The sequence below is a fragment of the Hoplias malabaricus genome, chromosome 1, assembly GCF_029633855.1.
Source record: "Hoplias malabaricus isolate fHopMal1 chromosome 1, fHopMal1.hap1, whole genome shotgun sequence".
In the NCBI taxonomy this organism is placed as follows: domain Eukaryota; kingdom Metazoa; phylum Chordata; class Actinopteri; order Characiformes; family Erythrinidae; genus Hoplias; species Hoplias malabaricus.
In genome coordinates this window covers 37,582,765-37,653,998 of record NC_089800.1, presented here as the reverse complement: position 1 = coordinate 37,653,998, position 71,234 = coordinate 37,582,765, and the positions used below count along the sequence as shown (strand labels likewise).

Here is a 71,234-nt window from a genome sequence, read left to right as displayed (position 1 = left end):
GCCATTGGCGCACAGACTGGGACTGTGAGCAGAAGCTTTAATTCCATCAAGGAGCAACTAACGGCTTTGAACTCCAAGATTGAACGTTTGGAAGACCAGAACAAAAATGGAATTTTGAATCAGAGGGACTACTAGCTCAAAATTCAGCTCAGGTCTCTGATTCTAACAAGCTGAACTTTATCTGTTTTGGCTGCCCCTGCTATCAGCGGTCTTGGCTGCTGATAATTTCAACTCCTCCAGAAGGAACGGTCGTCATGGAGATCTGCTGCACCTCCCCTGTCTGAGCTGCGGGATCAAGGACACGTGACTGCTACTACATTCTTGGACATTTTCATGAACTGAACACGCCTCCTATTGCTTTTGTCTACGTCACTGAAACTATGTGTATTGCTTTGTGTGCTAAAGGTGTTGTTTTTAATTTTTTTCAAGATCACACACTGTGCTTCTTTAAGGCATAGTCTATGACCTTCTCTTTTTTTTACCACCACTTCCCTGTTATAATCCAGCTGTTTCTTCAAACTGTAAGATGGCGCGGGGCACCTGCTGCCGTCGCGTCTGTTGCGCACACCTAACCCCTGTTTGGGTGAGTGGACAGACAGAAATGTAATTTCACTGCAACTGTATAACTTTGTATGTGACAATAAATGCAATTCAAATTTATTATTATTATTATTAATATTAATATTAATGTTACCAGTTGAGAACCAGCACTGGCATCCTGCTGGTGACCAGCTAAACCAGCACCAGACCAGCAAAGCCAACATACAGTAGCAAGCATGAAGGTCTGATTTTATTTAGCAGCAGGGTGTGGAAAAGTGCCCCTGCAATTATGACAACTAACAAGTGCTTGAACACAGTGCTGCTCACCTCCTTCAGCTTGGAGCAGTACATGGGGATGAGGAGGAAAGGCTGCCTCTGTCTGTCCTGGTAAAGAGCAGAGGCAAGGGCCAACACATTTAGTCTGAATAGCTGGTTAAAAACTTGGCCTGCATTGATTAAATGTTGGCTAAAAGAAGAGTGAAATGTAAACACTGACATATTGTGGAGATATGAAATAACTAATGTTAGACTCTGCTTAACAGGGCTAAAATCCACCCCCACTCACAGGTACCACTCTCATTTCTTCCTGAAAAACTAGGTGACATACTATCACCGTTTACATTTCTCTTCTGTCTTTGCTTATTTTTTTGTTTTTGGTAACTTTAAACATGTTTCAGTTCAGATATTAAGCTGTATTTTTCTAAATTCAATACAGAGCATTTGGTCCTGGAGAAAATAGTACTGTTCATCTATCATATGAAGTTGATATTTCCTCTAATAAATTTACATCAAAATGTTGCATAAACCATACCTATATAATTTAGGGTTGTGGAGGCCAGGAGTGGTGAATGTTGTCATAGCATGATGTAGCCTAATACAAGTTTCCATGATTCTCTCTCTCAGATGAATTCAATAAAGCGTGGGACAGTCACTTGGAGACCGCAGCCATGGCACGACGCTGACAGTGGAGGTGGGGAACCCCTGTCTGACAGCGACTCTGAGGCAGAGGATTTTCCAGATGACACTACCACACCCCTTGGCGTATACATTACTCAGGGTGGGCTCTATAAGACACTTGAAATTTTACTGAAGGCATGGGTGTTTTTTTTTTTTGTTTTTTTTTAAATCTTAAATATCCAAGAAACTATGTCTAATGTCTTTGCAGTATGTATCATTGTTTCACAAAACAAAGTAGGTTCAATTATAAAGAAATGAAAATTTTTATATATATATGTGTGTGTGTGTGTCTGTGTGTGTTTGATATATGTATTGACTGACCAGCTTCTTACTACATTAAGTTACACTGTATTTTGTAATGAATATTTTTCTCATATACAAGTGCTACAAACATAAGGTAATATAAAATCCCTTTTTCATTCCTTTTAAAGGTGCACACTATATACAATAAGAGGAAATTATAATTGTTATTTATAACATACTTTCAAATCAAATATCTTGTCATAAAAGAAATTGTTGTATCCTACTGTTTTCTTTCTGTCTCTTGCATCTCACTCAGGGTTAAAGCAACTACTTGATGCCCAGCAGTTATGTGATGTCACTCTTATAGTGGAAGGAAAGAGGTTCATGTGCCACAGGTACATGCTATAGTTCGGTCCTCTGTGTTTTCGGTGTGAAGTTTTCTGAGCATTTCATGTGCACGTTCTGTATAAAAATGTTAATTGTTTTCTTATTAATTACCTTAAGTGCTTATTGTAACACACAAATATCACTCAATTGCTCTTTTATATTTTGCAGAGTGCTTTTGGCCGCTGTCAGTCCATATTTCCGGGCCATGTTTACCAGCCCACTTGTAGAGTCTCGTCTCACAGAGATCCGATTGGAGGAAGTGACACCTTCAGTTATGGACACAGTAATCCATTTTATCTACACAGGGGAAGCAGGGCTCAGTCTTGAAACAGCAGAAGATTTATTTGTGGCAGCCAATCGCCTTCAAGTGATGCCCTTGCAGGATCTTTGCTCCAGGTAATGCAGATGTGTGAATAAATGCTATGCAATATTTTATTTTAAAGCAGGCCTACTCTACTCTCTCACATGCTCTTATTTTTAAATGCCCCCAAAATTATTAGCCTTGTCTCACTTAGCTCACCTATTCTCATTCAGTCCTCTGATTATCCTCTTTGGAGGTAAATGGGTTTTCATGAGCACCTTCTACATCTTAGGAGCACGTTTTTGGCAGACTTAACTCCTGGCATTTAATAGATATGACAGTGTACTAATATATGTTATTGGTATCAGGGAAATGGAAATAATAAATAAATGAAATAAAAAGCTGTCATTAATCAAGCCTTAAAATTGACATATTATGGAAACACCACTTTTTCGGTGCATTTTTACATTAATTTGGGGATCGATTAAATAAGACCACCCAGTCTTTTTTTATGGTTTGAATATGTTCAGAAATCAAGGGATTAAAATGAACTGTTTTGAACTGGAGATACAAAAAAGTATCTCCAGTGCTGGGCCTATGATTTTGTGAGAGCACAAAGATGAGGTTAAATGAAGCAAAACAAACACCAGAAATAAGAGTATGTTTTAATATGGAGAAAATTGGAATGTTCTCTCAGTTACGGATTAGTATTAAGAAGCTAGAAAAAAGTTACAATGGAAGTTAACAATGAGAAGAAATGCAGAGCAATGTCCAAGCAATTTTGTAGCTTTAAGGAGTATGTGATTTTCCATTGAAAGGAGGTTAGTCCAGTACTAGGCCTAGACAGGACTTCCCTGTCTGGAAAACCACCCATAGAATTGCAGCTGAAGAGCCAGAGTTCCAAGTAGGTTAGCTTAGGGTGCCATTTGGGACATGTGCCATGATTAGCTGGATCAAGTGTATTGGATTAGGGTTGGATTTAAACTCTGAACAGTAGTCTAGGACTAGAGTTGGGTACCCCTGTTTCATATAACAGCATGATTTTATGCTATGTACAAAATGAGTGACAATTTGTTTGTTTTATAGGTTCCTCTTTGAACATTTATCCGTGGAGAATTGCTTAGGTATGTACTCTCTGGCCCGATCACATCACGACCAGCTCCTCCTTAGGGCCTCTCTGAGGCTAGTGGCTCAGCATTTTCCTCGGGTGTCCCGGCAACGGGATTTTCTCCTACTGGACCCAGGCACTTTGGGCAGCTTGTTGGAGTCAGACCGGCTGGGAGTAGAATCGGAGACAGAGGTTTACAACGCAGCGCGACGCTGGGCAGAGCATCAGCCGTCTGAACGCTACGCCCACATGCCTACACTTCTCCGGCATTTACGCCCGGGTCTGCTGGCTCCCGAAGAGAGCCGTCGACTCAACAAAGAGCTTGGGCCAAGGGCCAGCACTGAGGGCATGGGCGGGCCACTGAGACCCAGGGAGGGCATGTTTGAGAAGAAGATAGTTTGTGTGGACCTTAAGCCTAGAGAGGATGAGGCTTTGCGAGAGAGTGACTATACAGTAGATTGCTTTGACCCACGCACAGGTAAGTGGGAGAAACTGTCAGCGCTGGGCTCTTTGTTGTGCCCCGGTTGCACAGCTGTGGGAGGCCGACTGTTTGTGGCAGGCGGCATCCTGCGAACAGGACAGGTATCGTCATCTGTGCACGAATATGACGTAGTACTGGACCGCTGGATTTCACGCCCTTCGATGCAGCAACCACGTGCAATGTTTGGGCTGCTAGGCTCGGGAGATTCCCTTTACGCTTTAGGTGGCTGCAACCGTTCGGCACTTCTTGACTCGTGTGAAATTTTTGACCTCTCCACATTGACTTGGGCCCCAGGACCCCGTTTGCCATTGCCACTGCGGTGCTTTGCTTGCGCTGCTTTGCGGGGGCGTCTCTACTTGCTTGGAGGTGCCACACTGGAACAGAACAGAGCTGTAGTACATGCTGGCGTGTTAATCTACCACACCGTCACTAGGACATGGAGCCGTGTGAGCCTGGACTCTGGTGCCACTTGCCTGGCTGGAGGTGTAGCAGTGCGGGGAGGTGTCTGTGCTGTGGGTGGCTACATGCGTGATGCAGCTAAATTTCTGGATGGCAATTACACTCAGTTGGAACCCCTTGATGCAACAGGGCGCGTGCTCTTTTTCCGAGAGGGACGTGGAACTGGTGCAGAACTGGAGATCCTGGCCACAACAGAGCGAGCAGGAAGCGGTGGCGGTGGCGACAGGGCCCCCAGCCCTGTTGTATTTCCAGGCCTGCCAAGACGCATCGCTGCTGGAGGAGTTGCAAGATGGAAGCGTCGGATATACGTCTTGGGCGGTGAGAATGGCTCAAGGTTTTATGACAGTGTGTACTGCTGGAAGCCTGGTTGGCGCAGTTGGGTTCAGAGACGTGAGAAACTGCCAGGAGATACTGGAGGAGTGAGCCAGTTTGGATGTACCACTTTAAAGTTCCCCAAAAAACACATCTTGGCTCGTCTTAGGTCAGCCCTGGAGAAGCAGGGGAAGGAAAAGAGACTGAATCGAAAGATGGGCGACAGAGAAAGAAACAGGCGGACCAGAAAATCAAATCAGGATGCATGATTAAGGAATACATTTGGGATCTGACACTTAGACCTGTTGGAACTTTTACATCTCGTTTAATTCTGGTTGTTTTGGTGAACACCACTTTATATGTTATTTTGGACTTAAAACTTTATATTATTATTTTATTAATTATTGATCTTGAATTAAATGCTAGGCCTTTGTTTGGATTTTAAGTTACTGATGCAGACATACTAGCATGGTCCAAAAGCATTTAATTTCTAATTTAACAAAAGTGTTAAGGCCTTACTTAAAATGCACTGTAACTGGTGGCCTGCAAAACAACCAGAATGAGTTTGTAAAAAACCGCACTAAAATGGGCATGGATGTCTTAATCCCATAGTCTTGGTTTAAAGGAGACTGGTGGCATAATGAAGGTCAACTTAATTGATTGTTGTGTATTTTTGCTGAAACAGCACCTAAAAAATGTACATGAATTTTTTTTTTAATTTAACCTTACTGAACAGGGGATTAGTATTTCTTCAGATAAGGTTTTGGGGGAGGATCTGTTTAGAACAGCAAACAGGAGCTAAGAAGTCAACCCCTTAGTAAAACAAATATTGCAAAGGCTTAATTTTGATTGGCAGCTGTGTCAGTTGGGTATCATCTACAACATTTTTGTAGAGATCCGAATTTTTTCTTTTGCAATTTAAAAAATGATGATTGTGTTTTCATCAATGTCGACAGTATTTGGTATCCATTTATTTGAAACTTATTGTAATGTCAAATATGATTTGTTTACAGTAGTGTTTCTGAGCCATAAATGTCGTTAAATCCAGCACACAAGGAGCAGCCCCAGTGGCTTAGTGGGTTTTTATTTTTTATTATTATTTTTTTTCCCTCCCCTCCTCTTCACAATTTAAAAGAATAACCAGAAACATATACAAAATCTCATAGTGAACGTTAGTGTCTCATATGTTCAAAGACTTTACCCAACCAATGCCAGCACTACGACCCTTATGGCCTTTTCACACAGAGTACAATTGTTTTTCACATGTAACAGATTTTTAACATAGTGGAACCTTCACACAAAGTCCAATGCGTTTTCTGTCTCAGCGCTCTGCAATCTTTGAAGACACTGAAAGAGAAAGAATAAATGGATTTGAGTAGGAAAAATGATACATTTGTAATTTTTACTGTAAACACTGCAGCTAAAGACACACGGAATCCCCCAAGTCGCCAGAAGAACATAGGGAGTTTAGCAGTGTTTCCTAAGGTCACTGAGGGAGTTCGAGGCTCTGCTTCTGCATGTTGCTCCTCTCATTAAAAGTGATTATATTTTCTTTTAATCTCTGTATTAGTTCTCAGTTTGTTGGTTATGAGCATTTGTGTTGTGTTACGAACAAGACAAGCTATTGAGTCGTCATCTTCCTGTTCATTTGTTTGATCTGTAACCATGTCAGATGTGCTCTGATTTTTAACACATCACATTTTTCCAAAATCTGATGCAGCTTCGCAGTCCATCGGTTTTGGACTCTTTTTTTCGTGCATAAAAATCTGACTCGGTGTGAAAAGGCCTTTACATTGCAACTTTGAGTCAATGCACTTTGTGAATATGGGTGATATCATCTACATTCTGTTAATTACCCCATGTATTGCTGTTGCATTGTTAGAACACCAAAGGCCACAATCTACTCAGCCCTCACCAGCATATTCAGGGTCAGCTTTAGTGTCGTTAGCAGGTTGTGCAAAAACATGGGAAAATGTTCACTTTCTTAATTCAGAATTCATATCATAAGAACGACAGATAGTCAAGACAATATTCTGAATTGAATTACGTCATAGCATAACCTAAGCATATCCATCTTCAGGGGTTCACTGCTCTTACATATTTAGCTCCAAGTGAAACATGCAATAGAGGTTTGAACCAAATGACTGACTTTTGTATTTTTGACATTCTTCTGTGTAAGATCATAAAATGTACATATTTTTTCAGAAGAGAATGAGAATTCTTGGAAGACCCATTTACATCCTCAGATGTTAGGTATGATCTGGGTCAAAAATGCACTGCTGATATCATTAGATGGGCTGTTTGAACTGGTAAAATGCTGCTTTGCATCACAATAAAACATCACTTTGACTCCAGTTTTCTGTTGTGATTATGTACTAAAAGGACCTTTTGGGGGCTCATGGCTTGTAACTCACTCCGGCGTGTGTAGCAGGCTAAACATTTTCCACAAGGTGATGCTGTAGGGTTTAGCATTAATTATATGTGCTTGAATATTTAGCAATTATTGGCAATGTCAACCACAAACATTCCAAAAATAATTCCTAAATGACCCTGTACTGTGTTTTCCACTTCTGCCAACGAGCTAGGTAAAACCAGTGAACACACTTCCTCTGCTCCAGTGTCTGAGATTATTAACTAGATCACAGTGTTCTGGTAGATTGCTACTATTCACTCATGCATTTCTAACCTGATTCCTCTTAAACTTCCTCCTTTCCTGAAAGGCAAATGTTTTTTCTTTGTGCTATAGATATTCTAGAATAGGTTATTCTACCGTTGTCCATCAATTAATTGTACAAATTAAAGTGTTTGTGTGTGTAACCACATTGAAACTCAAACATTCTCCTTCTGTTTCATTTAATGGTAACTTGCATATTATTATAAATGTAAATTATCATTTTATTCAACAAAAAAAATAACCAAATAAGTTCTTTGAAAATGTCAAGCGGGAGGAATTCTTTTGTTAGGAGTTTTATCAAGGAAAAGTGCTGCAATATCATGTGCATCGATTTCTTCTGTTCTTGTATCTAATAGTACAGTTTTGATGTTATCAGATGTGAATGTAGTATAGTTTTTCTTTACAAATGATAATTATCATTTTTGATACTATGCAACATTTACCATAAAATGTGAAAAGAAAGAATGTTTGAATTTTAAATTACAATTCTACATTACGCAAAACACTTAAAAAAAAAATATTTGGATACCGGATGAAACAGCTTGATACAAATATAAAACATACACTGTGGAAACTATTGGTTGAATAAGTGTTTACAGTTACTTTAGGTTACTTTTTTACCTTATTTTCTTTAGGTCAGTTAATACATATAATCCACATTTCAGAGGGTTTGAAAATAAGAAGAAAAGCACATAATTAAGAAACCAAGCAAACATATGCACTACATTTGGAAGCAAAGGCTATGCTACAGATGCAGCTACATTGTGGGTTTACTTAAGACATATTTGTGTACTAATATCTGAACGCTTGTGTCACCAATAACTGCATATTAAACTACTTTTAAGAATAAAAGTCTACTTCCACATACATTTATGTGCAAAATAATAGCAGTCTAACATCACAAATGTATTTACTGATTTCCACAGAAAAGATAATAGGTATAGCCAAGTAATGGGCAATCAACAGTCGTGACATGCACGCTGGTAATTTAGTGTTAATTTTTACTAATTTACTAATTTAATGAAAGGGGTTTGGTCAAATTAATAGTAGTTAGTTAATAGTGTTCAGTTAGTGAGGTAATTATGTGAATTAATAGGTGTCAGTTATGGCCCTTATTTAAAGAACGAGGGCTGCAAATGTTGTACCTGCTAGTTTTAGCCATTGCTCAGTGAGTAAAATGGGATGTTCCAGACATTGTACAGGAGAAAAAAATTTGATCAAGAAGTGTTCTGCTAAAATGTTCAACCAAAGTATTTTAAAATGGCAAACAAAACCTGAAACACATGGTAGGAAAAGAAATACCTTTCCGCATAGATCATAGAACAACAAGAATGGGAAAGGAGCATCCAATGATCAGCTCCAGAGGAATCAAAGATCTTCAGTTACCTGTGAGTACTGCAACAATCAGAAGACACCTCTATGAAGCCAAACTATTTGCAAGAAACACTTGTAAAGGACAACTGCTGAAATAAAAAGACATTGACGCGTCTAAATGACTAAAACATTTACTTAAGTATTAGATACGGATTTATATAAATTAAAAGAATATTGATGTTTAATATATAATACTATAATTAATGATGGAATTGTGAAGCTGGTTCTTTCGGAGACCGTTGGTTTGTGTGCTCTGTGAGGCCTGAGAAAGCTTGTCAGTGACACTGAAGAAGCTCACTGAATTCTGGTAAACATTACACACACTTTATGAGAACAAAGACTCTTACCAAAACTGAGTCTTATTATCAAAGCACCTGCCGGATCCAAAGGCAGGGACCTGAGACAGTGACAGTTTTTAAACTTTTAATATCAATTTGTCTTACTAGCACATGGGGCAACTGTGAGAAAGGACCAGCTCAAGGTCTGAGACCTGAAGCCTGAGATTATTTGGTAAAACTAGGCTTGAAAATAATAAAAGAATTGTTAATGATATAACAAATAATGTTTATTCAGCAACCTAAACCTTGAAACCTTCCTATGAAGCACACAAACTTTCTTTTGAACTTAATAGTGTCAAGTAAACAATGTCTGAAGAGTTAACCGGAAGCAGAAGTCCTTATATGTACATGGGAAATAAGGTACCTTTTGACTTGTTTCAGCAGGACAACAACCACAAACACACCAGCAAGTGGGCAACACCCTTGTTCCAGATCAGCGAGATTGATGTTATGAAGTGGCTGGCCCAATCCCCAGACCTCAATCTGATTGAGAATTTATGGAGTGACATCAAAAATGCAGTTGCAATACTGTAAATATTCAAGTTTGTAAATGAAAATTTAGACACCGCTATTATTTTTTAAAAAGCCTATTATAACTTTTTCTTAATTTTCAGTTTAATAATTGATATTTTGTTCATGTATTTATTTGGAATTGAATGTGCAGTGCTCCCAGTGCCTTTGTGTATATGAAAATAAATGCTATTATGAGGATTGAGCTTTTTCTCAGTTGTTTTAAATACACTGCTATTATTATTTATATATTTATATTTTGATGATTGTGGCAACCCAAAAGTCATTATTTGTTAGTTATAATTTGAATAATCAGCAAAACCCCTGCAAAGGTTTGCTAAGCCTTTAAAATGGTCCCTTCAGCTGGTTCAGTAGGCTACAGCAATCATGGGGGACACTGCAGATGTCCAGAAAGCCGTCATTGACACACTCCTACTATCTCCAGCATATTATTGGAAAGTTGAGTGGAAGGAAAAGGTGTAGTTGAAAAAGGTGCACAAGCAGCAGGGATAACCACAGCCTTCAAAGGATTGTTAAGAAAATGCCATTCAAAACTTTGGGGGAGATTCAGAACTGCTGCTGGAGTCAGTGCTACAACAGCCACCAAACACAGATGTATCCAGGACATGGGCTACAACTGTCACGTTCCTTGTGTCAAACCACTCATGACCCAGAGAAAATGCCAGAAGACTCTTATTACCTGGGCCAAGGAGAAAAGGAACTGGACTGTTGCTCAGTGTCCAGAGATGAAAGTAAATTTTGCATTTCATTTGTAAATCAAGGTCCCAGAGTCTGGAGGAAGTGTGGTGAGGCACAAAATCCAAGCTGCTTGAGTCTGGTATGAAGCTTCCACAATCAGTGATGGTTTGGGGGGCCATGTCATCTGCTGGTCTTGGTCCACTGTGTTATATCAAGTACAATAAGCACAGCTGTCTACCAAGAAATTTTAGAGCATTTTATGCCTCCCACTACTGACAAGCTTTATGGAGATGAGGATTTAATTTTCCAGCAGGACCTGTCCACACTGCCAAAAGTACCAATACCTGGTTTAATAACCACAGTCTCACTGTGCTTGATTGGCCAGCAAACTCACCTGACATAGAGAAGCTATGGGGTATTGTCAAGAGGTAGATGAGAGACACCAGACCCAATAATGCAGACGAGCTAAAGGCTGCTATCAAAGCAACCTGGGCTTCCATAACACTTCACGCATGGCACATACTTTTCAGTAGAACAACATTTCTGTATTAAAAATAAAAATACACTTTTTGTCTTTTATAATATTCTAATTTTTTGAGATAATGACATTTGGGTTTTCATTGTAAGCCATAATCATTGACATTAAAAGAAATAAACACTTGAAATAGATCACTCTGTTAGTAATGCATCTATATATAAGTTTTTTACATTAAAAACTTTACATGAACTTTTTACATTGAATTACTAAAAAAATATATTAAAATATTCCTAAATTAGATGATATTCTAATTTATTCAGATGCACCTTTGCATAATATCATCACAGCTACTGGATAATGCTACTTTACAACTTTAAAACTGTTATTTTAGGCACAGAGTATAACCTTTTAATACAGTAAGCTGTAGTTTAGATTAGTTCATCAATGATAACAGTTAAATGGTTCATTAGTCGCCTGCTCCTGACAGTGTGGCAGTTTGTTAATTATTATTTTGACTAATACCTTCTTCAGCATTTTTCTAGTGAACAAAGTTCTTGGATTCTAACAGTGTTTTGGAGAAGTCTTTCCTTCTCCAACCCTCTCTGCACTGCCGAACTGGGATTTGTATATTCCAAAAACTATCACTTAGGTATTCATCTCCAAGTTGAGCAAAATGAATTTCACTGCAGTTAAAGTGACCATCAACAACCCAGCAGACATCACCGTGATCCTCGGCTACTTTGTGCTAGTCATCGGCGTTGGGATCTGGGTTAGTGTTTAAGTGCTTTTTAGTGGTTGTGTGTGATTTTGATTGGTCCAACTCTAAGTCTATTGTGCTATTTAGTGTGGATGGGGGAACTGAGTTCTGGAGTCCAACACAAAACACTAATTTCTCTATTTTGACAGAACAACTAAGCCTGCTGAGTACCAACTGAGTTGTATCAAGAATACTTTAGCAGAAAGATCTACAAAGGAACAGATTTCAATTTTAGTTTAAGTGACATTTATTTATGTTCAACATGAAAAATGTTATGTCAATGAAGTGACTTCATGAAGTGTAATTTTTAAGTTAAATAACAATTCTGACCGGCGGCACGATGACGTAGCAGTTAGTCACTGTTACACAGCTCCAAGGATCTGGAGTTGGGGGCTCAAGTCCCGCTCTGGGTGACTGACTGTGAGGAGTGTGGTGTGTTCTCCCTATGTCTGCGTGGGTTTCCTCCGGGTGACTGTCTGTGAGGAGTGTGGTGTGTTCTCTCTGTATCTGCATGGGTTTCCTCCGGGTGACTGTCTGTGAGGAATGTGGTGTGTTCTCCCTGTGTCTGCATGGGTTTCCTCCGGGTGACTGTCTGTGAGGAGTGTGGTGTGTTCTCCCTGTGTCTGCATGGGTTTCCTCCGGGTGACTGTCTGTGAGGAGTTTGGTGTGTTCTCCCTATGTCCGCATGGGTTTCCACTGTTATATTTATATATATATATATATATATATATATATATATATATATATATGTATGTATGTATATATATATATATATATATATAAACAAACGTGTTTGTTTTCAAAATTTGATGGGTGTCTTTTTTCATGCGTACAAATCAGACTCAGTGTGAAAAGGCCTTAACACACTGTTTTACACTTGCATTATATTCATATTAATAATCATACTCTGGCAATTCTGCCTTTAATTTTTGTCTTACTCTTGTTTCTCAGTCCATGTTTCGGACTAATCGTGGCACCGTAGGTGGCTACTTCCTTGCAGGTCGGACCATGGGTTGGTGGCCAGTAAGTTTTGCTGATTTATTAATATTGCTACTGGATTGTCATCTGTGGTTCCATATAAAAGATTACTTGCTTTGTATAAATTTACTGGTTGCAACTGATTTTAATCATTTTCCTTTTTTAGTTTTGCTGTTACATTTCCCCTCTTATAAAATGCATTAACTGCCATTTTTCCCCTCTAATCTATTCTAATAGGTGGGCGCTTCCCTGTTTGCAAGCAACATAGGCAGTGGCCATTTCGTTGGTCTGGCAGGAACAGGGGCAGCCAGTGGAATTGCTGTAGGAGGTTTTGAATGGAATGTATGTTGGGCTACACCTCTGATATATGTGCAATATAAATTTAAATGTTTACAGGGTGAAGGTTTGAGCTTGTACCTTATCACATATATTAGAATGTGGAAGATCCATTTTACAAAGTCAGGAGCATTAATATGGAGTTGTGATAGACTATACACACCATCCAATATCATTGGGATGACTTAGAGTGTCTTTTGTGATCTAGAACTAATCATCCAACACCAGTACATGACCTCATTATTTCTTATTTGCCTAAATGCTGTCAAATCCTATGCAATATTTCACAGTTTACTCTGAAGCCTTCCCAGACCAGTAAAATTTGTTGAAGAACAGGGTAAGAAACTTTAGTGCACTTGATTTCAGAAGACATATTAGATGAGGAGGTGTGTTGTTGATTATTTAAGTGAAACATTGTGGTAAACAAGAAAAGTGTCTTTGATGCAAAGTATTAAGCAGTGCCACTTGTGGTGTAGTTCCTCAAAATTAGTGAATATGTAGTCAGTGAAGGAGTGAGTTATAAGCCAGTTCCATGAAGTGTTTTGCTTCTAAAAATAAAGCATAAAATGTGTCCTGTGAAAAACACATGGCACATCTTGTATTTAATGTATTTAATCCTAGTCTGATTTACCCAATAATTAAACCTATACACTAAAAACATGGGAAAACTATATAAAGTACCATCAAATTTTGTGTTTAACATATAATTGGACCAGCAATGTCAAAACTTTGCTTCTCATTTTAGGCTTTATTCATTGTGCTGTTGCTGGGATGGCTGTTTGTACCAGTCTATTTAACTGCTGGGGTAAGTTCTTTAATGATATTATCTTATTAATCAACAGATTTATCTGTGTAATAGACAATTACATGTGTATAGATAGCTCTTTAGGATTTTTATATCCTTCACTTTTTAAAAGGTGATCACAATGCCACAGTATCTGAAGAAGAGGTTTGGTGGGACCAGGATCAGTTTGTACCTCTCAGTCATCTCACTTTTCCTTTACATCTTCACAAAGATCTCTGTGAGTACAGATGCATCTGAAAATCATCTGAAAATGATTTATATATATATATATGTACAGCAAATATAATTGAGTATAAATACAATTTAAAGGTTTAGCCAGACCGCCATTAGCAATATAACCATTGTCACAGAGGTTTTTCTGGCATTTCAAAAACAAGAAAGCCCAAATCCTTTGTCATTGGAAGGTCTGGAGAAGATTTGGTGCTTCATATCAATGTCTTTGTTTACAATAATAACAAGTAATAAACTATACACATTTTTAAAATGTCTATTACTTGTTTCTGAAAATTTCTTAAACCAAGCACTTTAACATTAACATTAACCAGTTAATTTATATTTGATAAAAGAACAGGGCATTGCTGGAACTAGATATTTATTACTGACTTACATTTCTATAAAGGTCTGAAAAAAATCGTGCTGTAACAAATTCACAGTCTCATTTATTTTGAGTAACACCTTGCTCTGGTGTTCTGACTTTAATAATCCGGAGATTTTGATGTAATTTGTTAAATATATAGTAGAAAACCAAAGGCTGGGTCACTGAAACATTCTCCAAACATAAAGAAGCGACTATGGTAAATATTACCTCAACAATTTCTGTTCATATCTTTTGGAGACTCCAGTAAAACACTGAGCTGCACCGCGGTGGATGGTGGAGCTACAGCGCTGAAGTGGAGCGAGCATGTCCCAATTCAGCTCTAAACTCTCTGACCCCTTGAATATCTGAACATGTATTTTTAAGGTCCCAAAAAGAGAATTTGTCCAAGGAAAAGAGAACCTCTGGTCACTGCCGAACGGTTCCAAATTTAGTTCACAAACTGGAATGTGAAATATGGCTGAACTAACAACAGACAATGTAGTGGCACCACCTAAAGTTTCTTCTGTGAAATACGGCTGAATTAACAGTTCCTACTCGCTCACGAGCGTTTCAACATTAGGTGTCAGTCAGTCAGTCAGTCAGTAAGCGCATATGCTTCTTCTAGGTCGGCCCAGCAGGTGGTCCGGCAAAAACAAGAAGTAATATATATATTAATATTATACCAAATGTGGAATAAATTTTTTTTAGATCATTTTTTATTTGATTCTTGATTTTTCACTGCTCCTATGTTTGGTAAGTTCCTTCAGCAATGCATTTTGTAAGCCTTAAAATTGACCATGCAATCATTAAGAACATATTCTTATTTACAGTGGCAGCCTGGCTGGCAATGGAAAAAAAAACAGAGTAAAATATAAAATATTTGTTACATGATTACACCATAAAAAAATCCTTAAAATTTATGGTAAAAAAGTAATTTGACAAATGAGAGAATGAAGACCGAAATATAACCATACTCCAAATAAGAGTCGTTTATTCTGCCCTTAAAAGGAGGTATTGCTGAAAGTGCAGCATCTGGGTGCCACACTCCAGCACTTGAACACAGGCTGATGGTGAACTTTCCTGACCAACACATATCTCGTCTCACAATAACACTAAACATGCACAGAAACACAAACATACACACAGATGCACAAGATAATCGCCCCAATGCAACCCAAAATCAAAAAGCCTCACAGAAAGAGAAAAACAAAGAAATTCTGAAATCACAGAAAATATGAAGCTGCTGGGAGCTCGCCCTTAAGTGTCAACCCCTCATGTCCTTGGCCACTTGTACCACCCATAGTGGTTTGTGTATTTAGAAGTGAAACAATTTGTCTTTTGGCTGATATAAGTATTTACAGTATTTCACTGTTACAGAAACTGTATTGAGCCTTTTTAGAATTTACAGTGTTTTACTGTCATGGTTTGACAAATTTTCACCATAAAATCAACAGGCATGTTTTATAGTGTAGATCAGCAGTAACATTTCTGATGTTATATTCAAAAGCTAAGATTGACACAAATATATTTCATTTTAATGTTTGCTGAAGTTTATTCTAATCTTTTGCAGCAGAGGATGATAAGTAATCAAAAGTAGAATTTGTCTTTCAATTGGATGTACTTTCAATTGTATTATATGTACCAGACACTGGTTGTATCAAATTTTGTAGGGTGGTGATTAACCGGAGGGTAAATGAGTGTATGTTGCTACAAGTGTGTAAATAGGAGCAGTTAACTACAGAATAAAGTAAGCAGTGATAAGCTCTAAAGTGGGCATTTTAAAGATAATGAACTATCTAACAAAATACCTAGATATTTGTAGGTATTGTAATTATAGGTATTGTTGCTAAACTTTTCCAAGACAGCTTCCTCACTGTTAGTGAATTTTAAATGTGGGTTCATTTATACTCCCCTTAGGTGCAAACCACAATCTTTGTTTAAAATATGTTTAGATGATGTTTAATGTAACGAAGGACTGATTTGCAGAGGTATGTATTGATTGCAACTGTAAAAGCCGGACATCATCAGGAGAGCTTATGAAATTGCTAAGAAGATAAAATTAATGTTTAATTACAATACATTTTTTATTTGTTATTAATATATAATCTAATTTTGATATCATACATTTAAATGCATACTGCCCAGAACAATAGCTTTGCATTTGTTCTCAGGAGAATTTTTTCACACATTTGTTTTAGTAAGGGTTCAAAATGTTTTTTTAATTTTTATTTTGTTCTTTGCTGTAGGTTGATATGTTCTCTGGAGCCGTGTTCATACAGCAGGCTCTCGGGTGGAATATTTACATAGCAGTTATTGCTCTGCTCATCATTACAGCGCTCTACACTGTCACAGGTGAAGTTTTTCGTTGTTCACATCATGTGAAGGATGTATGGATAAAATAAGAGACACAGACATGGAAAAGTGATGCAGAATTACAAATGCAGCTATACAAATCTTACTCTCCTAGAACAACTGTCACTGTGGTGTTACCCACAAGGGTACATATTCAGTACCTTTAGACAGGGAATTTAATTGTACCATATTTTGTGTTAATTGTAATTAAGAAAGTAAATAATAAATTAAGTGTCATTGATTTCACACCCCAATTTCATCTCCAGGAATTTAATTTTTGCTGTTTTATTTTTCATTGTTCTGTAATGGTGGCACAGTGGCACGGCTGGTAGTGTCCCTGTCACACAGCTCCAGGGACCTGGAGTTGTGGGTTTGAGCCTCGCTCCGGGTGAGTGACTGTGAGGAGTTTGGTGTGTTGTCTGCGTGGGTTTCCTCTGGGTGCTCTGGTTTCTTCCCACAATCCAAAAACACACATTGGTAGGTGGATTGGCGGCTCAAAAGTGTCCGTAGGTGTGAGTAAGTGTGTGTTGCCCTGTGAGAACTGGCGCCCCCTCCAGTGTGAGTTCCTGCCTTGCACCCAGGGATTCCGGGAAGGCTCTGTACCCATGCAACCCTGAAATGGATAAACAGTTACAGACGACGAATTAATGTTCTGTAATGAAAGGTAAAAATATTCACCTCTCCTTCTGTAGAAGAGAATGCAATTTAACTTTATGGAACACAACTGGACTTAAAACCACTGTTGTACTTTTAAAAATACATTTACAGTGTTTGTACATTAGCATTTGGCTTATGCTTTTTAGACAATCAATGTTCCAAAGGACCAAAACCTGTAATGAACATTTAGTGAACAGGAAATGGCTGTTTTTGTTTAGGATACCTATTGGTTCATTCATTCATTCTTTATTTTTAAAAACTCCTGATCAGGGTTGTTTTTGGTCTCACACATTCACCCAGTCAGTTTCACACTCACACCTATGGACAATTTCACCAGAGCACACAGTGGAGAGATCTTACCAAACTCCTCACAGACAGAATTAGGTTTCTATCATGTTAAAGGTGTATTTAAAACCATATTCTACTGTTCTGTAGGGGGCCTGGCTGCCCTGATGTATATAGACACTGTTCAGACCTTTATCATCATTGGTGGAGCCTTCATCCTCATGGGTTTCTGTAAGTTCCGTGTTTCTTTTTCCTGGGCACATGTGGGATATTATTACTTTTCAATTGTGGTCCTACCTCTCAAGCCAAGACAGTCTGACATTCAAGAGAAAAATGCACTGTTCTAAAGTTTATGTTTATTTTCTCTGTTGTTTTCATGTTGACAGCCTTCAAGGAGGTTGGAGGCTATAGTGCCTTGCTTAAGAAGTACGCAGAAGCTTTGCCCTCTGTACTGGACAAGAATATCTCTTCAGTTTGTTACACTCCACGTGAAGATGCTTTTCATCTGCTTAGAGACCCCGTGACAGGAGACTTGCCATGGCCTGGGGTCTTATTTGGCATTGCCATTATAGGGGGCTGGTACTGGTGTTCTGACCAGGTGAGTGGTTCTAACTTTGCAGATAATCAGCTGATATTTCAGTTTGTAACTACATTTCTAGCATCCAGTTTCCTAACTCTACAGCCTGTCTCACTCTATATTCGATTTGAAACAAATTTTTTCTTCACAGGACATGGTTTTTTTTTTTCTGAAATTCCCTGGACCTCCAAATGACAGAGATGTAGAACTCTGTTTTTCTGTAGATGTTGGTTTCATTCATTCATTATGTGTAGCTGCTTATCCAGTTCAGGGTCGCGGTGGGTTCGGAACATTCCCTGGAAGGGGCGCCAGTCCTTCACAGGGCAACACATACACACACACATTCACTCACACACTCACACCTACAGACATTCTGAGTCTCAAATCCACCTACCAACGTGTGTTTTTGGACCGTGGGAGGAAACTGGAGCATCTGGAGGAAACCCACGCAGACACAGAGAGAACACACCACACTCCTCACAGTCAACCAGAGGAAACCCACGCAGACACAGGGAGAACACACCACACTCCTCACAGTCACCCGGAGGAAACCCACACAGACACAGGGAGAACACACCACACTCCTCACAGACAGTCACCCGGAGGAAACCCACACAGACACAGGGAGAACACACCACACTCCTCACAGACAGTCACCCAGAGGAAACCCACGCAGACACAGGGAGAACACACCACACTCCTCACAGACAGTCACCCGGAGAAAACCCACACAGACACAGGGAGAACACACCACACTCCTCACAGAAGGTCACCCGGAGGAAACCCACGCAGACACAGGGAGAACACACCACACTCCTCACAGTCACCCGAAGGAAACCCACGCAGATGCAGGGAGAACATACCACACTCCTTACAGACAGTGACCCAGAGGAAACCCACGCAGACACGGGGAGAAAACACCACACTCCTCGCAGACAGTCACCAGGAGGAAACCCACGCAGGCACAGGGAGAACACACCACACTCCTCACAGACAGTCACCCAAAGCGGGACTCGAACCCACAACCTCCAGGTTCCTTATTCATGCCACCGTGCCTTATTTATGTTTTTTAATCGTCACTCTCACTAGTAAAATAGTTATATATTCTCAGTTGAAATCTATACAGATAGACAAATCTTATCATTTTTTATGTAAATTTCTGAAGAACACAACCCACTTAATTCCTCAGATGTATTTTAGTCATTAACCGTTGGATTGCTCTGTCACTAATCACAATTCAAAGTTTTGAGGCTTGTCATTTTATATAGTACTTTATAGCATAAAAGTCTAAAGAATACAACGAATATTGTACAATAATAGTATTTCAATTTTTCATTTAAATAGAAAGGACACAGTATGAACCTAAAAGTTATGGTTATGCATTTTGTTTTAATTCTGGGTTTCTGTAAAGCTGCTTTGCAACACAGTTAGGTTGTAAAATGAATGATATAAATACATTTGACTTGATTAATGGTGGCTTAGTTACATTCACCCATGTTAAGTTCAGTTCCTTGACTAGCACACAGGCTAATACACAGATTGCAAGTGGTTTGGTCCATATTTATATATAAATGCTGAGAGAGAGAATGCCGTGAAGTAAGCAAAACTTTAATGAAACATTGTGAATTCTGTCAAACCAATGAATCTGAGGGATACATATTTACTACTTAATAGCATTGTTGTTGATGCCAGAATGCTTCTTTAAGTAGTTTTCAACTCGTGTGTTTTCCTGCTTTCTTCAAACAATTCAAACTGCAAAAAAGGCAGCATAATAGTGTATTCCCGCCTTGCGCCCAATGATTCCAGGTAGGCTCTGGACCCACCGCGACCCTGAATTGGATAAGTGGTTACAGATAATGAATGAATGAATGAATGAATGTTAATAATATGCACACAACAATTTCTGCTGTAGACCTAGACTGTTTTTTTACAATGCAGTGCTTCTATATTATTCCATCCACCTTATGGTTAATGTTAATGGAAGAATTTTTTTACTGAGCTTGCATACATTGTTTGTTAGCACTTTTATCCAGCTGATTATCTGTAATGAATTTCCCACTGTGTCTTTCTAGGTGATTGTGCAGCGCTGTTTGGCTGCCCGCAGTTTGACTCATGTGAAGGCTGGATGCATCATGTGTGGATACCTAAAATTGCTACCTATGTTTCTCATGGTGTTCCCAGGCATGATCAGCAGAGTCCTTTACCCTGGTAAGCCCTAATCTCCCTGAGCTCTTCAAGGATCATACTTAAGGAGCTTCAAATTTCCCATTGCATTTATATAAAGATTTAGACACTGTTTTCTCAGCATTTTGTAGAGCATCTCATTAGATTCCTTCTTAATTAGATGCGGTGGGGTGTGTAGAGCCACATATCTGTACAGAAGTGTGTGGGACAAAAGTTGGCTGTTCTAACATCGCCTACCCTAAACTGGTAGTGTCCGTCATGCCCAATGGTGAGATATATTTCTGTCCATCCTTTACTGTGCTGTTTATTTGGAAACCGATTCCTGCCAGGCAGAGATGAACAAAATTACCTGGGTTTCACCTGGGGTCCATACTTTAACAAAATGATTCATTATATCTTTTGTTACAGATAATGATTTACAAAGTATCAAAATGTCAAAGTGATTATTTTTTCTTCTCTACCTGCAAGAATGAGCTTCCATAATTTGCATTGGTTTACTGTAATATAAACTGCTGGTTTGAATTTCAATCTTCAAATTATAATACATTTACACATACAACCCCAATTCCAATGAAGTTGGAACATTGTGTAAAACATAAATAAAAACAGAATACAATGATTTGCAGGCCTCAAATTCAAAATGAGTGAAAATTTGAAAATTTAACATTAAATATCTTGTCTTTGTAGTGTATTCAATTGAATATAGGTTGAAAAGTATTTGCAAATCATCGTATTCTGATTTTATTTGTTTTACACAATGTCCAAACGTCATTGGAATTGGGTTTGTACTTAAGCACAGATTTTTTGCTCAGTCTCATTCTAGCCATTCATAAGTAGTTGATAAATTCTATTCATAATTTAATTACAGAAACCTTACTTTTAGTTTAGTGTCAGCACTACCAGGCTCTGCCAGAGAGAGCAAACCTCTGGTATAAGCTTCCTTTCAGTTTTTGGTCATGTCCTTTACTCCTTGGCATCTGTTCAGGTCTGAGGGGATTAATGCTGGCTGTGATGTTAGCAGCTCTCATGAGCTCCTTAGCGTCCATCTTTAACAGCAGCAGCACCCTGTTCACCATGGACATATGGACCCGCATCAGGCCTCATGCCAGAGACAGAGAACTCATGATAGTCGGCAGGTTTGGACCACACTGTGACTCCGCATGACTTTGACCATCAAATGTGAAATGTGAAATGCAGTAATAAGATTTGTATAAATAGGTTTTAAAGCTTTTTGTGGAAAGTATAATTGTAATTCAAAATTCAAACATTCTCCCGTTATGTCATTTTTTGGTTACTGTTGCATAGTTTTAAAAAAAAAAAAAAAATAAAAACATCAAGTAACTGAGACAGGAATCCCTAATCTCATTTGGTCAGCCATGAAATCAGATATTTGCCCTAAAATAATTTCTCTCTATAGAGAGCTTCTAAAAAGAGCAATACACTTTATATCAAAGAAAAGTGGGAAAAAGAAAGGAAAAGAACACTTTCAGAGGATGACTGGGGAGAAATATGCCAACTTCAATGGACTACATCAAGTTCCACAACGTGGAGAGAATTGTGCTGGAAAAATATACTTAGCAAAAACTTATACTTGAAAAACTTATACTTTGCAAAATCAGCACAGAAAAAACATCAAGTTTCAAAGTATATTTGCTGGAGAAAGTGCTGCTCAGATTCTGCTAACCATTTTCATATGTTTTGGGAGTGTATTGTTTTGTTTAATTATTGGAAGGCCATCTTCCAGGCTGTCTGTATTTTAATGCAAATAGCATAACATGTAACTTTGATTCTCTGTACTTGAGTAATCTCCCCTTGTACTTGGACCAAAATGATTGCTAGCTGCAAGTAAGAACACAATCACTAAAAAATGTGATCTACTCACCCTCTCAACAATTACAAGATCGGTATGACATTGTACCCAACATTTATAACATGGAAAAGCTAACATATTCACTAAGGATTCAGATTGAAAAATTCTACCAGGTTTGGTCAAAAAGGTTAATTTATATAAGACCCGATTTTGTGTGATATTGTGGGGTTTTTTTTTAAATGTATTTATTTGTTTGTTGATTTTTTCCTCCCATCTCCATACATTACGTTTCCCCAGTTATATTGTATATAGTTATTAGCTATATATACTAGGGTGGAACGGTGGCGCAGCAGGTAGTGTCACACAGCTCCAGGGACCTGGAGGTTGTGGGTTCGATTCCCGCTCCGGGTGACTGTCTGTGAGGAGTTTAGTGTGTTCTCCCCCGTGTCCGCATGGGTTTCCTCCAGGTGCTCCGGTTTCCTCCCACAGTCCAAAAACACACATTGGTAGATGGATCAAGTGTCCATAGGTGTAAGTGAATGTGTGTGCTTTGCCCTGTAAAGGACTGGTACCCCACCTAGGGTGTGTTCCTACCTTGCGCCCAGTGAATCTGGGTAGGCTCCGGACCCACTGCGACCCTGAATTAAATAAGCGGTTTCCGAAAGAATGAATTAATGACAACTATCATTTTTAATACTACGCAACAGTTACCATAAGATGACAAAACATCAGAAGAACTTAAATTTTGAATTACAAATATATGTTACACAAAAAAAGCTTTACACACCTAATGTAAGTCATCTAAATATATAAATATGTTTTTGTAAGATAGCGAACACTTGAAATTTAAAACATTATAAATAAATACTAATAAACAGCAAGGAATTGTTATTTTGATGGAATTTATTATTAGAATCTCACAAATGTTAATGATGAATTCTTTTCTTCAGACATACCTTTAATTTACCATTGCCACTGATCAGTTCAGGAAATTAACTGAACTGCTGTATTCACGTGGTAGACCTGGTTTGTATCACTTTGACTAACAAATTCCCAGTTATTAACTTTCTCAGCAGTGAACCATTTCACAGAATCACTGGTAATACACCTGAAACAGTTAATAATTGGTAGAATCCTTCTTTAGAAAAAACTCACTTAGGAAATTGTGGGGTTAATCCCTGACCAGGAAACCAGCTCACATTTTATACTCAGATACGTTCCCAGTGCTTAAAAATGTATTGATATTAGTGATATTTGCCATGATTCATCTTTCCTATTCTGTTTACTCCTTTAACAGGTTGTGGGTACTCTGCATTGTTGCCATCAGCATTTGCTGGATCCCTGTAGTCCAGGCTGCACAGAGTGGTCAGCTCTTTGACTACATTCAGTCAGTGACATGTTATCTTGCCCCACCTATAGCAGCAGTCTTCTTTCTGGCTATTTTTGTGAAGAGAGTCAACGAGCCAGTAATTATCCTTTACATTTCCATTATTTGTGAATATATTTTCTACCGTGAATGTCCAGAAGTGTCTACATTGCTGCCAAGTGGCATTCTGACCTAAAACATAATTTAGTATGTTATTTACCATGCTATGTAATATTCAACAGTGCATTTTTCAATCTTATTGATTTTACATCAATTTGTTCACATATAAGACCAGGCTCCTTTCTGCGCTGTAATATTTAAAAAACATATTTGCTATCTGCTGAAATTTGATCTGATTCCAATGAAAATAATGTTAAAAAATGAGGTTGTTCTAACTGCTAGTGCATATCCACAGCTTTCCCCATTTATGCCATTCCTTACTGTCCTGCCAAATAGACACATTGGCACCATGATACAAGGCTTTCTCATGCTTATTTCACCAAGTGAACATTTATTTCTTTTTTAATGACTCTGTACAGTGATATTTGGATAGTGATTTTGTCCCTCACATTAGCCACCACGTTCCCTTTGATAAGTAAGTAAATAGTTGCACTTTTTCAAGTATTCAAGTTCTCTATCAGACGTTCCTTTTTAAACCATTTCATTTCAAAATCTGTGCAAATTTTTCACAAACCTAGAAGGTACATAGGTATGGTTACAACAGATGACAGTTGGTTACATATTTATTTTCAGGCAGAGTCCCTTTAACGGAGTATAATTTACAGAATTACAATGGTAGAGTGTTCATACAGAAAAGTTTCCAAACTGGAGCTGATTATATACCGACATTGAAGTTCAATCCAATTGAGCTATTAATAACCTGCATCTTTTAAATGAGTGCGTTAAACTTTAGACCAAAATTTCTTCTGGCCTACTTGCAGGCTAAGTTCATCTGGTGGGCGCAGATCCTTTTGGGTCTTGGCCCCCAAGGCTTGGAACTCTACTTTCTACCCAAATATTTATTTTCAGCTATCCTGTTTTTTTTTTTATTATCATTATTTATTATTTTGATGAAATTATTTATACAGTGACCTTGTGTTTGTGAAAGATGCTTTATATATTTAATCCATGTATTAATAATCTTATTTTTTTAGGGCAATAGTAAGGCCCATTTCCAGAGTAAAGATTTCCATCTCTATTTTAAACACTACATCTTTGCACAACTGATTATGCATCCGCCAAAGTTGAGAATACTCAGTGAAGGATTTAGGGTTTTCTTCCACCTCCAAAACACAACTCTAAAAATCACTAAACAAATAATGATGCCACTGATATTTCATCTATTCCTTTCACCTACTATAAGTGTCATATTTTAATATTTTGTATAATTTCCTGCTAAAACCTTACTATTAAGATTAGAAAGAAAAAATAGCTTACAATACAGCTTATGTGTGTTTAGTGTACAAGAAGGGACACGCGTGGTTTCTTAATAATTTTGGTCTTTTGTTTTTATTTATTATTCCCTCCAATAGGGGGCCTTTTGGGGTCTAACTGGTGGCCTGCTCATGGGTGTGTGTCGCATGGCACCAGAGTTCTACTTTGGCTCAGGTACCTGCCTGGATGCTTCCAAATGTCCCAGTCTGATTTGTGGAGTTCACTACTTATACTTCGCAATCCTGCTCTTTTTCTGCACTGGCATTCTAGTGCTCCTCGTCAGCTACAACACACCACCAATCCCCAACAAAAATGTAAGTTAACTCACAGCTTTCTGCAACATGTATGAGTTTATTCATGTGGAGACTTGTGGAAACACTTACCTTAGAATTGATCCAATCCTCTCTTTACAAGCTTCATCGCCTGGTCTTCAGTTTGCGTCATTCTAAAGAGGTCAGGGTGGATCTGGACTGGGAGGAAGAGGAAAGAGGAAGAAAAGCTCGCAGAGAAGTGGAAGAGAAGAATAAGGCTACATGTGCTGAGGGCCAAAGTAAGATACTTAAGAGATAATTCTATAACCACTGGATATTCTTAACCATTATAAACATTTTCATCACTTTATGCACTGATACTAAATGGCTTTGTCCAGCTAATGAGAAAAAAAAACAATAAATCTTGATAACATAACTTTTGTTGCAGCTGAAAATGAAGATACATCTGCAATATTTCGTCTGATCAACTGGTTTTGTGGCTTGAGTGACTCCCAAGCCCCTGAGCCGACTGAGGAAGAAGTTGCAGAAGCATCAAATCAATTGCCAGACATAAGTGAAGACCCTGTGTGGAAGCACTTTGTCAATGCTAACGCCCTCATTATGATGGCAGTGGCAGTCTATTGCTGGGGATTTTATGCTTGAGAATGTGATAGCAACTATCTAATATTTTTATATAATTCCCACTTTTGACATTGGAACATCTTGATTAAAAAAAATGACATGCCATAAAGGGGATGGTGTGGACTAGAAATGTAGCCTTAAGTATCCTAATATAAATTGTACAATGAAAACTATAGCTGTGAGAATGACACAACACAACTACTAATACTATACTAATACAATAAAGTTGCATGCCAGTAAATGTTTAAAACATGACTTACAAAATTCAGGTCAGTATGACTTAATTCAACACAATAGTTTATGTTTAGATTACATTTTATATTAAAACATACACCATTGTGAAATTGTTTGCTGCATGTATACACAGATCATAATATTATGACTACCTGCTTGTTTCTACAGTCACTGTCCATTCTCACAGCTCCAATGATGATACAGGAGCACTTTGTACTTCTACAATTACAGACTGGAGCCTATTATTTTTACCCTGTCACCATACTCTTCATTGGACCCACAAAGGACCGCCACAATTGAAGTGACAATGATGTGCTGGTGGTGCATTAATGTGTGTTGTGCTGGTATAAGTGGATCAGACACAGCAGTGCTGCTGGAGGTTTTTAAAGTCCCTCAGTGTCACTGCTGGACTCAAAATAGTCCACCAACCAAAAATATCCAGCCAACAGTGTCCTGTGTCCACTGATGAAGCACGAGAATGACTAACACAAACTGCTACTCTCTCTGACCTCACATCTACAACGTGGACCAATGAGGTAGGTGAGTCTAACAAAGTGGAAAGTGTGTTTAAAAATGCAGGCAGCACTGCTGTGTCTGATCCACTCGTACAAGAACACCACGCCAGTGTCCGTCCAAATCATACCTGCCCTGTGGCAGTCCTGACCTTTGAAAAAACGAGTGAAAGGGGGAAAAACTATCCAAAGCCACAAATGGACTATAATCTGTAATTATAAAACTACAAAAAGTGTTCCTGTATGGTCAGTGGAACCGATTTAAAAGTGTAAAAACAAGGAGGTGATCATAATGTTTTGGTTGATCGTTTATGTATGGCAATCTTTACTAAATAGTTTATGCTTTTATAAAAGGTTCTTTTTTTTTTTTTTTTAAATGAGCATGCACTCTCCCCTTTGACTTGTGATTAATAAAAGGAAACTGTTCAGGCACTGTCATAGAAACCTTCTGTACATTTTTTCAAAAAGCAACAGTTCAGATACGAGTTTTAAATAACTTTTATTTACTTTAGAGGCAAAAATTCCCTATAGCATCAGCTGACAGTGAAACCTACAACGGTCTCCCAAACCAAAGGATCAGCATCAATGGTTGATTCTGTTTGAAAGATTTTACAGAATGATGTGAGCAAAATGGGTTAAGGCTGGAACCTGGTGTTGTTCTTTCACCCAAAGAAAGTAACTGTCCTCTACTAGCAAGCAGACAGGTAGTGACAGCCTGGCTGGTGCAGTGGTAGGGCAGAGAGAGAGAGAGGAAAAAAATAACTTTTTGACATGAATAAAGACTTGTTTCATTAATGCTTTCCATTATGAAAACGCCCATAAAAACAAAAAGTAAATCCAATCATACCGATACAAAGAAAAAAAAATTAACAAGAACAAACAAAGAAAAATAAACCTATCAAGCAATAGAACGGTTGATTACAAAGTGACATCAGGTATTTGTAAAGTGACATCATTTTGCTCGTTTTTGCCCCAGGGTCAGCAAACTAAACTGGACATCCAACCTCAGTACATTTAATTACTTTCACGAGACAAGTCAGTGCCTAGCCTGCAACATTTTTTTGCAAGGTTGGGTTTGGCTTTTCGGAGCTGGAGAAGATTGCCAAGCCAGAAGAATTTCTAACCAATTCACAAGTACATGTAAAGATCTAGTCCCATGCAGCAGACATTTACCTCATTTAAATCAGCATTGGTATTCACACTAGAGCACTGGTCTGCGTATTATGGGAATAAGAAATATGGTGCACTGCTAAGAACTGATACTGACATGATAGCAAGGTTAACAAGCTGAGATGGGGGAGGCTAGCTCAACCATAAATATTACAGTGGCATGAAATTTCAGGCAAAGTTGAGAGCAGGGAAGGAATCCAGAATCCCCTTACTCCAGCTTTTACCTCCCATCGTCTCTTTTGACACGGGCCTGAACCATATCACATGGCTGTACCCAGTTGTTGTCGTGCAGTCCAACTCTACAGCCAGGCGTGTCCTTATCTGTGCGTCGACAGCACATCCAGTATGAGCGTCCGTAAGGCAGGTCATGGTGGTAAGGTTTGGGGTGCCAGCGACAGAGTGAAACGTCCCCCCGCTCATACTGCCGCTTGCACTGCTTGCAGGGGTCATCGCGGTACAGTGGGTCCTGGTTCCAGCGGGAATCTGTAGCCCGTATTCCATAGGTTTCAATCAGCGCCTTGAAATCATGGCAGGTACACTTAAGGGCTGCTAAAGAGCGGGTGGGTAAGTAGCTGAAGATGTTGACCATGATGTGGTCTGGAAGCATGAGCATATACTGCCGTGGTTCCAGAAGCCGCTGGATCTGAAAACGTATTTCCAGGAAATCATGGGAGACATGACGATAGAGGCGGCAGAGTGATTTATCAGCACAATCATCCACGCTTGCAATCGGGCTGTCTGGCCTTTCTACTGCGCCCCCCACTGGCCCATTGTTATTTGCACAATCCAAAGAACACATTCCACTGGAGACCCCAGTACTACTTTCATCTTCAGCAGCTGGAGTCTGTAGAAAAAACAGCTGGCCAGGTGGGGGATCTTCTGATACATCAGCTGGATTAGCCCCACTAGGCATAGCAAAGCATACAGTCTCTTCTTGGACATTCTCTGTGCTGTCCTTGCCATAGAAGACACATTGGTCCACAGCACCAGTGACTACAACTTCAACATGGAAGCCAGTCACCCGTTCTCGAGCCACAGCCTTCTTTTCTCCTGAGCAGTGATCTTGGGTAGGGTCAGGAGCTGTGGAGGAAGGCCGCTTGGTGATGCCTTCCCCTAAGGGATCAGATTTTGGCGAGCCAGCCAGGATGGCACCTGGGTCTCGAGAAGAAGGGCTAACCAGTTGATATAGGTCGCATGTGATCTTTTCTTTGGCCCTTGCTCCTGCTTGACCTCCACCAGCCCCACAACTCATGAACATGCACCTGGAGCGTCCTACAGGCTCAGACTGGGAACGAGGGTCCAGACTTGACACCCGAAAGGCAATCCTAACTTCCCCTCGACCGTGGCTTTGGTTACCTCCTCCACTCTCTCCTGCACAATCTCTTTCTTTTCCAGAGCCATGAATCTGAGGCCGTAGTATTGTACTGTCAAGATTTTGCTGCTGAGACTCAAAGTGTGCCACAGCCTGAGCAACACGTCGAGATTCCTGCTGCTGCTGTTGTTCAAAGTCACTTTTAGAGGCTGGTGAGGATGGATTGGGTTCAGAAAGAAATACAACAGGTGAAGGATCTGAAACAGAATTCTGGAGGACTGTATGCTGCTGGTGGCTTGAATTTGTCTGTCCTTGAGCCACTATGCCTTGCAAGGCCATAGCAGTGCGCTGCTCAACAAGGGCCACCATCTCAGCTACAGAAAGCAGATCAGTCTCACTCACACCAATGCCATCCTCTGGGGGGTTTGGTTCTGAAGGCAAATCAGAAGTAACATTCTGAGCTCTTGTAGGAGGGTCATAGGAAGAGCATCGACGGCGCCGTTTCGCCTTGGTACAGTCAGTGCCCCAATTTCCCTTCACCTTCATGGCACTAGGCCTTGGAATCCCTGCTCCACTACACTGGTGAGCCACAAAGAAGGCAATTTTCTCTTTGGTATTGCCTGGCTTGATGACATACCATGTGTCAAGCAACACCCTGCCATCTTCCATTTGTGATGTAGGAGAGGGTGGTGCAGGGGGTGGAGGAGAGAGAAGAGTAGATGATGGGGCAGGCGGTGTGTTCTCTGTGCCTACATCCTCATTGTTCTCTTCACCAACTCCACCAGTTTCTATGGAGGTGCAGCCTGCAGCATCTGCTTTACAGAGCGGGGATGTTGTCCCGCTGCCAATCGTGCCATTGCTGTATGGCTTATTCTGTGAGTAGGTGCCGAAAGGACGTGGGCACCACAGTCGGATGTGGGAAAAGGTGTCACGGTTCATTGTGAGCCCATCAGGAGCATACCTGCTACTAAGCAGGGCTGTTACTTTGTACTTCACCACTCAGGGTCATTGCTTAGGTCTGTAGCATCCACTTAAGTCTGCAACCTGATTGAAAGAGAGAGAGATAAAAACAAAATTACAATGATGCTTTAAGTAAACGTCCTCAATCCATGTACATCATATGTGCTAATAAGACCTTTAGTGACTGACCATATATTACCTAATCAGACACAGGCAGATTTTCTTTAACAATCTTTGTTAGCATTCTAATTAACATACACTGTGCAAAGTATAATTACAACATATAAACAATGGACTAAATTGAATGTTTCAAAAGTGCTTAATTTCCCATATACATCTGCACTGGCTACAGCACAAACTACAGACAATAAAAAAAGTAAATAATAATAATACATCATGTATATAGTAAACTCAAAAATACCTGCTTAGATAATGCTCTGTAAATAACATGATCTACTTTTAAAACAAATCTTTTTCTGTTGACCCCAGATTGTATTGTTGCTGTGCTAAATATAACCTCACTAATAATTTGGCTATTTTTAATTGCATGTTTTGTGGACATTTTGTAAAATTGCTAGAAATGATAATGGCATGTATCACTTCTGTTACTACTTGTCTGACACAATGGCTGTATCACTGCTTCTATTTAAACCAAAATGCATAACATCAACACATGCCATCTGTCAAGAATGGAGGATATGTCTCTCAACTCAGAGCACAATGCAAGCAGTTAGTCAACTTACTGCAAACTACAATTTCATCAGCTCTTACTGGGAAAATCTGGTTGACACTGCTGCTCTTTAAGAGATCATATTTAAATACTAATAAATGAATGTGTATTTAATGTAGCCTAAATAATGTCCCGTTTAAAATGTCCATTGCTCAAAGGTTTATTGTTATTCTGAACTAATGTTAGACAGGCTGCATATTTGTGCAATGGAAAGACAGGATATAAACTTGTTTGCTAATGAACATCTGGGATTGTGCATTTTAAAAGGGCCAACCAGAGCTCTCCAGCAGATCAAGCTGGCTAACATAGGCAAAGTTTTAATCTCTACTAGTGCGCCTGGAGGGCTTTTGTAACGTCATGTTGCTGTCCAATTAAAATTATTTATCTCAATTTTTGTGAATTTTTAGTTTACGGCATCATCTGAACACAGCAGCTGTCCTTCACATTGTGAAAATTTCATAATGAATGAACCTCCAAAATGACTTGGAATAAAATAATTTTACAATGACTTCCATTGAAAGTTAAGAAGGTAATATTTTGGGAGATACATATTTTTAATAGGACAGCAACAATATGCTAGTACAGGCTGAAATATATTTCACTGAGTCAGATACAGAAAAAAAAATTTGCTTGTGCAAGTGCTTGCTATTGATATGTATATACACTTATTTGGACTAAAGTATTGCTACACCTACAGAAGTAGGTATGACACCCCATTCTAAATACACAGATGCCAATATGGAGTTGGTCACCTCTTTTGCAGCTATAATAGTTTCCACTATACGTGGAAGGTTTTCTACAAGGTTTCGGAGTGTGACTGTGGGTATTTTTTGACTGTGGGTCCAGCACTGATGTTGGATGAGAGGGCCTTGCTTGAACTCTCTGTTCTCCTTCATTCCATAGGTGTCTGATGGGGCTGAAGTCAGGGCTCTGTGCGGGCCAATCAAGTTTTCCACTCTAAACTCACGCAAACATGCCTTTTTCAATCTTGATTTGTGCAATGGGGCAAATTCATGCTGAAACAAAAGAGGGTCTTGTCTTGGTATGCTGAAGCATTAAGATTTTCCTTCACTGGAATTAAGGGGCCTAGGCCAAATCCAGAAAAACACCACCACATCATTATCACTCATCAAATTTGCAGTTGGCAAAATGCAGTCAGGCAGATAACACTCTCCAGGCATTCGCCAAATGAGACTCATCCATCAGATGAACCAGTTAGAGAAGCGTGATACATCACAGAAGTTTTCCATTGCTCCAGAGTCCAGTGACAACATGCTTTATACAACTCCATCCAACACTTGGCAAGGAGTTTGGTGAAATAAAGCCTGTGTACACCTGTTTGGCCATGGAAATCCATGCCATGAAGCTTCAAGCACACAGTTCTGTGCTTAGTTTAATGTCAGGAGGAGATTTCGAATGCTGAAATGATGCAATTGTCAGGGCATTTGCATCACTTTTCAACAGCACTCTGCAGCCCCGCTCTGTAATTTAAAAGACTGACATGTCTGTGCTTGACTATATTCACCTGTAGCCATTGTACTGAATGAAACACCTGAATTCAGTGATTAAGAGGTGTATTCCAATACTTCTGTCCAAACAGTGAATGAGATCATTTTCTGAGGATGCTACAGAAAATGGTTGACTTAGCACCATTTCTATTCCAACAGACAAAAACACTAAGGAACGGTATGTAAGATTTTGAGATTTTGCTTCTGGGGCTCCCCCTAGTGCCCCATATTTACAGCACTGTAGTGAAATCAATTGCAAGAGCAATGGAGGGGTGGATTGCCTCCTATCCTCCTCCAAAAGTTACATAGTGGAGTTTCTGCAGTGTTGAACCCAGATTAGCAATGACAGAGGACCTATTCTCCCTATTACACCTCAGTGAAACATTACAATAATTTTAAAACTGTAATTTTAATGTAGAAATATTATGTAGTGTTCCTTTAATGGGCCTGAGTGTACTGAATGACCAGGTTGTGCCATGAGGATATTTAAAGATTTTAATGCAGAGATTTACTTGACTTAAATTGTGAGTATCTGGTTCTGGGAGCCTGAGGAATGGTGTGTGTCAGTTTTTTTTTTTTTTAACCCATGAATTGTAACCACAGATTCCTGACTTTAACCCTATCACAAATTTTTGGGATGTGCTGGAAGAGCATTTGGCAGAGTGGATCAACTCCCATGTCATCAGCAAAAATGCATGCACGACATAATCAAAGTTAAAAGGTAGTCCAATTAACTTTTAGTGTGCGCAAATTCTCTTTTTGCCAGTGTGTATTCCCAGTTTAAAAAAATAGAAACTATTTACAATATGACAGCTGTCCTCTTAGTTCTAGATGTATTGGCTTAAATAATAGCATAAAAACTAACAAAAAATAAATAATATATATATATATATATATATATATATATGTATCATGCAAATGTACATTACAATAACGTGGTTAATATAACTATAGTGGCAAAAAAGGTTTTCTGACTGATGACCATTAGTGGACCCCATTTTGGTGTCTCTCAAAAGACTTTAAAGAGCTAACCGTATTTACAACAATACAAACGCGTAATGAGCTGACCAACCATTTAAACTCTGAAATTGTTCACTGACTATACATGGCTCTGTACAGAAATGTATTTTTACTACAAAACCGTATTTACGGTGTAATTAATGTTACTGTTTCAGTTTCTGTTGTATAAATATAGCGACGCAGTAAACCTAGACTTACTTCCTCAACACATTCCGCATGAACGTAGAGTTAAGTTAAACGATTTGTTTTGTTAATTGTGATTAAAAAATAACAAATAAACGTCAGTGGAACTGATAAGTGAATAGGAAAAATTAAAGTGCATCGCCAAAACTGAAATTTGTAAATGCGAGCTAAGGTTAGTTATATGTTTAGCTAAGTTGACCAAGTTTAGCTAACGGTAGCAGGTTCTCCTTGTAATGTTTGGTAGTAAAACTACTATTTGGAGATCATTTAAATGGGGTTTTAGTAAAATATAAGCCTCGGGCTTTAGCTACTTTTTCGATAGACTTTAAGTTGGGAATAAACACAGCTGGCGACAGGCTATTTAGCTGAAATTTACAGCATTAGCAGGATAAGCCTATGGGCCTGTCAGTTAGTGCTAGCTAGTTTAGACGTTTCTTGTCTTAATAATTTTGATTTAGTTTCTCTAAAGCTTCGAAACTCATGATAACACATCAAAGCACCGATCTGGCCACACTGGCTGTGTTGTCAGTTTTCCATGTTTACGATGTTAACGACGTCTCGACGAAAATCGCAGCTCCTCTGGAGCCTATGTAGCATTAACGGCTGTTTGGTAACAGCTTTAACGTTAGACATAGATCTGTGAAATTACCTCATCTTACCTTTACAAGAAAGCAGCGCTATTCGGCTTCGTCCCTGCGGATCTCTCACGACAGCATCAATAACAAACAAACAAAAAACAACCCAAAACGTCAAATAAAATCGTCTTTAAAAGCACTGCAATTGAACAGAAACCAGGCCGGGCTTTGCTACAACAACATTAGCTAGGAGTGCGACCTACTGCCGCGGAGCCAATGACAACGTCCTGCTCACTTTCCTTTCCACTGTACACAGCGGGCCTAAGCGTACAGTTCAATGAGAAACCGCAGACTTAGAACCAGCCCCGACCTGTGACTGAGAAACGGCTTTACCGTACACAAGAAAAGATAGTATTTTCGTAAAACCAATATAGTTTCATGGTCTTTGAAAAGCAACTGAAGAAGGCCATCTTGTTGACAGGCAGCTGCACAGCGCCAGCAGCCAATAGGAAAAGAGAGTCGATGGCGTGTCCATATATGGTGTGTGCTAACTCCCCTCTCTGCCCCCACCTTCGCTGAGGAGAGAAAATCTCTGTTGCTGGTGCTGTATTTCACCCACACTTTCGGCTTTAACTGAGGTTGGCAGAACGTATGTGCTGACTTGATTAATGCAACACATTCAAAGAAAGCTCATGAAGGAGGTATGAAATGTTATTAGATCCTCCTGTCACTTTTAAGGCTATTAAACCAAACAATAAGAGGCAGGCCATTATACCAACATAAGCAGCATGATAGTAGGCCTATGTTGAAATGCCAAATATCAAAGATAGTTTTTCACTATCATAGAGCTATAAGTTATGCTGGCTCTTTTTTTTCAAGAACTAACCCCAGGCTGGTTAACATTAACATAACCTCACTGAAGAAATAGCCTTAAAGGAACACTAGGTAGTATTTTTACATTTAAATTACAGCTTCAAAATCATTGTGATGCTTCTCTGACTTGTAATAGGGAGAATAGTTCCCCTGCCGTTGGGATTCAGCACAGCAGAAAGTGCAGTATGTACGTTTTAAAGCAGGGTAGGGACGCACAAGATTTCAGGACAGTGCTATAAAGGTGATTTGCACTCTGCAACTGTAGGGGGAGCCCAGGAACCAAAAGACCAAATCTTACATTGTGTTTCTTTAATATGTAGAAATAATAATAATAAAAAAAAACGTGAAAGATACATTTCTATTTTATACTACACAACAATATATAACACTGCATTCATAGCTTAGAAAAAGTGGCAAGGATAACATTTACAATGAACTGGTTTACTGGTCTTCCCTGAGATTGGCAAACAACCAAAAGTCTTTACAAAGCTCAGGAATGCCATACCCAGTGCATGTCTCAAGCACACAAAATTCCAGGGGGTAACCAACAGAAGGCGGACACATGGGGATACAACCATAGTCCCTGGACACAAAACAACACAATACAATCAAAAAACAGTCTATCCACATATTAAATGACTAAACAACAACTAATAAACACCATGCCTCTCCACAGTAGTATACATGGGCAGGAATAGGAACTAAAATGACAGAATATTTAAAATATTTAACCAGACAAAATATACACCCTTAATCTACTTACCCTGGATATATACCCATTGTCCAGTGTATGATGTCCACTTACCAGCATGCAATCTGTCGGTTTCCCAAAATTTTATCCTGTTCATTAATTGTCAGGAGACCCAAAGTGTGTCCACATACAATTTATAAGACACATTCCCTTGTAAATGTAGGCCTTCGTTAGTGCACTGCACAGACTACATATTGAAAAGATTTGACTTTGGGCTTAAGTTACTTGACTAAACTGAGAAATATTGCTTTTTGGAATACCCGTGGATTGTCAGTGAGCCTTAATAAAATGGGATTTATTTGATATGTAAAGCACTATTTTGGTTTTGAACCCGTTTTTTTCATGATTTGTTTAATGCGATTCAGCCAGCAATGTAAATAAACACGTGCTCACCTTAAACTGTATTCTGTCGCGTAATTGTTCAGCTTACGATTGGACGTTCCCACTTAAAACCCGCCCTAACCTGGTAAATCTGAATGTGATTTGCCGAGATACACGTCAATTCGGTCAGGCTTTCCGGGTCCGGTAGTAGTAAACGAAGGAGCATTAGAAGGACGACAGCTCACACTCGTTTTATACCGATCTAAACATTATTAAACATTAATTATACTCCGATAAACGCCACTGGGTAATCTTTGTAAAACAGAGGTAAGCTGACTTCTAAACTGTCTTAATAATTTACTCAGTAAGGATATACGTTGCTGTGAATAATGAAAAAAGATGCTATCGTTCTAAATAAATATAACATTCAGATATAACGTTGTATTCTACAGGCTCACATTAATTTGAATCAATACATGCTGCTGCCAAATACAAATTAATATTAGATTGCATTACAGTTTTAAAAGGTATTTACAAAAATATATATTCTTTAGGTTTACGTGGAATGCAACTGGTTTTTATTTTGTTTGCTGGGACTATTTTAAGAAAGCATTTGTCTTAGGAAACTTCCTGTGACTTATGTAAGTATGTAATTAAGTGTACGTTCCCAGCAGATCGTTATTTTATGCCCATGTTTTTATTAACAAAGTTTTATATTATGTTTCATGTCAGTACTATAGCCTATAGTTTGTGGTGTTACTTTTTTAGACGTTTGTGGGCTAAGCTTTGTATATATACATTACTATTGGAAGATACGTTATTAAAGAAAAAAAATCAAATAATCTCACAAAGATATTTTCAGAATAGATCTATATCATATGTTTTGGAGTATGTGGTAGATATTTTGTTGTTTCATCTTTGAACAGATGAAAATGTCATTAATAAAACTTACTTATATGCTCAATGATAATATTTGATATTTTGCATACTGTCTTGAAAGAAACTAGTTACATGTAATTATGAAGTATGTCAAAATGTATGACAAAAAAAAAAAAAAACAAATAAATAAAGGTAATGTCACTTTTAGCAAAAATAGCAAATTCAGCAAAATTGTCCATTGGTGTGACTGTGATGCTTTGGCACTCTGTCCAGGGTTTGTTACAGACACACTATTACCCTGATTTGCATTGTACTACACAGTACTTTTAGAAATGTGTTTTAAATGCCTTTGAAAAGAGAAACTGGGTTGAGTCTCACTTCAATGCAAGAAACCACCAGAATCTTTAGCATAAGTGCAGAGGTTTTGTGACATCAGGTTTCATACATACACAGTGCTGCACTGTCACAGCTCTGTCCATTTTGAAAACTCTGCCTTGTCTCTTGTGTCTTTAAATGTCTTAGACAGCTTTCTGTCTGGCTTTGTTTGTAACAGTGTAATACACAGTCAATTTATTTTCCTCTTTATATAGTATAATCTCAGTTAGTTTTCTTGGCTTTGTTTTTATATCCTCACAGTCCACTACTATTGTTTCTGTTGCAGTAATGCTGTTGGAGGTACTAAAAGTCCTGAGGGGTGCTGGTAAAGTGGGCGCTGCCCTGGCCATCACTCAGAGTGAGCAGCTGAGGTTGATCGGCTGCAACTCAACACTGGGTTCAGGAGTCAAAGCTGCCGTGGAGGTGGTGGAAAGACTGGCGAGCACAATGATGACAGAAGAGGTGGGCAATTGGTTGAATCCCAGCCATGTATGTCATGTCATGTAATTGTTAAAATAGCATCAATCCATAGATAATTATCCAGTTAATCATTGACAGGGCAAAACCTTTTTTTACCTTTTTACCTTTTTTATATTTAGATGTTGCGAGCTGTTCCTAACATTCTGAAATTAAAATATAATCAACAACAGGGCAATAGAAATACTCCAAAATTACTAGAATAAAATTTGTCATTCTGGTGTTTTGTTCGTTTTGAAGATATATTTTGTCCTGAATAGATTATAGTCAAAGTCATTTGGCTTACAATGAAATTAAGTCATTTGTCTTAAAGGCGATATTCACAATTTTAATCAAAAAACATATTTTATGCAATCCCGAGAGTGTTTTCTCACCATTTTCTCACTCTCCAATGAGGCTGCACTCTGGAAACTGGTCTAATGTGTTTATGAAGCCTCAGTATTAGTCAATGGATAAAAAAACAAAAACAATATTCAACAATGGTTCAATATGCTAGGCTTTCTCTCTGCTCATGACAAATAAATGGTATCTGGAGGTGTTAAGTCCTCCAAACCTTGAAAAGCATGAACTGAGATGAGAATATTGCTCTATTCCTGCTCTAATACTGTAGGAATAATACTAGAGCAATAATAATAATGTAGGGTAATACTGACTTATTTTTGCTGTTTCAGATTACTTAAAGTTGAACTGACTCTAATTTCTGGAGACTGTTATTTGTGAAAGTGTTACAAACCGCAAGTGTTACAAAATTAACAACTCTAGTCACAAATTACTTTTTGTAGTAATTCAACCAGTGAATAAAAACGTGCAGACAGTTTAAATGAACAACATTAATTTTTTCTATCAAATATACTATCCCACATAAAAAAATGCGGAATTTCAGAATAGAAATAAATCAGAGGGGCCAGCTGTTCTCCAGAATCGTAAAAGATTTCTTTAATTGTGGAATTCATTTTTTGGCCCAAATAAAATGGCTATTTTCCTAGGTAAAATATATTTTATGAGTTGTGTATATTATTCCCACCACAACCCTGAACTGGATAAGCAGTTACAGATAATGATTGAATGAATGTATATCATTTTAATTGTTCAGCAACCTAGCTGAATCAACGTGCAGTTAGTTTGATAAGCCAAATAATTTACCAAAGAATCATATTCAAAATGAATGGTCATCGAGTCAGAGACCTGTCTTTTTCCAAATAGCTTCTTCATAAAGCATCCTCAAGCAATATTCCTAAGAAACCTATGGACATGTATTCATCACTTTGGGATGTTCCCATTAGAACCCAAAATCGGAGGAGTTTCCTGACATTGAAGGATGGGAGCAGACAGAGGAAGACGAGGCAACAAAATGGGCCATGGGCTCAGAGCTACCTCCAGAGATGAACAGTGAGGCTGCCACTGATACGACAAGAGCAGCAAGAGGAGCGACAGATGGCACCGGCTGGCCTGGACAGAACACTCGTTTCTTACATACTTCTGCACATTTTCGTCATGTGAGATTTGTTCATGATTCTGTTGTGGCCAGACTGACACCAGAAGACATCAAGAAGGCCAGAAACGCTAAACAAAGCATCGCCAGACCTGTTAGACAGAAGGTGAGAAAAGTAATATTTCTGAACCTTATTTAAAGCTCTATGGAAATGATAACAGATTGATCATTCTTATGCTTTATAGTCATGGCGTGACTGTATAGGCTTGTTTGTCCTGTTGAAATTTTAAACTGCATCACCAATACCCCCCTCTCTAACTGAACACCTTTCATCAGTGTGAGATGAACTGTGTACTGATCACCACTTAGTGGTGAGTTGGATCAGACCCGGTAGGCCAAAACTTGTGTTAAGGGTTTGCCAGTGATCCAGGAGGAACAATGCGGATTCCATCCTGGTCGTGGAACACTGGACCAGCTCTTTACCCTCACTAGGATCCTGGAGGGTGCATGGCTGTTTGCTCAACCAGTCCACTTGTGCTATCCAGTCCCTATGTAAATGGAGCTTGGTTCACATTGCCGGCAGTAAGTCTGACTTGTTTCCAGTTGAAGTTGGATTCAGTTAGAGCTGCCCATTGTCACAGATTTAAAAGTTATAAACAGAATTTATTGGCACATCTAAGTGTAAGGGGTGTCCGGTTTGGTGGTCTCAGGATCCCATGTCTGCTTTTTGCAGATGATGCTGTTGTGTTGACTTCATCAAACTAGGACCTCTAGCTGTTGTAGAACCAGTTTGCAGCAGAGTGTGAAGTGGTGGGGATGACAATCAGCACCTCCAAATCTGACACCATGGTACTCAGTTGGAAACGTTCAATTATCTCGGGGTTTGCGAGCGGGCGAAGGATGGAACTGGGGGTTGAGAGGCTTATTGGTGCAGTATCTGCAGTAATGCGACTCTGTACCAGTCTGTTGTGTTGAAAAGCCAAAAAGCAAAGCTCTCCATTTAAGAATGAGATTGCAGGTACAAGCAGCTGAAATTTTCTCCGCAAGACAGGGTGAGGAGTTCTGACATCCGAGAGAGACTCGGAGTGGGGCCGCTGCTCCTCCATGTCGAGAAGAGCCTGTTGAGGTGGTTTGGGAATCTGGTCAGGATGCCTACTGGACACCTTCCTGGTGAGGTGTTCCGGGCATGTCTAATGAGGAGGAGACCCTGGGGAAGACCCAGAACACGCTGGAGAGATTATATGTCTCAACTGGCCTGGTAATGCCTCAGTATCCCTCCAGAAGAGCTCAAAAAGGTGGCTAGGGAGAGGGAGGTCTGGGTTTCTTTACTCTGACTGCTGCCCCTGCGACTCAAACCCGGATAAGCGATAGACAGTGGATGGATGGATGGGATGGATTTAACTAAAAACAGGTACAATGGCAACATTTGAAATGTTGAAACTGAGTAATTGTATTTTTAAAAAGTATACACCCATTTTTAGTGGCCCACTCCAGGTTACTATCTGTAAGGAATTTGGTGTGTTCTCCCCCGTGTTCACGTGGGTTTCCTCTTGGTGATCTGGTTTTCTTCCCACGGTCCAAAAGCACACGTTGGCAGGGGGATTGGTGACTCAAAGAGTGTCCATATGTTTGTGTGAGTAATTGTATGAGTGTGTGGACTGGATCCACCTTTCTGGTGTGTTACCGCCTTGCACCCTGAACTGGATAAGCGGTTACAGACAATGAATGAATGAATGAACGAATGAATGAATGAATGCCCATTTTCCAATGCCCAAATCAGGGTTGCAACATGTAACAAAAACTTGGCACAGGTGCAAGGGAAAACTATTGAAGAATCATGTTCCTCAGTGTAAAATAACAAAGAACCTGGGGATTTCTACATCTGCATTTAATAATATTATTAAAAGATTCAGAGAATTCTGAGAAATCTCTCTCTTAAACACATGCCTTGCTTTAGTGTCCCATTCTGTTGAGGTTTTAGTGTCCCTTGTCTGTTGAGGTAACAATTTTTGTGCTCAGTTACCTATGTCTGTGTGTCCCTTAAAGTATCAGAACATCTCAATACAAGGGGTATCTACAAACATATGGACACATTTTGATTTGACTTGACTTTCTGCTTCATGACGTGACATGAAGTTTTGAAACTGTTCTGTGTTTGGCTTCAGCTTTCTCTTAATTTGATGTTAATAAACAGGAAAATTGCAGTAATGAATCTAACAATGAAGAAGATCTGTGTGCTGGGATATTATTCCTGATATGCTACCTACACAATATTTCTGGTATGTTTTCAGTTAAGTGAAAGAGCCAGAGAACGGAAGGTTCCAGCTACACAGATCAGTCGTCTGGCCAATTTTGGGGGTGAGTGTTGTTTACCACAATCTAAGATTATTCAGGTTTCACAGAGTCATTTACTGCTCTGCAGTGTAGTGAAACATATATTACTAATCAATGTTTTATATTTGGTTTACTGAAACAAATAGTGATATTGAATACATAGCTTATGGCTTTTTCTCCAGTCATTTGGGTTCATTTTCAAGGCAAATGTCAAAAATATGTCATTTTCATAGAGCAGATTTATTTGATCAGTTTGTGATGATTCATGGCATGTTTTTCATTATGCATGCAATTTGTAAATCAGTTAGTGTTACATACCCGAGGTTGTTAAAAGAGAAAAACATGAATCTATCTGCTTTCCCATTTATGCATGAAGTGCAGTCTTGGACTAAATTGCAGACAACAGACATTCTTTTAATCTTAGGCCTAATCTTTGTTTCAGAAAGTTAAGATTAAGGTATGCAAATGGTTATTAGTTTTGATTCTGCATGTTAAGAGTCTTTCCCAAGAACTCTTATTAGACTTGTGTGTTTTGTGCCAGGGTGGGTTTATGCAAACATGCGGTGTTACCCAATACATTAAATTTTCAGATAAAGATTCAGATTCAAATATTGAAACCTTGAATATCACCAGTACTGATACTAAAGTGCCTTTTTTGTTATATTTATAAAAAATTTATAGAATCATCTTGAAGAAGGCAATCATTCTTAATATTCTATCAGGAAGAAATTTCTAGCGATTACGTTGCAAATATATTATGATTGAAGTTTTGAAGGTTTGTTACAGGAGTGAATTTAATTATTTTTGTTGTCGTTAATTGCCCTGAGTTATTTCCAAAGCTTTAATAAGACTGTAATATCACTGATTTAACACCATTGTCCTACTTTTGAATTCATTGCAAGGTTTAGCAGTTGGTCTTGGTCTTGGTGCTATTGCTGAGGCAGTAAAGCAGTCTCTTGGAGGCAAGCGTTCAGGTAGGCCTACCATCATGTTCAGATAATTATCACTATACTATGGAGTCAAAAAAGGGTCAAAAAGATTTTGAGTTTGTAAAATAATACTCACAAATGTAACAGACTTTGGAACTGTGTTTGAGCAACTACATACACGTAAAACTAAAATCCACAAATGTATTGGAATGCACAAATTTAAAACAAAAACAACAATAATAATAATTTAAATTCACAAATATGAAAAAAAAAGATTTGCATTTTTAAATCAAATGTCGTGAATGTGTGAATCAGTACCTTCTCAAATGGCTTAAAATGTGCAAGAGCAATTTTTTTTAAGGTTCCAAATGTGACAGTGGGAGTTTTTGAATGAGGTGGAAAAAATCCACACGTTCGCCTTCTCTGCTGCGTGTGCGAACCTCTTTTCGTGAGGTTTGTTTAACCAATCAGAACTCTGATTTGATGCTGTCAATCATAGTGCTTTTCCACAAAATGATCAGGAACAGAACCCGTTCAAGAACCAGAGTTCTTTTGTTGGAAAAGCGCTATGATTGACAAATCAGTGTTCTGATTGGTTAAACAAACCTCGCGATCTGATTTGTCCACCTAAAGCTTTCCTATTGGTCCATCAATTGCCCGTCAAAACAGGGTCTTAAATCTGCAACTGCAAAAAGAGATTCGCACACGCAGCAGAGAAGGCGAATGTGTGGATTTTTGTGCATTCCAATACATTTGTGGATTTTAGTTTTATGTGTTAGTAGTTGCTCAAACGCAGTTACAAAGTCTGTTACATTTGTGAGTGTTGTTTTACAAACTCAAAATCTTTTTGACCCTATTTTGACTCCATACCAGACGTACATGTTAATTTACACTGTAATATCAAGAAGGAAAAAGTTCTGCATACAGCACTAGTGTTCTGAATTCTGCTTTGGTTTTTAAACATTTTAAATACAATTCCACATAATCAACATGTTTGGGTATTAACGTTTTGGAATGGAGCTTCAAGACTTAACATCATTATATTTTATGGCATATTGCTTTGAATAAAATAATAAAAAAAGAAATAATAAGCTTTGTGTATTTGTCTGTAAAATTATGACATCTGGCAGATGTGCTTATGCAGAGCAAAGTACACTTGTAATCATGTGACAAACATAGTGTTATTGGTATTGTTATACTTGATGAAAATTGAGTGGACAGTGTAAAGCTTGCCTCTAGGCATGTTGTCTTATGGTTTGAGCTCTAGAGATCTTGAACAATTCTTTGTCAGATACAGGAGCTGTGTTGGATTCTGCGCTTTTATCTGAAGCCAATGCTGAGAGGATTGTAGACACATTATGTAAGGTGCGAGGAGCAGCGCTCAAACTCGGACAGATGCTTAGTATTCAAGGTAAATATTTACTCAATGTAGTGTCTGTCTTATAATCCTGGGTCTTGTACCTTCCCCAAAGGGACTATTTTTTCATAGTTTGACCTACTTCTTTGCAGATTGATCTACTAATCATTAGTGCTAATCAATAAGCAAGTGTTTTGTCAGCATCAGCCTGTTACTGATCCACATTGTTACTGACAAATGGTGTTTTTTTCATGCAATACATAGATAACAGCTTCATCAATCCTCAGCTACAGAAGATATTTGAAAGAGTTCGACAGAGTGCAGACTTTATGCCAGCCTGGCAAGTAAATGTAAGGTCCTCTCCTTCCCTGAACTCCACTTTGGTTATCTGTTGTTCAGTGGTTTGATTATAGAGAAGGGTTTAGTATGTGAAGTTTATTGATTTTTTTGGCATAGTAATATAAGCTCATGTTAGAATTATTCATTCATAATTTTTGTCATTCATCTTTATTTAAACTCAGGGTACATTTGGGGTGTTCCTCATTTGCACTGTAGCCTAGGTAATACATAAAATGGAAAGATTAATCTATATAATTTTAGATTTGATCGTTGATTTGATCCAATAGAATAAGTTTCATCCAATAGAATAAATCCAATTTAAACAAATTTTTAAAATGGTATAGATAATGAATGTCAAAATCTAAACACTCAACAAAGCCAAACACTCAGGAATAGCTAAATATCCAAATAAATTGGAGAGTTCTAATAGCTAAAATAAAAGAAAAAGAAAAATGAAAACAAACCAGTATAGTATAAATAGGAAAACCAAATTATATATAAATACAAAACAAGAAATCAAATAAGAGGGGCTATTATTATTATTAATATTATCACAAACAATTTACTTATACATAGAATAATATATTATATAATCTAAATTCTTTGTTGCACAACTTGGCCACCCAATATTTTTCTGAAAATAAGTGTAATGAATGTGTAATTTGCCCCACTGTTTTTTTTGCTGCTGTAACAGCTTCTAGTATTCTGGGATGTCTTTAAACCACATGTAGTAACAGTTCACAGATTATCTAATGGCATCCAGCCATGAGAACTTTAGTGAGGTCAAAGGGCTCATGTTGGATGATTAATTCTGGATTTCAAAAACTGTGTTCTGATTTTCTGTTTACAGAAAGTTCTGGAAGAGGAATTAGGCTCTGATTGGCAGGAAAAGCACTTATCATTTCAGGACAAGCCTTTTGCAGCTGCGTCAATCGGACAAGTGCATCATGTAGTTGTACCTGATGGAAGAGAAGTGGCCATGAAGATACAGGTAAAGTGTGAGTGGTTAAACCATAACAATTGACAAAATGTAACAGTGTATTTAAATAAGTGATAGTTTAATTGGAATCCACAAATTAACACAGTTCTCTTGGCTCTTTATAAAACAAAATACCACATGGATCAAAAAACACAACAATATTCTCCCAGTCTTAACATCTCTGTTCAGAACAGTGTCTGTTCCTTTAAAATTAGAATGAGCTACAACTCAGTTGAAGGCAAGAGCCAAGGTGGGAGAGAGAAACAGAAGCTCTGTTTATTAGTAATAAATAGGCAGAGAATTTTGCCCAGTCATCTTTCTTCTCTGTTCTCGTTCCCACAATATTTAATCAGTGTGTGTGTGTTTTCACTGCCATGGAAGCATTAAATTAGGAGTCATAATAGTGTTGCATGGTTTAAACGTGTTTATACCTAACTTACCTCCTGGCACTGTTTGTTTTACAGTATCCCGGAGTGGCTGAGAGCATCAAAAGTGACATTAACAACCTAATGTCTGTGCTGAAGCTGAGTGTAGTGCTTCCTGATGGTGAGAAACATCAAATGATTTGACACTTGAAAAGGGAACTACAGCATGACCACCTTTGCACAAACATTCATTGTGCTACTTGCAGAATTGTTAGTTGTGCATTGAGAAGAATTTGTCTTGGAATGGGCTACTGTTTTGTGCCAGGTTTATTTGCGGACAGCAGTCTAGAAGTCCTTCAGAGGGAGCTGGCCTGGGAGTGTGACTACAAAAGAGAGGCAGCATGCGCTAAACGCTTCCGGTAAATAGAAAAATGCACTTAGGAGGGTTTTTCTAAATTTATATATATATATATATATATATATATATATATATATATATATATATATATATATATATATATAATTTATATATATATATATATATATATATATATATATATATATATATATATATAAATTAATTATTATTTTTGATTATTTGGATTTTTTAGCCCTTAACGCAAATGTAGTCCATCAGCCCATGTCTGCTGTTTGAAGTATTACCATGTAAATGAGAGCTTATTGAATACTTTTACTGTTTTTCAAGCTTAAATTAAATATGTGATTGTTCATATCTCCGGTCGTTCTTCATCCCTTAGTAATGCAGAGCATCCCTTAGTAATGCATTATCTTGTCACATAGATTTATGTACGGCTTGCTTATTAAAATCTTTTAATTAAGTGTCTGGAAACTCACTTTCAAAAAACCATTAGGTACGATTTGGTGTTTTTGCTCCTGAGCTTCCCCTACATTTGTAGAGTGTAATTCACTTTTACAGCACTGTCCTGTAATTAAGGGGTGAGTGTTGGTTTCCTATCCATCTTCTAAAGTTACGTAGTGCAGTTTCTGCAGTACAGAGCCCAAACTAGCAACACCTGTGGCTATGTTCTCATTATTACAGGTCATTTTGTGAAACTGTAATTTTAAAAGTTAAATTACTACTTAGTTACTTTAACATTATATAAAGAGGCACTGAGCTGTGTGGGTGATGCACCTCTTTAACCTCATTATTTGTAATTAGGCCTTGGATACAAAATCATTTTAATGCAATATTAACAGGGCATTTTCTGAAAAGTGGAATCAGTGTGTATGTTATAGCCCTGAGAAATATGAACTCATTAAACAGAAAACCAGTAAGTGCGCTATGAATCATTTTAAGAAGCACTTGTTGAGTCAGATAAAGTCAGCTGTTGATTGAAGGCACTTCACTGATCTGATGCATTGCCTCCTGCAGGGTTCTGCTGGAAGGAGACTCAATGTTCAAAGTACCTGAAGTCATCGATGAGCTCACCACTACTCGGGTCATTACCATGGAGCTTGTTAACGGAGTCCCACTGGACAGCTGTGTGGATTTAGATCAGGAAACAAGAAATAATGTGAGTTGAGTATTTTTCAGTTGTTTAGGACCTTATATATCATAAGAGTGTAATAATTACATAAAAAAACTTCCAATTATGTAACATTACTTTAGAAGAAGTTTAAAAAGATCTTGTGAGACTCAGAGTTGTGATTCATAATTATGTCTTTAAGGATACTTGGGCTAGCCTTCATGCTCCATGTTTCTATTAAAATAGGCAGAGAACTAACTAGAATATGGAACTGGGCTCCATCTCTAATGGCGCCTTCTGCATGTGTCAGCTTCCACTACACGTTACCTACACTACTCTACTCTGCACTTTTGCTTTGAATTGGGCAAATTTGTTACCTGGTACCTGGAACCGGGTACTTTTTTAGTTCCTGCTTACTCGTGGTTCCAAACAAGACAAGTAGGGACTAGAACGTGATGTGTAAACCTTGCAGAGCACTGACTTGACAGATAGACATGCACGGCTCAGTCCCAAAAAACAAAAATCGTATATGAATACTAGTGCTCTAAGTTTTAATATTTTAAAGAGAATGAGTAATCTGGAAACTTTAACGCATTAATTTATTTGAAATGCAGATTCATAATTTTACCAAATTTGGCCACAACTTCCTCTCATAATTTACATATTTAAAAGAGCCTCGTGGTTTCATTAGGTGATGTAAACACAGCATTGTTCCTCCTTTTACATTATTTGTATTCTGAAATATAGATTAAATCTCATCTCCTTTACAGTCTCTCTCTTTCTCTCTCTCTCTGTCCTCATACACACACATAAGCTTGCACACATATACACACACATGCGCACACAAACAGCTGCTGCAAGAGGTTTAGCACGTTTATTGCTCATGCCTGGCTTAATCCACATATGTTTTTTAAAGTTGCTGAAGCTGGAATATGAGCTGTGAGCTGCATGCTGCAATTTTTGCAATTTAATTTTGTGTTCGAGGTTCGTTGTGTATGATGTCATTTCTCTCTCTGAAACACTTACTCAACAAATTGAGAGACTGTAATGCAAATATCATGAGTAACTACTCTGAAATATTGTAATAAAATATTGAAAAATAATGAAAATTTGTAATAAAATATGGTTTCCTCTAACCAGTTTGTCGTGCATACCATGCTAAACCTTAATTAGTTTGATCTCCCTTCCAAATAAACAAAAAAATACTAGCATTATAACTTACAATCACAATGGCATTGTGATTAACTCAATTCAATTTTTTAATCAATTGACACCACTAAGGAATACACAGTGAGTAATCAACACTTAACATTACCCCCACTGTTGCTGTGGTTTCCAAAGGCTGCTGTTCCCATTAGAGACCATTGTTTTTTTTTATTATTATTTTTTGGGTGTTTTTTGGGGTGCAAGTAGTAGGGTTGAGTAATGCAGGTACTATGCAATGGAAAAGCACCATAACTAAGCACACTAACTGACTGATGAGTTTATGAGTGAAATATTTTGTTAACTAGAACTGCTAATTGTTCACCTACTTCATTAATTTAGATCTTAACATACTAAGAACATGATTTTATAGATGAATGTACACTCATTATAACTAATTCTTCATTCAAACTGTCACGTTTATATACTGATTGTTGTTTATTGTCATTTTGATGTTTCACAGATATGCTTCAGTATCTTGCAGCTGTGTCTCCGTGAACTCTTTGAGTTTCGCTTCATGCAAACAGACCCTAACTGGTCCAACTTCTTCTACAATGCTGAGGAGAACAAGGTGGTGGGGTCTTGTTGTTGTTGTTTTTCTTTTTTTATTATTTGTTGGTCAAATTTATTATTGTAATACACTTTTAAACTTCCCCATAATATTTTATAATAGCTCTAACAGCTCATATATTCTCTGCCGTGCTTTTATCCTGTAATGCTCTCACATGCCCTTTAATGTTCATTATTTATTAATTTATTCCATTTTCTTCATTCTATTCAAAAGATATACCTCTTGGACTTCGGCGCTTGCAGAGAATACCCAGAGTCCTTTACAGATGACTACATAGAGGTACAGCAGCCATTATCTAAACCCTGTATTATTCATTTTATTTATTTGATTGTTTTGATTGGCTCTAATAAGCATCTGCCAAAAGAAACACACTCTTATATTAACCTGGATATTTTACCAGAATACAGGAGCCCATTGGAATGGAAGTGATTTAAAAAATATTCAGTCCATAGCAAAAAAAATTGTAATAAAAGAGCCTAAACAAATTAACAGAAGTTTTTGTTTTACTAGCACTTATCAGATTTAAAGTTCCACATGTACAGATGCTTTACTATAAGGGTATTTGGTCAGTGGGGTCTGACCTTATTGAATAGATAGCTGTACTGTAATAAAGAAGATATTCTATTCTGTGCAGTGAATAAAAGAATACAGTGCACAAGTCAGATACCATCCTTAACACTGACTGTTAACTACAAAGTTTTTTAAAGAGAAACTAACGTTAAAATACAATTAACAATATACACACAAACACACACATTAGCTCTCTTGCAAATTTTTGCTGTCCAATTAAATACATGTACCTCCCAAAATAGTAAATTTACAGTAGAAGGAAATAATCTTCTTAACATTCAATGGAAGTCAATGTATAAAATTTAATTCCAAGTAAATTTAGAGTATTTCTTTTGGTCCATTCATCATGAAATTTACACACTGTGACAGTTGTGCACAAATGTATCTGATGTATCTCTTTTTGTGGAATTTGCCTGTACTGCATGTGTTTTATTGGACAGCGTCTAAATGTTTGTTTCTCTTGTACACCTAATATGGCAGAAGGATATATATCTGAGTCTGAGTATAAGAATAAATCTTCCATCTTTGGCAGAGATTTCCTTGTAATGTGAAGAAACAACTCAACAGGAAAGAGTTAGAGATGCACTGTCCTGGTGTTTCTGGAGGTGCCTTTCAAATGATTTTTATTTAAACTTTGTAACATTTGGGTTTTGTGTCTCTGGGGCTCCCCCTAGTGTAATACATTCTTACAGCACTGTACCAAAATCAATGGGGGATGGATTTCCTACCCTCCTCCAAATGTTACAGAGTGCAGTTTCAGTGCTGAGCTCCCAGTAGCAAAACAGAGGTCTTAATCTCCTATTACAGGTCCGTAGAGCATCACAATAATTTAGAAGCTGTAATATTAAGGCAAAAATAATACATAATGTTCCTTTAATTCTCAAATGTTTCTGATTGCATACACTAACATATCTGAGTGAAATATTGAACTAGAAGCTAGAACCAAGCCTGAAATATTAATTGCAAAATATCGCAGCAAATGATATGTTACTAAGTAATTTTCAGTTATTCATCTGAGGTCATTTTTGTTTTTTAAGTCAATTTCCATTCATTCATTATGTTGAAATTGGACAAGACATTTCACGGCTAATCCATCATTTTCTTCTTTGTATTTATTTGACACATGTTGGTAAATCCACTAGGTGGTGCATGCGGCATCAGTTGGGGATCGAGCCACAGTTCTGCAGAAGTCTAAAGACTTAAAGTTTCTCACGGGCTACGAAACCAAGGTCTGGCATTTTATTGAATTAAGTTCTTTTAAATGCTTGTGTTCTGCAATTTCCTCTCAGTATGTTTTTATGTTGCAATCTTTTATGTATAAATCTCTCTCACTCTCTCTATCTCTCACTCTCTCTATCTCTCTCTCTCTCTCACTCGCTCTCTTTCTCCTTCTTTCTCTGTTTATTTCTTCTATTTTTCTCCATCTCCAGGCATTTGAGGACGCTCATGTAGAGGCCGTAATGATCCTGGGGGAAGCATTCGCCTCTGCAGAAGCATTTGACTTTGGAACTCAGAGCACCACACGTCGTATTCACAGTCTGGTCCCAGTGATGCTTCGACACAGACTCACACCTCCTCCAGAGGAGTCCTACTCACTACATCGTAAAATGGCAGGTTCCTTCCTCATCTGCTCCAAACTACGAGCATGCATTCCTTGCAAAGATATGTTCCTCGACATCTATAATGCTTACAGACATAGACGGCAACCACAGGCAGTCGAGTCTAGAATCAACTGACTCAAAACCACACTCGACTGAGTTTCAGCTTTGTAAGTAGAAGGATATGGACAGACTGCCTCAAAAATTCTCTGTTGCAGTAATGAAGATTAGTAAGTGTATTTTGCTACAGACCAAGAAGTTTAAATAAATTAAAAAAAAACTTATTTATTTGTATTCTAAAAGCGTTGTGTGTAATGTTTCTGCAGAGGGTTTACTGAGACTTATTTGGTATTTGGGTGGGTATGATCATACCATCGAGGTTTCTGAACATTACCGTGGTATACAGAGCGAGGTTAGCAGAACAAGCTGAGTTCTAATCACACCAGGTCTCTAGTAGGGTGAGCCAAACAAGTTTTACTGTCACTAGTGATGCTAGTGAAGTGAGCTGAGTAAGTTTTAATTGCACTGGGGTTGCTATACCATCCTCATTTTAAAAAATTGGCAACCTTTTATCAATACCTGGGGTATATGTTATTATTGACATTAATACTGAATGTCAAAATGTTTGTAGCACCTCTTGTAACTATTACATTTCTCAAAAATAAGCAGCATCCATTACTGGCACAACTGAATAATAGTGCACAGAGTTTGTATAATCTCAAAATTAAAGCATTTAAAACAACAATAGGCAGTATTGTTACAATTAAATTACAGCTTCAAAATTACTGTAATGCTCCACTGACCTGTAATGGGGAGAATAGAGGTTTTGTTGTGTTTGCTACACCCCAGGACAGTGCTGTAAAATTGAAGAGTAAATGGTAGTAAATGGGGAGCCAAGGAGCAAAATGACCAAATATTACCTAATGATTCTTTAATGAAATGAGATGCTCTGGAACAGATGCACATGAATCCAAGGTCACCATGTTCACGGTCAAGTGTGGGCTGGAGGGGTATAATTCCACACACCTCCCCTCACAATTGTGCTGGTTAGCAGTGTAATTTAGAATTTTTCAATAATTAGAGCAACAGTGTGATCCAAAACGCACCATCCAGTGTTAGGACCTGAACCTGCTAATGTTCTCCCAGTTGTATGCTTTCAGATGTTTGACCATTTTCTTTGCTACACTTACAGGCTCTTATACAGAATGTTTTAGTTGTCGAGGAGAAGTAAAATGTTTTTGAAAAAGGGTACAGTAAGGTACAAAAAATGGTTCTGCTATTGTCAAGCTTGTGAGAGTAGAACAATGTTTACAGAAACATTTTCCAACGTATTCTCTCTTGAACCAAATACATTTATCATTGATCTGGATTAATATGTATTTTCAGCTGCGAACACGAAAACTAAACCAGAACCAAATTTATAAAATCTTTGATAAAACAGGTAAGCTCTGCAGTTGTCAGTAGAAGTCCTTTGCATAAAATAAGTATTGTGTGGAAAATATAGTGCGATATTCCGTCAGTCCAATTGAGGACATATTATCAAACTCAGGTTTTATGTAACTTGCAAAGAAAGCATTAATATGTATATCTCAGCTGATTATTTTTTGAACATGTGATTGGTAATGTTATCTGCTGCATTATTCATTTACTTACTCTTATTACTCCACACGTAACACCTTACTGAATATCATGGGATACTGTGGCCTCATAATATATTTAATATTTTTATCTCTTTATCTTGGATAAAAAGGTATGTCAAATCATTAAATCAGGTAGAGAGGATATTACAAGCTCATAAATCTGTCTACAAAGGTCACATAACTAGAGTAAAGGTGTCTTGAACTTGAATTTGTTAATAAGGTTCAACAAAAGCCACGGGGACCTTTTGTTTTAATAACTGAATTAATCAAAAAGATAGTTTTAGTGAACTAGGAGAAAGAAAACTGGAGTTAAAATATTCAGTGACGTCAGTGATGCTTTATATTAGCAACATTTACCATAGATTCACACTGCAGCATTCGCATATGTTCATTAATGTGAAATTAAAGTATCATGTAATTAACCGAAAGAAGAACTCTACAGTTTTAATACATTAAAATCCATGTTTATTCTTAACAGAGAACATGATATAGCATCCCTTGAAAAACATTCATCATTGATATGGAAACGAGAGTGCTTGGTATCATTGGCTGATTTTTCACAGAATACATTTGAATTAATACAAAAAATGTTATGAAGTATCACTGATGGTCAGCCAGTACATTATATCCTCACTAATTATTAATGAATGCATTTACTGAATATTTCAGAATGATTACATCACTGTAATTGAACATTACTGTTCTCTAATCTTGCACTTGTATTAATCAAGAGCACTTTATGAACATTAGAGGGTAAAAATAAATGCAGCATGGTAATGTTTTTGAACACCATTTGTGTAGCAGCACATTTGTTCCCTGAACAAATGAATGTGTATATTAATGTTTTCATGGCAATATAGTAAAGTACCCCTTCATAGAAAAGCAAGTGTTTTACCTTGTTAACATGTGTCTGTGTTGTTTTTTCATTCAATAGTGGATGCATCATGTCCAAAATCGCAGGTTCAGACAGGGAGTGTTCCTTACATCATTAAACCTTTGGAACAATCCCATCATTTTCCAAAGTGGGGCTTTTGAGAGTCAGGTGAGCAGCGGAGGGTGGGTGTACAATGAGGTGGAGACAAGTTGCATATTCATAGATCTGTTTGTACTTATTGAAGGTGATGGTGTAGAGTTATATCAAAGCTATTTTAAAGGCATTAGGGTTGGAAAAAATTATTTAATGCAAATAATTTCTAAATATGTAATATTGAGGAACATAATAATAATAATAATAATAATAGGCTTTTTAAAGCCCCTCAAATGCTTAATACTCTGCAATACATGGAAATCATAATAAAACGATTATTATTGATAATAATAATAATAATAATGATTTAAAAAATGTTTAAACATAATTTTGCAGCAATTTTGGCTGGAGGGAGACTTATACGATGAGGATTATTATTTTATGAGGATAATTGTATTGTTAACAAATGTTTCATGTTCATATAGTGACATTTAATTGTGACCAAATGTCCTCAGAGCCGGGACTACTACATTTTGACCAGGATATTTTGACCTGTCCTGGTACTGTTTGCCGCCAGATGGCAATGTTCCAGTTTGTAGAATCGCGCTACGTCGTTTTCGGAAAAGACCTAGTTTGCATAGCCGGGCCTTAGCGCCAATGAGATTCCGTAAGGGTGAGGCTTGTGCCGATGGGCGGAGCCTTTGGAGCAGCCCAGACCTGTGCGCCAGTGAGAGGTCTCGGAATAACAAAAGCGTAGAGAGAAAATCTTGAACTGTATTGCTCCAAAACCTCTTCTTTCTTTTCTTTCGTGTGCGTGTGTGCTTCACTGAGCTCGAGTGCGTCTCCCTCCGGCCGTGTCTATGATAACGGAGTTCTGATTCTGGCTGTGCTGAAATTTATCCCTCTTTTTTCTGTGGATTACACAAAAGGCAGTGTGTGCCTTCAGCGTAAAAGACTTCAGTTCGGTGAGTCAGGTTTAGTTCCATACAGGTATTCTTGGTTTATGTATGTATGTGTATATATATATATATATATATATATATATATATATATATATATATATATATATATATCCTTTCTGTTCCCCAACTACAACAGCATCACTCTGGGGCTTTGCATGGGCCGGAGACTGGGAGCTCTCGTTGCTTACTGGACTATAACATGTTCATACTGCAGCCAGAAGGGTTTTTATCTCAGTTCTGTCAAGATCCAGCACCAGGCAGCTTCATTTATTAGTCTTCTTTCAGGGTTTACTATGGTTTTGAAGATACTTTACTAAGCGTATGTCTCCTATAATAGTGTCAGTATAAACAACTGCTCGTTCAACTGTGGGCTATGACTCTTAATGATTTATAGCCTTCAGTGTTGAGATATATACGGCTTTATTGGGGCTTGAAGACGCTTTTCACGGTTTTAAAAGAAATAGACTGGGCTGAACAGTCTCCTCACATGTGGGAAAGGAAACCAGCACCAATACAGCAAGTGCCTTCATCATTCTGAACTGTTTGTGACCTACACGGTTTTACCTGACACTATCTATATAGACCTTAACAGATGAGCTGAGATACTCTTACCCAGCAAACACAGCTACGTATTCACAACGTGGTAAAAACCACTATATTAGTCATTTGGAACGTTGTGTAAATATTGTCAGAAAGTCAAAATGAAACACTTTATAGGGTTGTCACAACGTTTTTGTGCAACATTACACTACCATTCAGCAACAGATTTGCAACATTCCAGAAGGCCCCTTTCCTGTATTCTGCAACATTCTGACAACCTAAAATGTAATTACTCATTTATAGTCACAAAGTAGACATAAAGTTACATCACATTATGCAAATACTGTTCTATATTTCTCATAGTAACATTGTCAGTGCATTTTTCCTGATCCACATCATCAATCATTTTTAGTCTGTTACAAAATACGGACATTACTGTGGCCAGAACAGAGATACTTAAAAAACGAGATATCATAGATTAAATTATGTCATCCATTTTGTTTTCATATTTCAGCATAATTACATGATAATGTACTTGTCATAGTTTTGTTTCCAAAATTGCAATGATGCAAAACATAACTACAAGCATTACACAAACATAATAAATATCAGACAATCACAATAAAATTCAGAATGCAGTTTAATCAAAAATAATTTTACAAAAAGAGTATGCACGTTTATACACATTACACACAAACACAAACATACACTCTTTACAACAGTTAAGCTCCATCCACTCACATTGAAGTTAAGAACAAATTTTAAACACAGAGCACAATAAACAGGAGTCAGTCAGAACAAAGTTCATTTATTCACACAACAAAAACAGTCTGATGAATTCTAAGGAACAGTGAGGTTGGAAAATGTTCATGTAGAAGTAAAGAAATTATAAGATGGTGATTCAGATTCCACTGGGTCTGAGTTCGCCAAAGGCTGTGGAGGGGAGGAAATGAGACAATTCAAAAGTGATGAACATTGCTTGTATCCCTATAATTGTGCTACAATTGCCATATAAGGAGCACTGTGTAAGATTTAGTGACATGTAGCAGTGAATTGGAAAATCCCTCCCTTCTGGTGCATCCCCATCTTCTCTGCACCTATCCAAGTTTTTAGTGGGGCTCATTCTTTCGTTTTTTTTTCTACTGCACAGATATAAGATATAAGTTTGGTGCATGTACTGAGAGCAAGGCAGAAAACGCATGTCTCGAGCTGCAGCACCTGCATGGCCAAACATCATCATCTATGAAAATGATCACTGAATTCATGTTCTGTGACTCTTGAACATAACCATCTAAAAAACTTTTATCTAATTTTTTATTGCTTTGGAGAGCGGCTCCTTGTTTGCACGTGGTCATGCACTGTGAAATGCCATGCATCCCAAAAGCCCCTGAGTGTTTATATCCAACAAAAAATAATGGAAATCAGCATGAAGCTTCCTGTCAATTTGCAAACCTACAGAAAAGTGATGTATGAAATTACGAAATCAATCCAAGGTTCAGATGGAGTTTTTGTATGTGAAAGTAAACCAACTATGAGCTTCTTGCCCAACCAATTCCAGAAACGATCCTAGGTGAGGATTTGAGTATATGGGACTGGAAGTATGAAAGGTTAACAGTAGAAGTGACTGACATCTGACTGGTACAATGACCTCATGCAAGCTGTGCAGTGTTTTTGCCTCCTTAAAGTATGTTTTACTGTCAAACAAATGTTGAAAAAATAAAAATCGGTGCATCCCTACTTCTAATACCTAATGATGCTTCTCATAATGCTTCTAGCACACAGATTTGTAGTTACAGGTGATTATACTCTAATAAGCATATGGTTTTATATTGCATTTCTGCTAATTACTCCCCTAAATCTTACACACTGCATGTTTCACTAGATTTTTACTTACATTCCCTTTTCGTCGTGCAATCCCTGGTGCATGCTTCAGAGTTTCAGATATGTGAGCCTCAATGTCTGCTGCGTTTGATCCTGGTTGGCTTCTCATCACTGCTTCTGCATAGATGAAGCATACATTTTTAAACCCAATCAACATTGATTTTTTTCCATAAACATCTAAGCTCGCAAGTACAGAGAAATACACTCACTCATTATTACTCTGTAAATGGTTAGATTCTGAAGTGAGATTTTCCCTTTCCTTCCTTTCAGACTAAATGAAGCCCATATTCTTGAGGATGCAATTGTGCGCATTGTACGTCTTACTGAATCTCCAAGGGAATGCCCCCCTAAGGTGGCAAGGTACCTGACCTATGAAGAGAATTGTATAGTTTACAGTTTTAATTTTCCTATTTATTGGAAATATTTCAACTTATAAACAATGGATTGATGGTGCGTATGAGAGGGTTTGATGGTGTGTGTGAGAGAAAGTTTAATGGTGAGTGTGAGAGCGTTTGATGGTGTGTGTGAGAAGTTCAATGGTGTGTATAAAAGGGTTTGATGGTGTGTCAGAGTTTGATGGTGTGTATGAGAGGATTGACAGCGTGTGTTAGAGGTAAGTTTGAAATGGTTATTTAGTAATGAAAATGGTTTTATATTTACATTGATAAGTCAAAAAAAAACCTTTTACAGATTAACAATTAAATGGTTCTTTGCATCATGAAGGGTTTCTTCAGATTGATTGAAAATGTGCTATAGACGGTTTCTGTATAGTGCCTTTAAGAGAAGAGTTCTGTATGGCACCAAAAATGGTTCTATTGTTACAAGCTTAACATCATAACAATAGAAGATTACTTTTCTGAAAAGAACCATCTATAGCACATTCTCCATCAGTCTGAAGAACTCCTTCATGATGCAAAGAACCATTTAATCATGCAAAAGGTTCTTCGAGTGTTCAGGGTTCACACCATTTCCCTTAATAAAGAATCCTTATAAAACCATCAATTTTAACTGTGTAGTTGTCTATGCTGCATTTAAATTGGATTTGTAATTATGAATTTATTTTATATCATTGGATTAATTGAGCTTGTCACCATTTTTCTTTCTTCTTCTTCATCTTTCAGCTTAATTTCAATCTTATTAAAACCCTCCATATCATCCACAGTGACAAACTCCATATCCATTGGCACCTCACTTCTAGCATTAATCAGCTGTTTAAGGAGAAGGCTTTGTTCCTCCTGCTTCTGCAGTAGCTGGTCAAGTTTCATGAGGACATGCATTTGAAAATCTATGAAACAGAATTTTGTCAATATAATTTCCAAACATTATCAATAACATTAATGAACACTTACAAAGAAACTTACTGTCTCTTTGAGGAGGGCACTCTGGTTGAATGGGTGGTCCTAAAATAATTGCAGAAAACATTTATATTCTTAATATTCTGTTAAAATTCCAACAGGCAAAGGCTGTGTAGTAAATTATTATTTTACTGGTTGTTTTCCATATAAACAAACATCACTGTCTGAGGGCTAATGCTTCTCATAGTCACAATTCAGCAACTGTTGAAATGCAACAGAGACATTTCCACAGTATTTGCTATAATGTTTAAAAGTACAAACAAACAATTTTTTTGTTTTTCAGATATCAGCAGCCTGCATTTCTTGTCATTCATGCATGTTCTAAATCATTCCAATCAATGCCCACTCTTAATTATTCTAACTAATGCTGCTCTGTGTGTGTATGTATGTGTGTTTACTGCCCCTAATCCCTAGTATGAGAGTGTGTTCACTGCCATGAATGAGTTAAATGCAGTGGTCAAACTTTGTTGTACTATTGTACAATCATAAAGCATGTAAGAAGTAGTAAGATGTAATGCTTCAATCAAATCAGCATTTTGGCTTCCAATATTATATTAAGATTCTTCACTGACAAATATAAAAGTCACAATAAAGCCTTAAAACTAGTCAAGTAAACTAGAAAGGGTACACGAAACAATAATAATAATAAAATAAATAAATAAATAACAATGTACATTTTCCATACATGAAAACCAATACCAAACCTGCATCACAGAAAATAAAACAAAATGTATTCTCTGTAACTCACTTTGGGCCATTTCCAGTTCTCTACCCACAACCACAGGAATCTCGGACCCTATAAGTAACATAATAATGTCTACATTATTTCATTTATTTAAACATGCCAGATTTTCCCTTCTATTATTGTTTGTATGTATATGTGCATGTGGCTGTTTGTTATAAAAAGAAAATAACTCACAATTCGGCAAACTTGCTGGTTCTCTTGCCATATCCAACCCTCTTTCCATATCTAACACAGGCAATATAAACATTACATATACATGAATGCATTCAGACATACAACAGTTTTAATATTGATCAAATAAATAATGCCTTACCTTGGTAGAGAGCACATCTTGTTTGTGCAAGAAAGTCAGACAATCTAGGTGGAGATCTAGCTTGAACTTTAGGACCCTTGGTAGGTTGGAAACTATCATCTGCAGCACACAGTTAAGTAATATTTACTGATATATTGAACACCAAATTCTTAATATATTAAGACACATTGCCCTTTAAAATACATGCATCATATTAAATATTTACCATCCTCACTGGCAGAGGTATAACACAAATAGCGAGATGGTGGCCTCTTTTCCCTTAGCTTCTTCCCACTCCCATCTGACTCCTCTAAACAAGAAGTGTTCTCTGCCTTCCTCATTAGCTGATGAGCTGTTTTATAATCAACTTTGCAAAGAATTGGTGCCCAAGAGTTAAAATATTTGCTTCTAAACAATTAACAATAATGATTACAATGAGCCTTCAGAAATTGATACACACCTGATGATTTAAAAACTCTGACTTCAAGTTTTTTCCACAACGCTTTGTCGGGCAAAGATCCACGTTGAATCAATTTTTGTTTATTTTTAGGTGGCCAGTAGCAAAAGTGTCCCTAAACATATAAGTGAAGTTGAATTACTTTGATGGGCCTCAACCTTTGTTTTGCAAACTCTCATATTTGCTGCTTTCTAGATTTAATTAAGCAGCGATTTTCTACGTCATTCAAGTGAGTGTGTTTAAGGAAAACATCAAAATGTGCATGTAAGGGCTACTCTAAAGCCAGAACAGGAAGCCATAAAATTTACTAGCATTTCAAGTTTACTAGCAAGTAAGATCATGTTACATACTTTCAATACTACTCTTGAAACACTGGACAAGCTTTACAGACTGGTGACAAAAATCCAATTTAACAAAATAGTAAATTGCAATACACATGTCTAAAAATGTAAGGAGTATTGTTAATTTCATATTAGTGTTATATATTGAATGATCCTAGGATCAGGGACTACCTACCTTAAATCTACATTCACTGTTCTTTTATTAGCTCCACTGACCATACAGGAGCACTTTGTAGTTCCCCCTGTTATTCAATGGACAGGACCCATACAGAACCCCCACAGAGGGTATGATTTGGGTGTTGGATCATTCTCAGTGCTGCAGTGACACTGACATTGTGGTGGTGTGAGTGGATCCGACACATCAGTGCTTCACACATCAGAGCTTTTAAAACCTATGCACACTCACTGTCCACTCTAATAGACACTCCTAACTTGTTAGTCCACCATGTAGATGTAAAGTCAAAGACAGTAGCTGATCTGGTGCTGCAGAGTTTGTATAGGTTTTCCTCTAGTCCATCAGTGGACACAGGATGCAGCACACAGGACACTGTTGGCTGGAAATTTTTGGTTGATGGACTATTCTGAGTACAGCAGTGACCCTGAGGGCTTTAAAAATTCAGCAGCTGTGTCTGACCTCTTGTGCCAGCACAACACACACTAACACATCACCAACACGTCAGTGTCACTGCAGCGCTGAGAATGATCCACCACCCAATTCATGCCTGCTCTGTGCATCCTGTAGTGGTTCTGACCAATGAAAAACAGGGTGAAATCAGGATAAGAAAGTACGCAGAGAAACAGATGACTGCAGTCTAAATGTAGAACTACAAAGTGTTCTGGTGTTTTCAGTGGAGCTGATAAACTGGATGATGAGTATAGACACAAGGTAGGTTTTCCTAATTCAGTGTATAAATTGTTAACTACCTTAGTGTTTTAAACTGTAAGCTCTAAACTCTAACAGTATTTTAACTGAAATGAGGTTTTGTCAGCATACTGTAAAGTTCATACCTGTGTACAAACCAGTATGGATAGGTCAATTGTCATAGGTTTTGTTATAAAAACTACAAAAAACTGTGTACCAATCACATAATAATGGTATAGGAATTACATGCATTACATTAAAATAAAAATCTTACTTCAGATGTTCTCTCCACCCAGGAATCCGGGACAACAGCCACACTTCGCTCTTGTACAAATTCAAGAACTGAATACATACTGTTAACATATAAAAAAACATATATAAGTTGGAATCTGATATTCTATTGCACGTCATCAACTTAACCTTGAATCCAGTTTCTAGTCCTGAATTTTAAATAATTATTTATGTTTTGCGCTGCCTACCAGTGTTTAGTCTAGTCATTTTAGAATTCAGGAGCAGTAAACTGATTCAGGATTTGGAGTCGAAGACCTGTGCTGTATTATTGATGCTGAATGACAAGCAAATGTAAATATGAGGTACCTGACTTTTTTCTTGGCCACGAAATTTCACAATTCCATTTTACAATTATTGAATTCATTATTTATTCCTTGTTTGTTCATTTACATATATACATAGTTCTTGTTATTGCTGGGACGGCTAGTTACTGAATGCAGTTCATTCATTCACTCCTTATGAAGAAGGGTAAGGTACAAAATATGATTTCCTCGGTGAATTTTGATTGCCCTTTTCATGATTTTATTTTTTGGCACCATCCTTATGGTCATGTCTCCACAGTGAAATGTATATGCTCCAATGAATGTTGAATCACATGGCTCCACAAACATTGGCATTGGTTGGCTATAAATGCGGCACAAATATCCATTCTTTGTGTCATCAACAATTTCACAACACTGTCCATCCACTGACAGAAAAGCATTATCTGGTGTGTGACAAGTGAATGTTTCTCCTCTTTTTTTGGTTTGTAATGCCATTCCTGTCTCACTCTCCCAAATTCTTTTTGCAATCTGCACTAGTGGGTTTTTAGGGGATCTAACCATTTTCTTCAGTGTCTGCATGTAGTTCTCAAAAGGAAATCCAGAACAGTTATCCAGAGAATCATGAATGATTCCATCAGTTGCTATATGTAGCAAAGAATGCACATTGTATATTAAAAACTGAGATCCATATAGGTCCCTGCCTTCAGCTACAAAGTACTCCAAAAGACTTTGTGCATACATCCCATATTGTTTCACGTGGTCAGGACTTAACAAAATGCACAGTGCAACACTGAAACAAAGAAAATGCTCATATAGGTCTTGTCTAAGTACACCAGGCAAAACAACTTTACCTGTATATAGCATAAACTGTCTAAGTTCAGTTGCCTTCCATCTGTCTAGGTGTTTCAGACTCCTGGGTCTTCGGGCAAAACATGTGGGAATGTTTTTCTGGAGATCTATGAGCCTAGTACTAACAATTTCAACCTGTCCTGCAGACATCATTGTCTCCCTGCTTCGTCCTCTTTCTCCTCTTGTCCAGATGAGTAGTAATTTTTTCATGACACCAAGACAAGTCTGGTGCATATAATCAATTGGAAAAGCTTTTACCATGTCAATTGGTAGTTCACAAAATGGTGTACCACCATGATGGTGTTCAGCTTGGCTCTGTGTACGGAATGTCCTATCTGTTCTGAGAAATAAGTGATCTATTTGTTGGTATGTCACAGTATTCTGCCAGGTGCCTCTCTGGTGACATCTATCACACCCATAGTAAGCAGAGTATTGCTTGGTGTTTTTAACCATTGCACGTGCAGGTGCATCACAGACAACACATTTTATTTTGATTTTGATATTCTTTCCTCCTATGTCAAAACCATTTTGTAGTACATCTTTTAGATCAGAAATGGCATCTTCAAGAAAGGACAAGTCTGTTGGTCTATGGTTTCCTGAGGTTAGAGTGAGAGGGAAGACAAATAATGGATCTAAATGCACTGCGCATAGCACTGGCCACAAGCAAGTTGCTGAGCTCTTAAATAGTGGCAGCCCATCAATATTTAGGGAAAGCTCCAAATACTCTAATGATGCTATTTTGTCCTGTGAATAGCGTTCCATTAGTCTTGACAGTTGGTGTCTTAACTGAAAATGTACATACTGCATTCCAGATTTAATTGTTGTTTCTACAGATCTAGCTGTCTTCAGAAGTGTGCGGGTGGTTAAAGGTACTGTTAAACCAACAGAGCTAAGGATTTTCAAAAGATCATCAACAGCCCTATGTGAAGCACTGTTATCATTCACCCAGCATGCAAGCTGTTTCTGTATATCTTGTTTCAGCTCCTTTTTCCTCAGACTTGACTGAGAGGGAGTTGTTGCATTATATGTACATGTGTTACATGCAACACTGCAGCCAATCTCAACAGTGGCATCTTCGCTGTTTGCCTCAAATAAGGAATAATTGCAGTCAGTCTCATTGTCTTCCTGGCTGTATTCCTCAGACAAGTAAGGACTGCAAATTGTCCCTACAATAGGCTCCTGGCTGCTTGCCTCAGATATGAGAGAAGAAATTGTTATCATATTTTTTTCTGTTTTGTTTTCTGAGACCCCTAATCCTCCAAGAATTCTCCTGGCTGATCTCCATCTTTTGAGGTAGTCTTTCCTGCTCCATCCTCTTTTAACCATCCTTAAATATTAAGAGGTCCAATTTAAAGTCAGAAACTCATCAACTGTTATCACAAATCCATTATTATATTGCTGTAAAATAAGAGTGTAGGAGTGACTGGGTCATTAAATAATTTAAAATATAATTTACTCTGACATGCCAAATGTCGTAGAATAGCAGTTTGTGAATTGATTATTAAGTGATGTTACCTTAAAAGACTGTTTGAACGACGTGATAGTGGGTGCCAGACAGATGGGACATAACATTTTCAAAGTTTTGTGGCCATTTAATATTACTCAATCCATTGTACAGGGAATACATCATAGAAGGCATTACCACCCACAGTTTATAGCACAGTGTCCACCCACAAGAAGACCTACCAGAGTGCCTCTGTTCAAACCATGAAACCAAACACCACATTACATGGGCTCAGAAGGTTGCTAAAAGGACGCTAGAAGACTGGCAACATGTGGCTTGGTCCAATGAATCGGTTGTTTTGGACTGATTGTACAGTGTGTATGTGACCCAGACCCCATGAAGACATGGACTGGTGGACCTTGTGCTCCCATATCCTGCTGAAGCTAAAGAACATTGCACTGACCTGTGATCGCTTGTCTTGGTAAAGTCTTCGATTATGTATTCCTTGCACATGTTATACTGTAGATAGAGGAATGTTAAATGCCCACTCAACTTTGGAAGTGGAACATGCCATCTGTCTGACACATGCTCTCTTGCCTTTTCCAAACTCTGATAATATATGTCGCCTTGACATTAGCATGCTGGCCAATGTTCAACCTCACTCACAGGATAACACCTCACAATGTATACAGGTACGGGCATTGCCAAGTCATCCTCTGAGGTAACACTTGAAAATCAATTTACATAACGCTACTCCATGACATTTGGCATGTCACTGTACATTAATAAATATCGCATTGGGAAAATAAATATTACAAACTATTCATTTACAGTATTTTTACATATTTGATTACATATTTTAAAAATTCTTTGAACAATAAATTGATAAATAAATATACATTGATGTATAATGAGTTAATGCATGAGTTCATTATTCTGAATAATTCATTTTTGTTTAGAGCATCCTTGATAGTGTCCTAATTACCCGAGACCTGTAAATTTGCACATTAGTAGTATTTAAGTGTAGAATAGAAACGTTTTAAACATTTTAACTAAAGTAAATGGGTTTTACATTATTGAGAATATGGATTAAAAACTTTTGTATTATTATTCTAAACTTCTAAATGGTAGGTTAGACCTATACGCAATTATTAATTACGAGATGATAAATGTATTTCAACATGTGGACGACAGGAAAACGGAAAAAAGAAATGCACACATTAAGTCCAGCTACCTCATAGTATCCACATAACACAACAGCAAGTGAAATTGCCTACAATTTATTGTTTGGGCAGTTAAAAGGTAGACATACCAAGACATTTATGTGAAATGCGTCTGACTGAACTTACAGTGAGATGCGTTAGCATTTGCCAATTAACCCATTCATGGCACTCGCAGTCACTCAAACTCTCTTTTGTTCAGACACACACCTCTATCAACATTTCCCTCAGTTGTAGCTATACAGTACGATGGCAAAAAGACAAAAGTATTTTGTCTATTGTAGTCATAGGAGTTTTAGAATCAGAAGAGTCGACTCACAACACCCTTTTGCCACACTAATACTCGTTTAAAACGTCAAAATAACTTCAGGACCAACGAAAAAGGCAGGCGACTATTGGAAGAGGTGTGGGACTCGAATGCTCTTTAAAATTATAGTTTTAAATATTAGTATATTAGTATAACTTATTAGTTATACGTTCTGTTCAGTAACATTAGCTAACTAGCTAACATCAATTGTACAAACAATGCTGATAAACTAAGCAAGAATACTGACCTATCTACCCAGAATTGTCTGTAAATGGGGACTATGGTAGTACGTATATAGTATACAAAATATACATTCGAAAATGTTCTAAAATTTATATTTTATAGTCATAATTTATAAATCACTCACCTGAAATCCTGTGAGACTTCTACGCAGCAACGGTTCTTCGCCAACTGACAAAAAATTGAATTTCTCTCGTGCCCTCTAGGAGCAGGTTGCAGAAAGGTGGACACAAGGTTGCAGCGGGACCAGTAGAATCTGATTCGCGCAGTTGTCATAACGTACTTCATTGGTTATGTTGGCACCAACCCACATAGTTCATAACTGCAACCTTTATCAATAGGTTGATAGAAAGTAGATGCAGGGTTTTATTGCCACCAACCTTAGTGCAACATATTAACAACATAGTAAGAGAGTGCCTGTTAAGTAACGTGGCCACCAACATAACCACTCCTAAAATACAACGTTGTGTGGAAGTTGTGTGTTTGCTGGGTACATGATACATTAGAAACATGCCCAACAAAGTCCAGAATAGTGTCACTGCAGGAAGGAGAAGGCTCCTGTTGGGACTAACGCTCCTGTCGTTTCTTTCCTTTCAGTCATTGCTCATTGTAGTCACTACACGTTTTAGGGTTGAATGGTGTTTAATTTGGCTAATGCTATCAAAAGTACTCATATTTTGTTTAAAAAGTTAGGGTACACACGACACCGAGCAGATTTGGGTCGCGTTTGTGTCTGCTAATATGTATTTAATAATATGTGACCCCCTTGAATTTTGAAAATGCCGTTTTACGTTGCCATTTCCTCAAGGAACATTACTTTTGTCAATTTAACGGTTTCAAACGTATAGTTTCCATCAGTTGCCAAAACAGTCCCGTCATTTCCATTTTACAGTAAGGTAGTAACTGAAATGTGCCTCTCCAATCTAAACACCAGTTTGGAACAGTCCTCTCAGGAGTGGGACGCAGTGTGTTCCTCGGCTGGTGAAAAAGTTAACTAAAGCTAAAGCTGAGGAGTTTTGTGTCACCTATTGGCTGTGGTGATGGCTTCTGGGTGCTGTGACCCCTGCAAGGTGAAGAAGCAGTGTTTCACAGTTTCAAGCTGCCATTTCCCTGGAATGCATTTACTTTTATTTTTACATATTTATGCTTTTCAATTCTAAAAATGAAAGAATGGTGGTTCTGATGAGACACTTTCCATTGCGAAAGTGTTTTTCAGATCGATGGGAAATGTATACGGTGCTAGATAGAATCTTTTGGAAAATGTTTCTGTATATATGGTTCAACTCTTACAAGCTTGAACATAGCAGAACCATTTTTGTACCTTATAGATCCATTTCCAAAAAGGTTTTATACAGGATCAAATACAATGCATTCTCCATCAATCTGATGAATTTCATAATGCAAAAATCCTTTTAGCAAGCAAACACTTCTTGAGCCTTGATCGATCTTTTAAACACTTCCTTTCTGAAAAACCCTTGAAGGATCATATTTTTTAAGAGTGCACCTTTTTGGCATAATTAACCAATAAAATAAATAAAAAAAAATCTGAATCATAAATACTTCCTTCCTTCTTCCTGTTGTAAGAAGTGTTTCTTATCTGTGGGAGCACTTTTGAATCTTCTGAAGTAGAGTCTGTCAGATTCACATTTCTGTGAAAGAATAGCATTCATTGGTTTCAAATGTGTGGCTTCCACGTGTTTAACATTAAGATATGACAATGTATTAGTAGAATAATAACAGTGTTAATAGTAAATAGTCACAAATATATTTGTTGAATCTGGCATTAGTGAGTGTTAGCTGTGTGAAAAGCTACAAACTAAAGTTTAAACTGAATTGTGTCTACTTGTGTTTATGCATTTTTGGCTGCCATTTTGTGTTAGAATAATTCCTAATGATGTTGTTTCTGTCTCAAGCTATGTGGCATAGGCCTAAACAGTGGAAAGACCAAGTGATTTGAATCTAATTCTATCAATTCCACTTGGATAAAATAGTTATACTTTCATTCAGTTCACTTGCGTTCGGTCATAATTGCTGTTGCAGTGTATTTTATTCATGTTCAATCTATGCAGGCATCACAGTGTTTTGAGCTTTTTTTGTAGGCTCTTTTTAAATAGCTGTGTATGAAATTGACTGCCCTGCCTAAATTGCCCAGGTTTCTATGTCTGTTTTAAGTCAGCCCTTCTTTGTTAGCTGGTTGAAAACATGAGGGGATATAGCAGCTGGGGCCACAATAGCACAGGGTCAGAGGGCAGTCAGTCAGTTGTGGGCTGGGCTCTGAAACTGAAGGAAGACGTCATTCTCTTTGTATTAATCTGGGTGTGACCTTCAAGAAGTAGCAGCAGGATAGAGCATTGCACCATGTTGCAAACAAGGAAAAAATACATTTTCAGCTTTTTTGGGCTACACCGCTAATGAATACACTCTGCTTGTTCAGTAGAATCTCAGGGAGGAGAATGTATTAAAGTGTTGAACACAGTTCTACATGCTTTTTTTAATTTTATGAATTTGAAATATAAATGTTTAACTGTGATATTACGCTTCTCAGCATATAGTTATTTCAACACTTCACACTGCAAGATCACAGCTGGAAGTGCTGCCCAATGTCAAAGAGCGAGACCTCTAATTAGCTCAGTGTCACGTTCCATCTTTACCTCCAATAAGTGTTTTCTAATAGCATGTGAGTTACTCCAATTCATGTCAGCATGCCATTTTTGTCCCACCTGACGTAAAGCCTGGATATGTTGGTAAATTAGCTTCATGAGAGAAATTAGGAGATTAAGGAAGGCACCGGCAAATGAATCACAGGGAATAGGCCAGGAATATGTTGCGGAATATCTGGAAATTAAAGAAAGCACTGTCGTGGCAGCTAATAGGCCAACAGCCTGAATGATTCATGAAGACATGTTCTTTTCAGGGCACCACGTGATTTGTGCCTCATCAGAGACTAAAGTGACTAAAAATCCAAAATGGGATGAAGGCACATGTATAACAGACAGTGGCTTCATGGAGAAGATTTCTGGTGAAGAGCCCAGATCCATCTCGAGAACAAAGCAGTGATTAAAGCCTAATTAAAATCAGATGTTTCATCATAACATGTCAGTAACAAAACCATAAAAGCTTGATTCAATCTCATTTTCAACTCTGTATTTCTCAGAGTAAATCTCATAACAAATTTGGTCAATTAAAACAACACTAGGTAGTACTTTTACATTCAAAGGACTGCTTTTTTTACATGCTCTTCTGACCTGTGATATGAACTCTCTATAAATGCTACTCCAAAAGATTGGTTTCTGGTCTGTGCAGTAAAATGAATTACACACTGCAACTTTAGGAGGAGACCTGGAGCAAAAATACCAAAACTTACCTAGTGCCTAAATTTAGAGTCTTACCTAATCTTACCTAAATTTACAGTCAGCTGTCAAAACATGATTGGAATTCTTCATATTTGAGCCAGTGTGAGTTTTGAGGCTAAATTTGCTAACGAACACTGGAAGTAAATAGCCACCCAAATAGCCTTTGTAAATTCATGCCAGGTTTTAAGGCATAATAGAGTAGTCTGTGAGTTTGAGAACACTTTAATCCTTACTGTACAAAATGAGACAGCAATTGGATTAACCAGAATTGCCTTCTTTTTCTTAGCAAAGTTTAGTATCAGTGTTCATGTTCACCTCATATTTTGTGGCCCCTAAAGGGGCCCCAGACCCACCGCGACCCTGAGCTGGATAAGTGGTTACAGACAATGAATGAATGAAATAATGGTAGTTCCAGTTTTAATTTAAATGTGAATAAGTTCAGTTTGTGCAGCTCTACTAAAATATATATATTTAACGCAAATTTAAATTGCTTTTTCAACATATTTCAAAGTAACTATATTAGTTTTTAGGGATGTATTAATGAGAGTTATTAGCTTCATAGCTCTAGATCTAACCTAACAAAACAAAATTTGGAAACATGTATTTGGCAGATTTGATTGTGGGGCTAGTGGGAAATCAGAAACAGCAAAAAATAAGTCAATATTACCCACATACTGAGCAGAAATAGAGCAATATCCTCATCTTGGTTCATACTTTTCAAAATTTCTCCTCTTTGATGTCTAAAAACTTGTATTTTCTGTGCCATGAGCAGAGAGAGAAAAAGCCTAGCATACCATTATTATTTTTTTAACCCATTTACTGACACCAGGGCTGCAGACAAACTGAAGTGCTGGCACATGGTGAGGAAACACAGTGAGAAAAATGTTTTTTGATTTAAATCGTGAACGTCACCTTTAAGACCAGCTTTAGATATAACATTACTAAACATCGGTGACAAGCCATGGACAGCTTACTGACAGGATATGATGAAGATGAGGATTAGGATGATGTAAACAGCTTTCCTAGCTGTCCTAGCTCCACAAGTTGCTGCATGTTATCACAGTGTTTACTGTTCAGAGGTTTTGAAAGAGAAAAGCCCATTTGACTGTTTGCCTGGCGTGTATGGGGTCAACATTGTGCATCATTTGGATATCAGGTCTATGTATGAAAAGCACATTTTAAGGAGTGATTGTTTACATCATACGTGACCAGTAAAACAAATTTTGTTTTGGGAGGAGCCATCTCTGCAGACAACACATATTGAAATAAAATCCATTTAAAATAAACAAAACTGAAGACAGAAACCTAGGATTTTTTTTTGTGTTACTATATGCGGTGGCCGATGCCAAGTTTTAAAAAGGCGCTAACTGTCCTTTGTAAAAGACTCAAATATTCTGCTGTGGTTTCTACTGAAACTGTTGTGTCACTGTGGGGGTGGATCTGATAAATGTGAGACAGTCTGCAGGAGAGGAGCGTTCTTCTGTAGCTGCGGAAGCTTCATCTTCAGGCTTGCTGTGTGTGTTTATATGTGTGTAAGAGAGAAGTTTTATGATGCCATATGCTTGCGAGCACATGTGTGTGTGTGTGTGTGTGTCTCAGTCGCAAGTTTCTGTTTGCAGCACAGTTTCGGTGTGGATACGGAGATTAAGCAATGAGAGAAGAGATTCCCTAGAGATTCCTCAGCCTCTCATTATAGTCGAAACAGGGGCTGTGTAGGTTCTATCCATCTGTTGGGCTTCAAACAGCAGGCCACTCCACCTCCCGCTTACCACTCATGCATTGCTACAATAGTCATTTCCTTCATACACACACATTAAACTGTGGAGAGAAAATGATGATATCCTTGTACACAGGAAGAGGCTTGTGATGAATGAACAGTGCTGATTTTACTCAAGCGGCACTCATTTTAGCAGAAGTTCCACTGTATAATTCCCATATAATTAAAGGAATCAGCTACTTTAAAGGAGACATGAAAAACGTCCTCCTGCCCTCCTCCAGAAATGACATAGTGCAGTTTCTGTTATTAGTTAGTTAGTTATTTATGTTCTTACATTAATAATCAGATATAACAAATAGATAGAAAGGGCAACAGTGACCTGTTTGCCAAATAGTGAACCCACATCCATCTACATTGTTAAACCTCAGATCTTGCTGGATACTGATCTTACTTTGTCATCTCCATCAGTCGACCTGAAGCCTATTGGCTTCATCACACATTTGTTAATACATTTAACCATTTACTTAATTAACCACCAATAGAGTGTCCTTTTATACATTAACCTTAATATGTGAAATAATAATATAAGAAA

The 71,234-nt window shown here is 37.8% G+C and overlaps 5 protein-coding genes across 14 annotated transcripts in view; 3 read left to right on the top strand and 2 right to left on the bottom strand.

Annotated features, from left to right (window-relative positions):
* si:dkey-260j18.2 (uncharacterized protein LOC325231 homolog) overlaps positions 1–7,130 on the top strand; it is a 35,134-nt gene extending 28,004 nt beyond the window's left edge. For both annotated transcript variants that reach the window (XM_066662453.1, XM_066662452.1), the window contains exons 2-5: positions 1,444–1,597; positions 2,057–2,135; positions 2,296–2,523; positions 3,515–7,130. In XM_066662453.1, the coding sequence (XP_066518550.1) occupies positions 1,444–1,597; positions 2,057–2,135; positions 2,296–2,523; positions 3,515–5,057 (2,004 nt within the window). In that variant the 3' untranslated portion in view covers positions 5,058–7,130. The remainder of the gene's footprint in view (positions 1–1,443; positions 1,598–2,056; positions 2,136–2,295; positions 2,524–3,514) is intronic.
* Positions 7,131–11,534: 4,404 nt separating this feature from the next.
* slc5a2 (solute carrier family 5 member 2) lies at positions 11,535–25,917 on the top strand. 2 transcript variants are annotated; one of them, XM_066678039.1, is made up of 15 exons: positions 11,535–11,630; positions 12,570–12,641; positions 12,834–12,938; positions 13,678–13,737; positions 13,850–13,954; positions 16,561–16,666; positions 17,759–17,839; positions 17,995–18,206; positions 20,258–20,393; positions 20,530–20,637; positions 21,355–21,505; positions 23,477–23,645; positions 25,078–25,293; positions 25,394–25,529; positions 25,679–25,917. In XM_066678039.1, the coding sequence occupies exons 1-15, from the start codon at positions 11,535–11,537 to the stop codon at positions 25,891–25,893; spliced, it is 1,968 nt and encodes a 655-aa protein (XP_066534136.1). In that variant the 3' UTR covers positions 25,894–25,917. The 2 variants fall into 2 exon arrangements, with proteins under 2 accessions (XP_066534136.1, XP_066534137.1); XM_066678040.1 differs by lacking the exon at positions 11,535–11,630 and having other exon boundaries at positions 25,394–25,514.
* Positions 25,918–27,091: 1,174 nt separating this feature from the next.
* Positions 27,092–35,904, bottom strand: fbxo46 (F-box protein 46). 2 transcript variants are annotated; one of them, XM_066662446.1, is made up of 2 exons: positions 35,755–35,904; positions 27,092–30,144 (listed from the first exon to the last, which is right to left on the bottom strand). In XM_066662446.1, exon 2 carries the CDS (start codon positions 30,037–30,039, stop codon positions 28,009–28,011), a length of 2,031 nt encoding a protein of 676 aa, XP_066518543.1. In that variant the 5' UTR covers positions 30,040–30,144; positions 35,755–35,904; the 3' UTR covers positions 27,092–28,008. The 2 variants fall into 2 exon arrangements, with proteins under 2 accessions (XP_066518543.1, XP_066518542.1); XM_066662445.1 differs by lacking the exon at positions 35,755–35,904 and adding an exon at positions 34,161–34,567.
* coq8b (coenzyme Q8B) lies at positions 34,654–51,449 on the top strand. 5 transcript variants are annotated; one of them, XM_066662448.1, is made up of 16 exons: positions 36,184–36,348; positions 36,576–36,662; positions 37,562–37,737; positions 39,036–39,350; positions 41,476–41,542; positions 42,421–42,492; positions 43,739–43,858; positions 44,069–44,154; positions 44,994–45,134; positions 45,587–45,668; positions 45,813–45,906; positions 46,881–47,022; positions 48,641–48,748; positions 48,962–49,027; positions 50,461–50,547; positions 50,749–51,449. In XM_066662448.1, the coding sequence occupies exons 3-16, from the start codon at positions 37,564–37,566 to the stop codon at positions 51,052–51,054; spliced, it is 1,860 nt and encodes a 619-aa protein (XP_066518545.1). In that variant the 5' UTR covers positions 36,184–36,348; positions 36,576–36,662; positions 37,562–37,563; the 3' UTR covers positions 51,055–51,449. The 5 variants fall into 5 exon arrangements, with proteins under 5 accessions (XP_066518547.1, XP_066518546.1, XP_066518545.1 ...); XM_066662450.1 differs by lacking the exons at positions 36,184–36,348; positions 36,576–36,662 and adding an exon at positions 34,654–34,714; XM_066662449.1 differs by lacking the exons at positions 36,184–36,348; positions 36,576–36,662 and adding an exon at positions 34,666–34,777.
* A 4,074-nt stretch (positions 51,450–55,523) lies between these two features.
* Positions 55,524–66,013, bottom strand: LOC136688765 (uncharacterized). 3 transcript variants are annotated; one of them, XM_066662442.1, is made up of 12 exons: positions 65,700–66,013; positions 61,233–61,311; positions 59,759–59,870; positions 59,525–59,665; positions 59,320–59,418; positions 59,181–59,231; positions 59,010–59,057; positions 58,268–58,306; positions 57,998–58,191; positions 57,116–57,275; positions 56,920–57,023; positions 55,524–55,958 (listed from the first exon to the last, which is right to left on the bottom strand). In XM_066662442.1, exons 1-12 carry the CDS (start codon positions 65,858–65,860, stop codon positions 55,893–55,895), a joined length of 1,254 nt encoding a protein of 417 aa, XP_066518539.1. In that variant the 5' UTR covers positions 65,861–66,013; the 3' UTR covers positions 55,524–55,892. The 3 variants fall into 3 exon arrangements, with proteins under 3 accessions (XP_066518539.1, XP_066518540.1, XP_066518541.1); XM_066662443.1 differs by having other exon boundaries at positions 58,094–58,191; XM_066662444.1 differs by lacking the exon at positions 65,700–66,013 and having other exon boundaries at positions 59,759–60,843; positions 61,233–61,276.
* Between the last annotated feature and the right edge of the window lie 5,221 nt (positions 66,014–71,234).

Coding starts and splice junctions, on each gene's coding strand:
- slc5a2 (XM_066678039.1), top strand. CDS start 11,535: ATGAATTTCACTGCAGTTAAAGTGACCATCAACAACCCAGCAGACATC. Junction 18,207..20,257: donor GGTACTGGTGTTCTGACCAG/GTGAGTGGTTCT, acceptor GTGTCTTTCTAG/GTGATTGTGCAGCGCTGTTT. Junction 23,646..25,077: donor TGAAGAGAGTCAACGAGCCA/GTAATTATCCTT, acceptor TCCCTCCAATAG/GGGGCCTTTTGGGGTCTAAC.
- fbxo46 (XM_066662446.1), bottom strand. CDS start 30,039: ATGAACCGTGACACCTTTTCCCACATCCGACTGTGGTGCCCACGTCCT.
- coq8b (XM_066662450.1), top strand. CDS start 37,564: ATGCTGTTGGAGGTACTAAAAGTCCTGAGGGGTGCTGGTAAAGTGGGC. Junction 39,351..41,475: donor CCAGACCTGTTAGACAGAAG/GTGAGAAAAGTA, acceptor GTATGTTTTCAG/TTAAGTGAAAGAGCCAGAGA. Junction 43,859..44,068: donor ACAGATGCTTAGTATTCAAG/GTAAATATTTAC, acceptor TGCAATACATAG/ATAACAGCTTCATCAATCCT.
- LOC136688765 (XM_066662442.1), bottom strand. CDS start 65,860: ATGAAGTACGTTATGACAACTGCGCGAATCAGATTCTACTGGTCCCGC. Junction 59,871..61,232: donor GGGTGGAGAGAACATCTGAA/GTAAGATTTTTA, acceptor TTATATGTTTAG/GGACACTTTTGCTACTGGCC. Junction 59,058..59,180: donor ACCAGCAAGTTTGCCGAATT/GTGAGTTATTTT, acceptor TGTTACTTATAG/GGTCCGAGATTCCTGTGGTT.